The sequence below is a fragment of the Lampetra fluviatilis genome, chromosome 55 (assembly GCF_964198595.1).
Source record: "Lampetra fluviatilis chromosome 55, kcLamFluv1.1, whole genome shotgun sequence".
Classification (NCBI taxonomy): domain Eukaryota; kingdom Metazoa; phylum Chordata; class Hyperoartia; order Petromyzontiformes; family Petromyzontidae; genus Lampetra; species Lampetra fluviatilis.
The window spans coordinates 2767439-2837732 of record NC_136329.1 but is presented as its reverse complement, the minus strand read 5'-3'; the positions used below and the strand labels follow the sequence as shown (position 1 = coordinate 2837732).

Below are 70294 nucleotides of genomic sequence, written 5' to 3'. Positions count from 1 at the left end.
AATCCATCATTTTGGTTATACTATGTACTTTTCCAGGTCATTGTCTGGAACTTAATTCCTTTTTTGTAATCTATATTTAGGCTGGGCTAAGGGTGAGGTGATTTTAATCTGTCTTTAATAACACAGTTCTTATACCTGTGTTTATTATGCTTGTAATCAAGTGGTGTTGCTTGCAATCCCGTGTGTGCCTAATAAATCCAGAATGGAATCACTAATATCTCAGAGTGCTACTGAATGTCTGTGGTTTCAATATTTAAAACAATCTCCCAAGTGTCACAGTAGGCATCTGTTTAGTTTTGAGAACACGGTCCTGAAAACGTCGTGACCTTAAATTCGAGGTCCTCCGGTTACCACGGTTGGCTACATACGGTGTGAAAGAAGTTCAACATACGTCAATCTCCGATTAAAAAATTTCTATAACATGCAGATTACATTTTTTATAATATAATAAAGAAAGGCAATTTGTAAAAAGCGATTTACCATATACTCTTTGGTTCTTTCGGTAAAGTCACGTAGGTATAAAATAAAATAAATCACGACGTTTCAGGCGCAACACAAGCGTCCGTCATCAGGTGGGAAAGCATGGTCTGCTGCTGAGGCGGACTGTTTTAAAATGTTTGAAATGGGTGTAGCTCAAGGGTTATAAAGAAGTGGCCGGAGCTAGTGATGTTAATGTGAGAAATTAGCATGTAACTGTAAGATAGGAGAGCGGCCTCCTCGACGAGAGAGATTAGCTAATCACTTACATTAACATAGTCACTTCCGTGCCCTCACGAAAGCTTCAAATCAACAATCAGCATATGCTGATAAAACAAAACTATCATAAATGGATGTAGCTGTAAGTTTTATGTACAAAGAAAACAGTATATGAGAACAAACACTTTTTGTATTCTATTATAAGTTTTGGTTTGCTTTACTGCTCTTCACGTGCGTAAAATATGTGTCAGATGTGAGCAGAACAATTAAATATCAACTGTCATGACTCAACAAATTAGCCAAGGCAACTAAGACACCGCATACTGTACAATAACAGCCACATACCGTCGTACACCCCACCTACACAAAAGACTTTGACCTGTATTCACTAGCGACATGAATACAATGTACTGTGCAATATAACGTGACAAAGTAATTGCATCCATAATATAGTTTTTTTGGATTAGTTCGCGTAAATATAAATGTGTCGTTAATCCCGACACCACCCGATGAATACAGCAAATACAGCCATGGATGCCTTTTCACCGCCCTAAATGGGTCTCAAACGGCGTGGCTAAAATGCGAAGCTAATGGTAATGAATGCATGGAAATTTCTCACTCGGACGCCTTCACAGCTGCGCAGAGACCTTCCCGAGGCACATATCATACTGCGTTGCAGCAGTTTCCAATACGAACAACTTAAAATGTTATCTTGATTATACAATTCACGTTGAAATAATCATTTTTAAAAATTAACACAACAAAACTATTTATTCTAGATTTGAAGCTTTCGTGACTGCAAGGATTCATACTCTTTGGTTTTTTTCAGTAAAGTCATGTAGGTAAAACAATTAATAAAATAAAATACATGTTTTACCTACGTGACTTTACCGAAAAAAAACAAAGAATATGAAAACTATTTATATAGAAGTAATTTTTATTAGAAAAATAACTTCCCATCTTCAACTGATTGGTGGCACAGCGCCCCAACGCCCCGAGTGAACGAACCGCACCTGGATTGTGATTCTATCTGACCACTCAGCAGTCTTCTTTGAAATGTCATTATTTCGCCCTGCTCGTTCATACAGTCGGATCCCCTTTCGTAATTTGAAATCACTTAGTCCACTTGCACTTACGGATGCTCTATCTATCTCGGTTTCTTCAGAGCCCAGTCTACTCCGTATTGATGAGGATGTGCTTCAGTATAACAGTGCACTCTGACATTCTCAACTCTATGGCTCCACTTAGGTTCCGGTTAATTTCAGCCAGCCACACGTCCCCTTGGTATTCATTAGAGCTACAGGCCCTTAAATCTAAAGCTCGTAAATCTGAACGGATTTTGAGGAAATCAGGCCTCACCATTCATTAACTGATGCTTAAAAATTACTCTGTACGTACTCTTTGGTTCTTTCGGTAAAGTCACGTAGGTATAAAATAAAATAAATTACGTTTCGGGCACAACACAAGCGTCCCTCATCAGGTGAGAAAGCATAGTCTGCTTCTGAGGCAGACTGTTTTACAAGGTTTGAGATGGGTGTAGCTCAAGGGTCATAAAGAAGTGGCCGGGGCTAGTGATGTTAATGTGATAAATTAGCATGTAACTGTAAGATAGGGGAGCGGCCTCCTCACATTAACATCATGCTGATCCCTCACATTGACATAGCAACTTCCGTGTCCTCGTTGAGAACAGCCCCTATCACAGGGGCTCGGTTACCCCCTCTGTATATTTGGCTTTGGACCAATTCTCTCCCCCTGAGGAAATATCTCGGCGCCACCATCCGGGCGATGGCGGCTATGCACATTGTTGGATATGTGCCTTTTCCAAAACAATAATTAAGTGTCATCTTGCCTATTTTAATGTAATAGCTACTCGTAGACGTATATGTGGATTTAGTGTGTCCTGAGCGTAAAAAGGCCAGAGGACGAAACTAATCCGTATTCGAATGAGAATTTTAACAACAGGCTTGTTAACTTGGGATAATAAATAATAAGTGACACAGACCTGCGAAACTCCTCCATTGAGACAACAAAGGCACCACCAGGAACGCCACAGGAGGACCTCTGCTTTTATAACTGTGCCCATGCAAAAAGAACACTCAGCATCCGAGCTATTAACGTTGTACAAGTCTTGGCTGTTGGAAAGTTTAAACGTTCAAAGTGACAACCACCGGATATGAATATTCGTAAACACCTTGGTATTAAACCTTAACTTGGTGATAGAACTTGATGATAGGACATGATGATACAGCCTAGGGTCGGAAGGTCTTAATGTGACTATATGACTATTTTACATGTCCTTATTAACAATTACTGTACGAGATACGGTCTGGGTTCAGAATGTGAAACTTAATGATGATTAAATTATGGAAGCTTGTGTTGAAGCGTTGAACCTAAGGATCATTCAGGACAACAATATAGTAGTGTTATATATATGTTACAATTGTCAATTCTACGCGACCAATATTAAAGGGGTATAACAAAAGCCGTGCTCTACCTCCTTTGTCTACCCAGTAGCTATCATTGCATGCTGCAGCAGGTATTTATTTAAGGCTGAGTCGACTTAAGGGGGGGGACAATCTAGGCCGTTTCACACTTAACAGATGGTCTACACACACCACATTTAGGGGTCCACTTTTATGAGTCGATAGACATTCCAAGGGGCTATTAAGTGGGTCTATGTCCACACACGTCTTGGGATGACATTCGAAGGAAGTGAGGATGGCGTCTATGACATGGCAGAACCAGAAGAGAAGGTGAACTAAGACTGATTGGATGAATGTTTGAGGAGCGTGAAAATGGGAGGAGCTTTAGGATTTTGATGTTACAAAGGGAATTAATTAAATAAACTAGAACTTCCTATGCAACAGTATATAAAAATCATATGCATTATTCTTGCAAAGGCAGACACTGGAGAGAGCACTCGTAATTTAGCTAAGAATGAGCTTTGCAGAGGAACAGACTCTGAGTAGTTAAGAATTGAGTCCTGCATTGGCAGACTCTAAGCATCGCTACAAGTTTTATTTTACGTTTTTATTTATACATCCAGGGAGGTTCAATTTTTTTTAACACTTCTGAGAATTTTCAACAATACTGCAAGAAATATGCCTCCGGGCTGTGGAGACCACCTGGAGAAGATTCCAGGCACGTGTTGACAATGATGGCGAACAACTTTTTGAAGTTATTAACATACATTTGTTATCATGTCACAGTGTATTATACGTTATTTTTCCATTAAAAACGATAGTCCCATATAAGTGTTAACGTGTGTTTTAAAAGCACCCTGTATTTTGAGTCTCTTGCAGAGTCAATTACTTCTAAGCTATGAGGTGTGATGCGTTATGTGGTTGAGGAAAATTGTTGATAAGTTTCTGGTGGCAACGGACCTTAAACAGCATTCCTCATGCTATTGTCATACCTTTCAACCCATACGGTTTACCCAATATTCTTGTACAGGGAAATTGAGTTTTCAAGTCCATACGGCGTACAGCCGTTTCAATACGGGCAAAAAAATGTGTTGTCTGTTTGTTTGCGTTTCTCCTTTGTGATATGACTTTGTAGGATGAACGTTGAAATTGATAAGGACAGGGTGACCAATAAGGTCTGAATGTGTCTGTAATAAGATAGACACTGATAAAGGGTTGACAGGTACAGTATGTATTGTGCGAAGGAATTTTCTATATGATACTGTGATAAGCCAAGACGTGTGAGAAGTTAAGTGGAGATTTGAGTTATGCACCAATATAGTGTGCTTAAAATATTGTCCAAGCTATTGGCTGGAAAATTTCTGTTGATGGCCAGTGACTGATATTGTATGAGTTGTGGAGAGGCCAGGAGAGTAAGTGTGGTCACGTGCAGGCTGCTGCCCAGCGTGAGGCCTCCAGGAGAGAGCCACAAGGGGTGCTCGCACACCAAGCCACTCCCAAGGCAGCTGACAGGCAGCGTGCTGGGCCAGCTCCAGCTGCAGATCGAGCCTGGCGTGCGGACAGCCTGTGAGCGTGCAGCGTTGCATCGAACGGCGGTCAGCTTGCTGACTCGGAAGCCATGAGGGGCCGTTCATAAATGACGTCACGCACCTAGGGGGGGGGTCAGACATTTGTGACGATGGGGGGGGGGGTTTGAGAAATGTGACGCCACACCAAAATGCGCAACTTTAAATAAATATAGACAACACGTTCTACTGAATTAAATAGACTTTTTAAATAAATGTTGTCTCCTACAACATCATTGGGGGTGGGGGGCAGAGCTTTGTGACGTCATATTTGAGGGGGGTCTGACGTTTTGTGACGCCGTGTGACGACGTGGGGGGGTCAAAAATTGTCCAAAATCGCGTGACGTAATTTATGGACGGCCCCTGAGCACACTGCAGCTGTGTATCTGTAATGTAGTAACTCGGCGGGAGACGACTTCACGGGTAACACACTCTTTATTTTATCAAACTTGGTTACAAGTGACTAACACCTACTTTGTATCTCGGGTGACAAACACCCACTTAGCTACTTGGCGACTAACGCCCACTGAGCTACTCGGATGACCCACATCCACTTAGTACCCGGGTGACAAACACCCACTTAGCTACTTGGCGACTAACGCCCACTGAGCTACTCGGATGACCCACATCCACTTAGTACCCGGGTGACAAACACCCACTTAGCTACTTGGCGACTAACGCCCACTGAGCTACTCGGATGACCAACATCCACTTAGCTACTCGGCGACTAACGCCACTGGGCTACTCGGATGACCAACATCCACTTAGTACTCGGGTGACAAACACCCACTTAGCTACTTGGCGACTAACGCCACTGAGCTACTCGGATGACCAACATCCACTTAGCTACTCGGCGACTAACGCCACTGGCTAAGTCTTCAGCTCCGTCTTCGGGTCTTCAACTGGGTAACTCTCCTCGAGTGCTCTCGCGCGTCCCCCTTTATACCCCACCTGCGGACGTCGCTGCGAGCACCCACTTATTCGACCAATCGCCGGGCGCTGGCTACGATCCTCTTTTCCCACATCTCATCGTGCCTCACCACTCACGCCGCGCCGCCCCGTCATCTGTCACTCCCGGCGCGCGCGTCCACACCACGCCCACAACGCGTGCCCAACCCCGCACCCCGCGCCGCCCCGTGATCCATCACTGTCACAGTCGGCGCACGTCAATACCACCACTACATCACCCCCTACCACATAGCTCGCAGCCGCCCCGGCTGCTACACAAATATACAAACCCTCCCTGTGTGCCCCGTAACACAACACAACAACAAGAACAACAACTAAGCTAACAACACAACACGACGCGAACACCACCATCCGCAACCCTCAACCAATGCCCCCGCGACAATAGCACAATATATACAAACCGGCGAGTGACAATAGCAATGTGTATACAAAAAAAATAAATGGAAATTTTTTTTTTTTTTCTTTCGACTCGTGCAGTGTCCCCTTTTCTTCCGAGCGTCCCTACAACGGGACATTACCCCGGCAGAGGGGAACACCGGGCGAGCTCAGTGTAGAGCACAAAAAAACCGTCCTCATGAAAATTGTTGAGACCTAGCCCGAGTCCGCCTTGCCGGTCCGTCGTACGGCACCAGACGCGGTCGAACGTCCGGTGGTGCCGGCGGTTCAGGAAGACATCGGCCAGGCATCGAGGACTCGTGCGTGCCCCGGGGTTCAGGCTCTCGACGGTCAGCAGCCGTCAAGCCCGAGGCACCTGGGGGTGGGTCAGGTGGAGACACGTGAGGATCAGCCTGCGACACCTCCCTCCCCGAGTCGACGGTCACATCACACGCCCGGTCGTCACGGCACAGAACGGGGTCACACGGTGCCGCATAGGGCTTCAGTCGGGAGGGGTGCACATACCAACGGCGTTTCCCCCATTTAATCTGTATACTCTGGGGCCGTGCAACCCGCACAATTTCCACCGGTCCCCTCCAAGGTCTCAACAACTTGGGGGACGTAGCCAACGGTGCATGTGGACAATGCAGCCAGGCCTTATCGCCTGGTTTCCAATCATGCGTATGCACCCTCCGCTCATGCAATTTCTCGTTTGCCATTTGCCGCGACCGCGAATTCAACCTTGCCCCCTCCCGCGCTTCAGTCAATTTGGCGATATTAAATTTGATGTGGTCTGCCAATTTAGATTTTGCACGTGGCTGGGAAATCCCCAGTTGGACGTCCATGGCCGGATCGGCCTCCCGCCCATACATAAGAAAAAATGGGGAAAACCCTGTCGCCGCATGAGGGGCCATTCGATAGGCCGCGAGTACCCCCGGCACCTGTAAGTCCCAATCAACCTGATCGTCGCAGACCTGTTGGCACAACATAGACGTAATCGTTCTGTTCAGACGCTCAACCATCCCGTCAGTCTGCGGGTGGTAGGGGGAAGTACGCACTTTCTTTGTACCCAACAGGTCGCACACCTCGCGCAACAAAACGCTCGAAAAATTCTTCCCTTGATCCGTCAGCAAGCGTTCGGGGGCGCCCTTGTCCAACACATAACCCTGGACAAAGGCGTCCGCCACCGCCGCAGCCGACTGGTTGGCGAGCGGCCATGCCATAGGCCATCGGGTGAAGTATTCCACGCCAACCAGCAGGAACCTATTTCCCCTTGGTGTAACCGGAAAGGGCCCCAAGATGTCCAACGCTACCAATTCGTTTATACGCGAAACCTGAATGGATTGCAGCGGTGGATTAGCTGCCAATGGTGGCGGTTTCCTTTTGGCGCACCCTACGCATCCCTTAAGAATATTCGCCACGTCGTTACCCATCCCCGGCCAATAATAGTCTCGCTGGATTAGGGCGAGCGTTTTGTGAAAACCCAGATGCATGAGCCGTTCATGAGCTGCCAGAACAACCCTACCCCGCATAGCAACAGGCACAACGAGCACGTGACGCCGGGACATGTTGTCCCACCTCATCAACAGGCCCTGTCTGCACACCCAGGAACCGACCCGCGCCTCCCCTTGTTCGGGAGCGCCAACTTTCCGACGCAGCGTAAGTAGGGAGCTGTCGGACATCTGGAGGCGGCCCCACTCAATGAGGGGCAACGACAACAGCGAATCCCTCCCCGTGGGGGCGTCCTCTCCCGGGGTGTCAGTGGCGGCGAGCGCAACTCCCGGGGTGCCGGCGACCGGGGGTTTGCACCGCGCTGATCCCAACAAACATGTGCAGTCCGTGCACGGCGGCAACCGCGACAAGGCGTCCGCGTTTGAGTGCCGCAACCCCTTGCGGTAAATCGTCGTGAATTGGTAGTCTTGAAGGACCTCCAACCATCGGGACAATTGGCCCGATGGCTGCGCCACGCGCATAGCGTATTGTAGAGCCGCATGGTCCGTCCGGACCGTAAAATGACGGCCGTAAAGATACGGCCTGAATTGCTGTGTAAAAAACACAATGGCTAACAATTCACGACGAGTTACGCAATAGCGTTGTTCTGCGGGGGAAAGAACCCTACTACCGTAGGCGACCACCCGTTCAACCCCCCCGACCAACTGTGAGAGCACCCCCCCGATACCCGTATTGCTGGCGTCCGTGTCAAGCAAAAACGGTTGTTTGAAATCGGGGTAACACAAGGGGGGAGCCTGCACCAAAGCGTCACGGAGGGAGCAGAACGCATCCTCCTCCTCTGCCCCCCAGTGAAACCTCACACCCTTAGCCGTCAAAGCGTGCAGGGGCTTGGCTATGGTGGCAAATTGCTTGACAAAACGACGGTAATAGGAGGCAAAACCAATGAAACTACGAACCTCCGTGACCGAGGTTGGCGTTGGCCATGAGCTGACGCAATGCGTCTTAGCAGGGTCCGTCGAGATCCCTGAACGACTCACGATATGGCCCAAATACCTGACCGATTCCCGAAGCAGAAAACATTTAGCCGGTTTAAATTTAAGCTTAGCGGAACGCATCCTGAGGAACACCGCTCTCAGTCGCTGGAGGTGCTCCTCGAAAGTCCGACTAAAGACGATAATATCGTCAAGATAAATCAAACAGGTATCCCATTGGAGGCCCGACAAAACCAATTCCATGAGTCTCTGGAACGTGGCGGGAGCGGAATGTAAGCCCATGGGCAAACGGTTGAATTCAAAAAGGCCCCCAGGTGTCCGGAAAGCAGTTTTAGGTTTAGACTCGTTATCGAGTGGCAATTGCCAAAATCCAGAAAGCAGATCGAGTGTGGAAAAAAACTGCGCTCCCGCCAAGGCATCCAGCGACTCATCCATCCTGGGGAGCGGATACGCATCCGCCATCGAGATTTTGTTTAAGCGGCGGAAATCGACACAAAACCGCAAGGACCCGTCCTGTTTCTTTACTAGGACAATAGGAGCACCCCACGGACTAGAAGAGGGCGAAATGATATCGGCCGCCAACATATCATTAACCGCCGATTGCACATGTTCCTTCTCGGCCGGGCTGAGCCGGAAGGGATTCTGACGAATAGGGGCCGCGTCCCCTGTAGCTATGTGGTGGCGCAACAGGTCAGTGCAGCCGATATCGTACTTATGTTTGCTGAACACGTCAGCAAACTCGATGAGCAAACCCCTCAATGCTCCCAATTGCACCCCGGACAAGTTAGCAGAACCCGCACACAGCGAGTCCAACCACTCAGTCCCCTCATCACTTTGAGGATGCGACTCGACAGTAAAATCTGCTTGAGCCACGAGCCGTTCCTCAACGGGCAGCGGCGCGGCGTGAGCCAGCACCGTTCCCTGCGCAATTACGGCCGGCCGCGACCCCGTATTCAGGACCATTACGAACGGCTCACTGTCCCCTCTCACCACGGTTTGAGCAACCGCTAAGTCGAGGCCCTTACTGGCTCTGTTTGACGGCCCCAACAGCACCCCCTGTGCCTCCGCACCCACCTCGAGTGGCTTCCTGAACCGAAGGGGTACTAACATTTGCGATCCCGGGGGTACCCGTACAGTGTGAGTCGCCAGCGCCTGCACCGTCGCACAACCGTGCGCACTTTGATAGGGCTCGACAAGAAGGCAACCCGCCGACCTGACGGAAGCTCTATGCAGGCCTGATCAATAAGAATTTTGATGGGCATTTTTGACAAAAAGTCCGTACCTAGCAAACAGGGAACGGCCAGCGATGATGATACAAAAATAGGGCCCGCTAATTTAATGTCCCCAATGCAAATAGTCGCCCGAATCTGGCCGATGATCCCCAGGGATCCCCCATTCGCCGCATAAAATGGCACGTCTACTGGCAGAAGGGGTCTACTTTGGACGGGAAGAATGTTATAAATAAGGTCCGAGATGATGGTGGCCGACGCACCCGTGTCAACAAGCACCCGGACCTCAACCCCGTCAATGAACCCCGTTACCACGGACGACCCGGCTGACGCAGCCACGATCCTGTGGGCCAATTTGGACCACTCGACTGCTTGCGGGCCGCGTACGGACCCCCCTCGCCGAATTGAACCCCCGGCACCCAGCCGCGAACACCCCACCGCGAAGCGGCGACCCGAATGTGCCGTGTTTGCGGACCGAACGTGTGAGGTGCCGCGACTTGCCGGGTTTTGTTGGGATGACTTGTGGCCCTGGTCGTCGTCCCGACGTGGTCCTGCGGCGCGCGGACGCGGGGCCCGGCACCCGGCTGCGACGTGACCCCGAAGGCCGCAGTTGTAGCAGACGACGGACGTCGTAGGTTTCGGTTGCTCCAGCTTGCGGGACGAACGTGTGGGCGAACGACCTCCCGTTCTCCACTCCCCCGGACACGATGCAGCGAAGCCCCGCTCCTGCACCGCAGCTGGCTGAGGTTCGGCGATCGTGGCGGCCAGTGCCGCATTCCCCGGCCATTTGCAGACGACCCCCGGCTTGCGTTTGAAGACCTCGTACGCGTGAATGCTCGTGGCGATCGCCAGGGAGCAGATCTCCATCTCGTCTGCCACGTTGATGGGGACCCCCAACTCGTGGGCCAACACCAGCAGCTGCTCCGTCACCATGGCGTCCTTCCCCTCCTTATCCATGCGGGGAAAAGCCGCGTCCGCCAAGGCGAGCAGTGCCGTGCGGTAGGCTAGCGTCGTTTCCCCAGCCACCTTCCGCCGATCGTAGAACTGGTGGCGGCACGTGGAGGGCGGCCCGAACACCTTCGCCATCAGGTGTAGTGCGGCCTGGAGCGTAGAGCGGGACGACTTTGCAGCAGATGTGAAGGCTGCAAGCGCGTCGTCGTCCAGCATCGCTGGCAACGCACGCAGGGCAGTGGTGTCGGACCACCCCGACATCTCCTGATGAGCGAGGAACCTTCGTTGGAAGGCTCCCCAGTCGCCCCCATCCGCCTTGAACGCCGACAGCGCGGGCAATCTTTGCTGGAGGACCCGATCGTCGTCGACGTCGGAGAGATTTTCCCGCGCTCCGCTGGAGTTGTGTAAAATGTCGGCTCGGTTGTCAGGCGCAAAATGGAGGGCTCCGGCGCGCGCCGATGACGTGGGCTGCGCTGCGCGGAGGTGTCCGGCCACGTGGCGTCCGTCTTTCCCGCCAATCGGTGGCGGCCCCCCAAAAACGGCGGCAACTTCCAGACTTTTGGCGCGAAGCGCCCTTTGGCGGGAATCCTCCACCGTCGCTTCCTCCACGACCCCCGCAGCCGTTTTCCCGCTCGCCGGAACGGAGATGTCGGCCAAGACAGCGGCGGCGGCGAGTAGCAACTCCGCCAACCGGGCGTGCGCGTCCTGGAGGCCGGTGTCGGAGGCAAGCGGAGCGTCGGCCATCACCGCGAAGTGCTGCATCGGCGGCAACTCCTCGTCCTCTACTCCCGAGGTCGGTGTCCCCGGTACGCCGTCGTCATCCCGACCTCGCTCGTGGGTACGGGTAGTCTTCCTTGTGTCCATACTTCTTGAAGACAGGTTTACTTCTGACGCCAGTTGTAATGTAGTAACTCGGCGGGAGACGACTTCACGGGTAACACACTCTTTATTTTATCAAACTTGGTTACAGGTGACTAACACCTACTTTGTATCTCGGGTGACAAACACCCACTTAGCTACTTGGCGACTAACGCCCACTGAGCTACTCGGATGACCCACATCCACTTAGTACCCGGGTGACAAACACCCACTTAGCTACTTGGCGACTAACGCCCACTGAGCTACTCGGATGACCCACATCCACTTAGTACCCGGGTGACAAACACCCACTTAGCTACTTGGCGACTAACGCCCACTGAGCTACTCGGATGACCAACATCCACTTAGCTACTCGGCGACTAACGCCACTGGGCTACTCGGATGACCAACATCCACTTAGTACTCGGGTGACAAACACCCACTTAGCTACTTGGCGACTAACGCCACTGAGCTACTCGGATGACCAACATCCACTTAGCTACTCGGCGACTAACGCCACTGGCTAAGTCTTCAGCTCCGTCTTCGGGTCTTCAACTGGGTAACTCTCCTCGAGTGCTCTCGCGCGTCCCCCTTTATACCCCACCTGCGGACGTCGCTGCGAGCACCCACTTATTCGACCAATCGCCGGGCGCTGGCTACGATCCTCTTTTCCCACATCTCATCGTGCCTCACCACTCACGCCGCGCCGCCCCGTCATCTGTCACTCCCGGCGCGCGCGTCCACACCACGCCCACAACGCGTGCCCAACCCCGCACCCCGCGCCGCCCCGTGATCCATCACTGTCACAGTCGGCGCACGTCAATACCACCACTACATATCGAGCATGATTCACAAACAACCCTGCGAACACGCGGAAAGCAGCATGGCCGCGAGCGCGCTCCAGCTGTGGACCACTCCTGCTGTTCTGCACATCCTTGTGGGACTGGAGGTATTTTTCAGGAAGAAATAAGATGGCACGTTCACTTTACACTGCCTCGCCATTTTTAACTGTACCTTGTATAAATGTGTAACTTTGTACAGGATTGTGGATCAAGAAGAATCTCAGCTTGCACGCATGACACCATAACAAACTAATTGTGTATTGTCGCGTTACCATGATACATCAGCCGGGTTGTTTTCTTTAATCACGTGATCATGAGATCCGATCCTTAATGCTTTCTAACCATTTTATACGCATTTGAGCAGGCATTCTGTACGAATGTTGCCATTTTAAGGTTTGTCCCTATTCTCTTTTAATCACGTGATCGTGAGATTTGACCATGCCCTTATGATCATTCAGTACGGATTGATGAGTAGGTATATTTGCATGGGTACTGTTGCTATTCTGATGACAGGTTTTTGGATGAGAGTAAATGGTGATGAAGTTGTTTAGATGAAGTAGGAGTGCTTCTTATGCATCCGTTTATCTCAATTGCGAAAACTGTATCCGGTGGTAAAATATGAATCCTGTGACATGACATATCTACACATTTGATAAGCGAGTATCAGTAAATGTTAAAACGAGAATCATTGATATCACGATTAATAAAACATACCCCCAGACAACGAGAGGCAATAAATTTCGATTTAAAGCTTTCGTGACTGCAGGGATTCATCTTATTGGTTCTTTCGGTAAAGTCACGTAGAAGGGAAGTAATAAAATAATAAAAATAAAACATAATAAAATAATTCTCACGACGTTTCGGCCACAACGCAAATAGCCGTCCTCAGGTGAAAACCAGGTCTGTCGAGGCGACAGCGTCTGAATGAAACAGCACACGTGCTTGGAGCATGTATATAAGCTGGGTTGGAAGGGGGGAAGAAAGGGGGAGCCTTAACAAAAAAATATGCATATCAAAAGGAATTTAGCATATTTATGGGAAATGCAGGTATGTGATTAGTACTGCATATGCCCGTGCATTATGCAGGATTAGCAGCATCAAAGGGAGGGGATATGGGAAATGCAGGTATGTGATATGGGAAATGCAGGTATGTGAATAGTACTATTTATGCCCGTGCATTATGCAGGATTAGCAGCATCAAAGGGATGGGATAAGGGTAGCATTAATGAAGGGAAGGAGTGTTAATAGTATGTAGCTGCAGTAACTAAAACCACCACGTAAACAACCTATACAAAAAGAAGTATAAACTACATATCATCAGTATACTAAATATACTCTACAATAAGCTGAGTTACTAACAGTAAATAATACATTACAATTCTACATCGTAAAAAATATATATATATAATATGCTTCCATCTAAACTTTATTCTCTTACATCACACAAGTCTACACCGTACTATATACTGCCATAGACAAACCCAACATTAAATTATATACTGTATTGCTATAAACCACCCTAAACCTTATACATTGTAATATTACACTATGTATTATTCTACCCACCCTAATGTATATTACACTGGTGTATATTCACTATACAATTACGATACTATATATTACTTTATACATTGTATTAAGCATATAAATGTTATACTATTTGTTATTATACACTGTACCATTGACCGTCGTGTGAAAGATACTAAGAGGAAGCAACGAAATATGTAAATGGGAGAGTAGTGCTAGGAAACTTGCAGCAGAGCAAAGAATCCATTCCCTGTGGAGAATACAATGCCGGTGAGTGGAACATGGTCTGAAAGTCACCGTAAACGTGAACACAATCAGTTAAGATCCGAAATGGTTTATTACGTCCTTCCAATAAGACGGCTCAGCTAATCGAGTCTCTCACCTTTCTGAAGAGATGCCGCGACTCTAAGGTAATACCACACACATTTACACTAACATCTGCTGCTGTAACTTCTTCTAATGCTAAACGAATTCTGTCTAGAACTAGCTTAGCTCTTATCTCAGAGAAAATCAGACTTACTCGCACTGATCTAGATCAGTTAGACAAGACACTCTACACATCACACTTATCTTTGAGTGCAACAATGTCCACATCGGATTGGGAACATGTAGACAAAATGACTGCCTCTTCAGCTGCCGCTATGTCGACCAAATGTAAGGACAACTTGATTTACAAATTCAACCGCCTCTCAAACAAGAAACCTGACCCACACATTGAAAAGCTAGACGTTAACAAAGTCGTAATTAATCGCCGTAACAGTCTATTTCTGAAGGTCTGAAATCCGTTTTAGCTAAAGGACTAAACTTTGCAGTCACACCTAGACACATACCAGTTAATGATATAATTGCTAGAGTAGATGTAGCTCTCAAGGGCCTGAGTCACATCGCTGCAGACGTAGCAAGATCTGAAATCTCTGCAACCCTCAAAAACGCTAAGATGCCAGCTAGCAACATCAGCAAAGATGAGCGTTTTGAATTAGCTCAATTAAAAAAGAGGGATGACATTGTCATCGTCTCAGCCGACAAAGGCAATGCCACTGTCATCATGGACAAAACAGAATACAACAACAAAATTCAAGAACTACTCAACGATGGCAGCTATACAAAAATAAAAATAGACCCCACCAACAGCCTCGTCTCTAAAACCAAGCAAATCATTTCTGATTCAACCGCATTAATTGATCAGACCAAATAGTTATCGTTGAAACCTTTTGCAGCCAGGCCACCAAGATTATACGGCTTGCCAAAGATACATAAAGAAGACACACCTCTTCGTCCCATTGTCTCTACTATCAACTCCCCCACCTATAAACTGGCTCGTTTTTTGTCTGAAATCCTACTGTCTTTCACTGGAAAAACCACCTCTGCGGTACTAAACTCTACTGACCTGGTATCGACAATCAAGGGGATTTCCCTGTCCCCAGATGACCTGCTTGTCAGTTTTGATGTGGTTTCCTTATTCATCAAAGTTCCTGTACCTGACACCATCGCAATCATTGAAGACTTGGTTCATCAAGGACTGAATGCTGGGGTACCCCCCCTGGTGAGACACTGCTTAACCAATACATACTTCACCTGGAATGGAACTTTCTACAAACAAACTGAGGGCACCCCAATGGGCTCCCCCCTATCCCCGGTTGTAGCCAACGTCTCCATGGATAAATTTGAGACTGACGCCATCCAGACTGCCACTCTACACCCGACCTTATGGAAGAGGTACGTAGATGACACTTTTGTCATCTGGCCACATGGCCGGCCTGCTCTAGACCAATTTCTCGACCACATCAATTCCATACATCCAGCCATCAGATTCACCATGGAAGTCGAAAAAGATGGCAAGCTACCCTTTTTGGATGTCCTAATTAAAAGGAGGCCTGATGGTTCAATGGGCCACTCTGTCTACAGGAAAGCCACCCATACGGATGCTTACCTAAAACCGGATTCCCACCACCATCCATTCCAGAAGAATTCCGTCATCAAGACTCTATACCATAGAGCCCAATGCATTTCCGACCAGGAACACATTGCCAGTGAACTCAAACACGTACGCCAAGCTCTTAAGGCTAATGGTTACTCCGACTACACAATCCGCAAGGCCATCACTCCAACCACCAAGAAATATCCTGTTGAGGAGCCTTTCAAGACCATCACCTTACCCTGCATTGCTGGGGTCACAAAAAAGATCTCCAAAATCCTGATTAAACACAAGATCCAGGTCCGATTCAACACAGTACATAAAATCCGTGATCTGGTCCCGTCTGTAAAAGATGTGGTTCCAGACATACAGTACCCTGGCGTCTACAAACTAAGTTGCCTCTGTGGTAGCAGTTACATTGGAGAAACCAAACGACATGTCTCGAACCGCATCCGTGAACATAAAGCAGACTTGAAACACGGTAGGACAAACACCTCAGCCGTGGCAGATCACTGTTACAATTCAGTGGGCTCACATGATATTGACTTCCCCAAGACAGAGGTTCTCTGCAAGCCATCTGGCTACCATGAGAGATTCGTTCATGAGGCGATCCACATATACAAACACAGAGACAATTTCAACCGAGAAGATGGATTCCGGCTTAGCAATCATTGGAAGGACGTAATAAACCATTTCGGATCTTAACTGATTGTGTTCACGTTTACGGTGACTTTCAGACCGCGTTCCACTCACCGGCATTGTATTCTTCGCAGGTAATTGATTCTTTGCTCCGCTGCAAGTTTCCTCTCCCTACTCTCCCATTGACATATTTCGTTGCTTCCTCTTAGTATCTTTCACACGACGGTCAATGGTACAGTGTATAATAACAAATAGTATAACATTTATATGCTTAATACAATGTACAAAGTAATATATAGTATCGTAATTGTATAGTGAATATACAGCAGTGTGATATACATTAGGGTGGGTAGAATAATACATAGTGTAATATTACAATGTATAAGGTTTAGGGTGGTTTATAGCAATACAGTATATAATTTAATGTTGGGTTTGTCTATGGCAGTATATAGTAGGGTGTAGACTCGTGTGATGTAAGAGAATAAAGTTTAGATGGAAGCATATTATATATATATTTATTTTTTTATGACGTAGAATTGTAATGTATTACTAACTGTTAGTAACGCAGCTTATTGTAGAGTATATTTAGTATACTGATGATAATATGTAGTTCATACTTTAGTTGTTTAAGTGGTGGTTTTAGTTACTGCAGCTACATACTATTAACACTCCTTCCCTTCATTAATGCTACCCTTATCCCCTCCCTTTGATGCTGCTAATCCTGCATAATGCACAGGCATAAATAGTACTATTCACATACCTGCATTTTCCATATCACATACCTGCATTTCCCATATCCCCTCCCTTTGATGCTGCTAATCCTGCATAATGCACGGGCATATGCAGTACTAATCACATACCTGCATTTCCCATAAATATGCTAAATTCCGTTTGATATGCATATTCTTTTGTTAAGGCTCCCCCTTTCTTCCCCCCTTCCAACCCAGCTTATTTACATGTTCCAAGCACGTGTGCTGTTTCATTCAGACGCTGTCGCCTCGACAGACCTGGTTTTCACCTAAGGACGGCTACTTGTGTTGTGGCCGAAACGTCGTGAGAATAATTTTATTATGCTTTATTTTTATTATTTTGTTACTTCCCTTCTACGTGACTTTACCGAAAGCACCAAGAAGAGAGGCAATAATACGAATGTGTTATAACCTTCATGCATAATCGCTTTTTAATCATATGAATACATGTATAGAGGTGCTAGAAACTCTATTCGGTAACCTGCGGGGCTACTGTGTATTAGAGGGGCAATGCAGAGTTACCGCTCTGGGACCAACTGCCGGGGTCAGGGAGAGGTGAGAGCTGATCGTAAACACGCATTCCCGCCAGACCAACGGCCAGGGGTCAGATGAGGTAAAAGAGGATCGAAAACGCAGATTGTAAAGAACCAATCAGAGGGTCCCACGAGGGAGCGTGGGATTGGATAAGGACCGTTACAAACGGGTATAAAAGGGCGAGCGCGGAGAGCGCCCGCCAGTTCTCCTCACGAAGACAGAAGCCCGGCTGAAGAAGCTAGGACCCTGGACCAAGCCTTCCAGCTCTTGTAAGGGCTAAGGCTCAGTGTTCCAGTGGTCAAGGGGAGAATAGGTCCTGGCAGGCAGGACCCTGGCTCCTCAGCCTTCCAGCTCTTGTAAGAGCTAAGGCTCGCGCGACCTGTGGTCAGGGGACCCACCGAGCCAGCGGTGGGTAAAGCTAGCCTCCCCTAGGTCCCAGCCAGAGAACGCTAGGGTAGCGGGTAGACGGAGAATAGTCCCCGCAGTTAGGAGGCTGTATCTCCCTAGGCTAGCCGTCAGAGCCGTGTATTGGTCCCGCCAGGTACGGAGGCTGTACCTCCTTAGGCTACGGGTGAGGGAACCGCATATCCCTCTGTGTGCCAGTAGGGACTTTGTCGGAAGAAAAACAATAAACCAGTGTGCCTTAAGAAGTTTATTCATCAGTTATTTACAACACTACAGATGTAATTACTATGTTACAACGTTAGGTTGCACTGTACATTGCATAAATTTCGCCAGTGAATACAGATCAAAGCCTTTTGTGTAGGTGGGTGTACAACGGTATGTGGCTGTTATTGCACAGTATGCGGTGTCTTGGTTGCCTTGGCTAATTTGTTGAGTCGTGTCAGCTGACCTTTAATTGTTCTTTAGGCTTTTGGCAGTGTGAAAGAGGTTGTGGAGTGAAAACTTGAGGGTCATGGGAACATAATTTGAGTGCTTGTCATTTTGTTTCGTATTGTTTATAAATGCATACCGTTGGTAGAAAAGACAGTTATATCACTTTCACAGGAAGGCCAATCACATGACGAGATTTTTCTTAATTAGAACACCATATTTTCAGAGGTCACTCACAACAGCCCCAGCTAGTGGAAATGTCACGAGCCGCCACTGCTCACATCTGACACAGATATATTGCGCACGTGAAGAGCAGTAGAGCAAACCAAAACTTCCAAAGGAGTACAAAAAATGTTGTTCTCATATACTGTTTTCTTTTAACATAAAACTTACAGCCACATCCATTTATGATAGTTTGGTTTTATCAGCATATCGTAAATGTTTTTTTACAAATTGTCTTCATTATATTATTTAAAATGTAATCTGCATGTTATAGAAATAGTTTTAATTGGAGATTGACGTATGTTTAACTTCTTTTAGACCGTACGTAGCCAACCGTGGTAATTGGAGGCGCTGTAAATTAAGGTCACGACGTTTTCAGGAGCGTGTTCTCAAAACTAAACAGATGTGATACTTGGGAGATTGTTTAAATATTGAAACCACAGACATTTAGTTGCACTTTCAGGAATGAGTGATTACATTCTGGATTTATTAGGCACACATAGAATAATCAACACGATTTGATTACAAACATAATAAACATATAAGAACTATGTTATTAAAGACAGATTCAAATCACCTCACCCTTAGCACAGCCTAAATATAGATTATAAAAAAAACTTAAGGTTACAGACAATGACCTGGAACGGAACATAGTATAACCAAAATTATGGATTCCTAAAGTTAGATTTTTAAGGTTGGAGAGCGATTTCACCAGGACTGCAACAATGGAAAAATGCTGTCAGGGCAATTGGACAGTGACAAGAGATGCTTCATTTAATGAATACAAGAGACAATCCAAGAAGCTCTGAGTAGACACTGAATAAGGACTAAACTATATACTTATATATACATAATCGTTTTTTGCCTTTTCTTTCATAATACATTTTATTTATATAACCATTTTGCTGATTTTTTAAGTGTTAAATGACAGGACAGGTGACATGTTATCATGTAAAGCAAACAAATGCATGAAAAGACCTAGGTTTACAATTTATGAGTAAAACTCTACTATCTACACAATATACATAGACCTACAATTTTAAAACTTCAATAGATTGGGAACAGTAGCCAATCAGTTGTTGTGTCAGATTTGAAATCATCACATCAAAATCCATAACAGACAGCGCATTCCATCTTTAAAGCAGACGACGTCTAAAAATGTTGACCAGTGTTATAGTAGAGCAAATGTATGACGAATCGTGTTCATGTTACTGGCTTTTCCATATACATAGGCTTTGCCCTTTACATTAGCTAATGATATCTTGTTACATATAAAAATTGGGTTTCAACCCTTTATTTTCTGGCAACAAAACTGAAACCTTTTAACAAGGAATCATGTGTGCATTAACCTATTATACCCCATTATTATATGTTGGTACTGGCAAAGGAGGTCTAATGATGTAGATACTTACCCCGAGCCCTCATGACTTTGATCGTGCATTGTCTTTGAGCTGTACATCTTTTGGCGTCCTCTGGTCTTCACCAATTGAGACGAGGCTCAAAAGAAAGCCGTCTTTGGTGTGGACCAATCAGTTTCAAGGAAAATGCATATATTATCAGTGTGTTTTTTGTTTACATTTTGACCACAAGTATTGTGGTTAATGCACACATGATTTCTTGTTAAAAGGTTTCAGTTTTGTTGCCAGAAAAAAGGGGGAAAACCCTATTATTATATTTTGGTTTTGGCAAAGGAGGTCTAATGATGTTGTTACATATAGTCTATTTACTCGTGGCCATGCCTTTCGGACACTGCGGCAGGCTAATTATCTTGCCCTTAACCCATAACGATAATAGTAATATCTTGCTATGTTTTAACAATATAACTTGTATTTACGTCAATTCATAACAGCAACCGCACCCCAAAACAGCATTGGCTAACGAAGACAGTTGTGCAAGAATGTCATAGATTGCTTTTAACTTAGGAGCCAGAATGAGGGGCATGAGGAGCACAACGATAGAAGACGACGGGGCCATGAGGAGTGGGCACAGAGACAACTTTGACATACAGGCAGGGGAGACAAGGTATGTTGAGCCCTGGGCGTGAATGAAGGGGGGGGGAGGGTCTTGGTAATGTAAATTATGATGGGTGATGATGACGATGTTTAATATTTTAATAAGCTACTGTTTTCACAATGTTAATGCGAATATTTTTTTCAAGTCTTCCTTAATCTTATTTTTATCTGTTTTGATCTCGTTCCATGCATTAGGAATATCTGCTGGTAAAGCATTTTGTTTTTCAGCAAATTTTTCATTGTATTTGCAGAACACGATCTTCCAGAAAGTCGTGGCCTCCAGGCTGGTGTCCGGCTGAATGCTCCAGGAGGCAAAGTAATCATTGATAGTGCGGTATTCCTTGTAGGGAACCGGTTGATAATTTGTAGCTGCACTTTTAAATTTCTCATTGCCAGCAACATCTGTTGTGCAAACTTCAGCTGCCAATTTGTTGTTTAAAATTATACGAATGCCATTAAGGCCTTGAGGATAATGCAGCTCGGCACAGTGTTGCTTATGTCCACCACCCCCCTGGTCACAAGGCACCCCACAGAAAGGACACTGCTTCTCACAGCCAGCCAGGCTCTTGTAGAGCTCTATGTGCGGCTGCACAGTGAGACGACTCAACCACGCCGCACACTCGGCATCACTGGCGACACTGAATCCTCGTAACATTTCCCCTTCAGCAGAGTCCAACGAACTCTTGAGTTCTTCCGCAAATTGGTCGACACTGTCTTTGTCGTTGAACAAGAAAGACCCAAGTATGTCAATAAAATCTTTATTGATAATTATGTGCTTGAGTAGACACTCACCTAATCTGTCTGAAAATTTCAAAAGTGTGGTTGGAGTAGCGATTTTTTTGGTCAAATAGTCCACACATTTCTTTACTTCACGAATCAGACCGCTCAAAATGGCGCTTGAGATATGGTACATCTCAGAGTGTGACCCATTCTTACTCTGGCAGTGCTTTATGACCTGAGCCTTTATCCATTCTTTTGTAAAATCTGCATATGCGTTTATGTATCTGTAGTAATTTTCAAAGTCGTCTTCATCCAACAAATGCAGTTGCATTGCCAGTTGAAGGTTTTTCCGGCTCAAAAACGTAGGGCCACCGCTATCGCTCTTCACCTTCGTCGCAATATCCATCCCCAATTTGTTGTCGACAGCCTCAAGTAGAGACGGCTTCAGGCACTCGTTACAAAAGGTCTTTGCATGTTTCATATTTTCATCGCCTTGATGATATAGTTCCTTAAACATCACAAAATATGACTCCTTAATTTTTCTCATCTTAATATTTGGATCGTTGTTGTCATAATAAATGTCATGTTGTTTTTGCCAAGTTTCTATGGCATTAAAACAAATGAATACAGTGATGTCCTTGTAAAATTCTTTGCTAAATATTTCATTCTGCTGGTTTTTAAGTTCATTACTGATGTGATGCAGCAAATCGTGAGTGTAGGTTGAGCAATAATCATTCATTTTTATTTTTTCCTCAATCCACCTATCGCTTCTTTCAACAATCATATGTGAAACCTTGGTCAATCTGTTCACAGTTACGTTCTTTTTCATTGTTATCGAATTACAAATATTTTTTAACGTAAATACTTCACGTTTTGAGTGCTCTGGTTTTAGTTTAAATTGTTTGTTGTCAATTGTTTTAAAATATTTTTCAGGGCTTGCAAATGTTTGCAAACTATCACCAGCAATTTTCTCACAATCGATTTTACTGTTACGCAGTGATTTCATCATATCTTGGTAGACGTTTTGCCTTTTCAATGTTATTTTTGGGAGGTGTGTAACCACGATTGACCACATATTGCTAAACTCTCTTTCTAATTGTGTTTCCTTGAATTTAAATGTATTATTTTTGCAGGACTGAAGGAGTTTACAGACTTCCAATCCAATAATCTTCTTACTCTGGGTTTCAATTTCTGCAATGGAGTGTCCAGACTGCCTTCTACAAATAAACTCCTGGACTTTATTTAAGGCTTCTACTTGCAACTTATTGCAAAGCTGATTAGTGCTGATGTTAAAGTCCTCTTTGTATTTCTCTACTAAATGCACATCATTGCTTTGGTTTTCAAAGTAGCTTTTTATTTTGTTCTGTAAGGTGGCTCCTCCTTTTGAAATCTCATTATCTAATTCAGGTTCCAACTGTTGACTAATGTTTTGAAGATGAGAATAATCTATATTATTTATGTAATTATTTTTCTCTTGTGTCCAAGAAATAATGTCATTCCGAAATTCCCATTCCCAGCCTGTATAGTGAATGCACAGTTGGTTGTAAGCATTGGCAACCAAGCTGTTTTTGAAACTGAAAATGAATTTCTCGTTTTTCACTGCTTCCCAGATGCTTCCTATCCAAGTGCTGAAATCTGTTAGTGTTTTCTGTGCTTTTGTTCTCTTTTTAATATGGTCTATCAGGTGCTGCTTGAGGTGAAAAACCTGATCGCTGTATGCAGCACTGACTGAAGCCATTGGAGGGGTTCCATGCCAAAGGCCAGGAATGTACCAGTTGTCCCGACTCACGTCGTGCTCCATGACGTCGGTGAATTTACTGTAAGTGGATTCCTTGTGCTCCATTTTTGCAGCTGCCACTGTCATGTCATTTAGTTGATCAATAAGACATTTCTTGTCTCTCATGTTCTTGTCGATAGCAGTGACATCGCCAGAATTATGATGCACAAATAGGCACTTTGTTTTTTTCCCAACTTCTGTCATTCGTAGAAATGCATGGACAACGATTTGCAGAACATCTTTCATTTCTTCTACATTTTCCATTGCCAGATTAATGAGCGTGATATCACTCAATCCGATAACCACCGTGGCCAGCTCATTGTCGTGCTCGTAGCTGTCATCAAGTTTTGCCATCTCAGGGGCTTTCAGCCCTTCTGTGTCAATCACCAGGATGAAGTCACATGCCAGTTCTTGTTTCAGTTCATGGTCAATGCTGATGAGCTGCATGAAAGCGCCGCGTGTGCAGCGGCCACTGCTCACTGCGAACTGCAGCCCAAACATGGTGTTGAGAAGCGTGGACTTGCCTGTGCTCTGCACCCCCAGCACGGTCAGTACACACACGCGGGGGTCTCTGCCAAACTTAGCACTCACTGCCTTAAGCACGTCGGTCACCCAGTCAATGGGAATACAGCCAACGTCTCCATCCATCAGCTCCAAGGGAAACCCCTCCAAGAACAACTCCGCAGCAACAGCTGGGAGTGTCGGTGCCTTGCGGTAGGCAGGTGCTGTGGTCTTGGGCACTGAATGTTTCTGGACTGAGTTAGTTGCTTCGTAATACTGCCCAATTTCTCGTATGAAATGTACCAATCCCAATGAACTGGACGTCATTAATTCTTCAATTTTTTCCAATTTTGTTTCATTTTTTTTTGAATCAATATCTAGATTAACATATATTTTCTTGTAATCATCTCTTAACTTGGAAAATGTAACTCTAGATAGATCATTTAGTTGTAATTGCATCCACTGAAGAACAAACATTTTCATTTCTATGGACTCGTTCAATATAAAATCAACAAACATTTGCATCACATCTGAAAAACCAATTTCTTTCTGTTTTTTACGAATTTGTGTTTGTTTGTTTTTATTTGCTTTAATATAGTCATCAAAATTCTGATGTCCGATGTTTTTCACGCGACTTTGTTCTTTGTTGGTATCTGCCCACTTGTGCCACAGATCTCCTTGTAAAGGGAGATATCGTTGTTTACTTTCTTTCACATTTGATTTATCTATTTTATCCATGATGCCTTTTACTTTAGCTTTGCTTTCTTTGCATTTACTTTCACATTCATCGATTCTAATATTTAAACTTACAGCAACGTTGACCATGCTTTCTAATGTCTCATGGTTTTCAGTAGATTTTAGGAATGTTGTCATCTTAGAACGTAGTTTCTTAGTAAATGCTGCGTCATTTTGTTGCCCTTTCTGAATAATGTTTGCCTTTATTTTTAGCTCACACAAACTGTTGGTGATCGCAATTGTATTTCTGCTCCTGCTATTTTCTTTCTGGCTTGTTATTATAAACAACTGAGCATTCGAATTGGCAAGAATAGACATGTCTTCTACATCTAGTTCTCCGTTGTCGAAGATAATGAACATGGCATTTGAGATTGCTTTTAAAAACTCAAGCTGAACTAAGTGATCCCGGGCATCACCACGAAGATTTAAAACGCTGAACTCTGTTTGAAAAACATCTATTTTTGATTTTCCACAAGGACAGAACATGGACAATTCAACAAGACCATCGGAACATTTTCGAGGAATATCACCACATTCCATTTGTCGATGAACAAAGAAATCGTGTTTTTCATTACTAAGAATTGAATTTAGCAATTTTGATTTAGAAACATTACACTCTCCAACCCGAATGAATGAAATGAAAGGCATTGGTACGCTGACTAATGACTCCTCCATACTGGATGCATTTTCCTGTAGTTTCCAGTTTTTCACAATTTGTCTCATGGCCCACAACATAAATGTGATGTTCCCTTTGCCGGAATCAGGCAGTAAGAGAGGCAATGCAAACTGACATTGGGCCATCTTCTGCATAAGCACCTGTTGTAAGAAGCTGTCAGCGCAGAGAAACACTGCGGTTATCATGTCCAGTGGATTTATTAAATCAACTGTCGCATCACTGTCTGAGCTGCTTGAATTGTCATCATCACTTGTATCTGCTTCTTCCACTCTACGCTGGCCATATTCTGTGTTTCTGGCCCTGGGATTTGCCCTCATTAGATTCCTGAGGAAATGCTTGGAAAGTCCCTGAATATATTTGGGATTTTCCTCACAGCGAATTATTCTCAAAACATCATTTGTTGATATTTTTTCAGGGTAAAACTTGTCCAAAGTGAGTTTCTTCAAAATAGTCTGAAATATTACTTTTGAAGAGTAATTTTTGTCAACCTTGTCTTTATTACTATGCGGCTCGCTTCCTTCCAATATGCGGCGTCCTCTACTCTGTCCACGAACACTGAAAAATAAACACATGTCACATTACAATACAATGTTAAACATCACATTCATTTTGTATAAATACAAATATGGTATTCAGACAATTTTACTAAATTGATTACAGTGCTTATGACTGGAGATATATAACATTATTACACATATTTAGGTCTTGTGCACTCCCTCACAATTCCCAAAAGACGTGAACGTGTGTAGTTCAACGTTTATAGCCAGACAACATTGTTTTGTTTGTCAGGTGTTGTTCGGTTATTTGAACATCGAAGTGAAATACAAATTATTAGGGCACCATGTAATTCGGCTTTGTGTATGTTCATGGGTTGGGTCGAATGTGATTTGAAAACATATTTAATGGATGGTCATAGTCGAGATGCTGTGGGCTTCTTGTACCCGCAGGTCCCTGTGGGTGACCCGCAAAGTGGATTGGTTTTGGATTTGTCCACAAGCAGTTTTTAGGTTTGTGGTTCAGGTCAGGTTTGGTTCATGTTCATAGCAGGTGACCCACATGTGTCTTGCGATGAAGCACCATCACTTTTAAATCCTTTATATTAAGTTCGCTTGCTTGCTTAGGACCGTGCAAATCTATCGGTCGTTTTTTAACCCACTTCCCGTGATTCAATCGAGCTGACATTTTCCACACAGACTCGTTGTGCGTGACAATTAATGTTCGTGAAATTTTTTTTCCAAAATTTTACACTTTTTAGGACAAAAATATTATATTTAATTACCAATTGCTTAATGGAGCAATGCAATCATCTGACCCATAGGTGGCAGCCATCTCAAACCAGAGGACGAGAGGACTCTAGCCGCCACGCATATAAAGGATTTATATTGAAAAACTTTGTTTTTACTGGTTATACTTATTTGTAACTAGAAATTGTATGATGCATCGTTGGGCTGTTGGGCCTGCACGCTGGATTGTTGAAAACCTTAACACTTAAGTCAGCTGAATCCAGGAAAAGTTAAAAAAAATATTTCCTACAACTTCCCAAAATAACCTTCACTTACTATTAATTAAAATTCTAGATTTGAAGCTTTCGTGACTGCAAGGAATCATCTTCTTAGGTTTTTTTTCTCGGTAAAGTCACGTAGAAAGTAAAATAAAATAAAAACAAAAATCACGACGTTTCGGAGGCAACACAAGTCTCCGTCATCAGGTGGGACCGTCACAGCCAGATTAGCTGTATCAAGTGAGGCAATGATTCAAGATGTAATCCCTTAAAAGCGAGTTGAGGGGGGAGGGAGAGGGAGGGGGGAGCTCATCAGACTATGGTAGCCAATGAAAGGAACGTATCGGGAGGGAGGGGGGGCGAGGCCAAAAGGGTGGGCGATGGACGTGGAAGCGCTTGTGCGCAAGCGGCCAATTACTGCACACGCCAACACAATGGAGCGATTGTGCGCAAGCGGCCAGCCACTGCACCCGCCAACACAATGGGCAGAGAGGAGGAGGGGGAGGTCTAATACACATGATAGACAAAAGAACGAAAATGATGATGGGTACAAACTTAGGGGGAGCTCATCAGACTATGGTAGCCAATGAATGGAACGTATCGGGAGGGAGGGTGGGGCGGGGGGGGGCGAGGCCAAAAGGGTGGGCGACGGACGTGGAAGCGCTTGTGCGCAAGCGGCCAATTACTGCACACGCCAAGACAATGGAGAGAGAGGGGGAGTGGGGGGTCTGATACACATGATAGACAAAAGAACGAAAATGCCCATGTTTATACCAATGCTGGCTGAACAATGAAGAGAGTACTGTTAAAATAACTGGGGATGTTAACACTCGGTAAAGTACAGTAAAATAGTGCCTGTCAGATAAGATGGTCCAAAAAATGTGTGATTAAGTCTTTTTTGCGTGGTTGATAACATCTTTCCAATGACTACTAAGTTTGTACCCATCATCACGGTTGAAATTATGTCTGTGTTTGTATATTTGTATGGCTTCGTGTACAAACCTTTGATGGTAGCCGGGAGGTTTGCAGAGAACCTTGGTCTCGGAAAAGGCAATTTCATGAGAGCCCACCGAGTTGTAGCAATGATCGGCCACGGCAGAAGAATCAGTTCTGCCGTGTTTCAGATCTGACTTGTGCTCGCGGACACGATCAGAAACATGACGTTTCGTTTCTCCAATGTAGCAATCACCACAAATGCAACTCAATTTGTAGACTCCAGGATACTGTAAGTCAGGAACGACATCCTTCACAGATGGAATCAGATTACGGATTTTATGCACTATACTGAATCGGACTTGGATCTTATGTTTGTTTAGAATTTTGGAGATCTTTTTGGTCACGCCAGCTATGTATGGTAACGTGATGGTTTTGGTCGGAGTTTCATGTGGCTGTTTCTGTGTGGTGGGAGAGACAGCTTGGCGGATAGTACGGTCAGAGTATCCGTTCATCCTGAGGGCCGGTGAATTAAGACATGTACATCGGGCCCTCAGGATGAACGGATACTCTGACCGTACTATCCGCCAAGCTGTCTCTCCCACCACACAGAAACAGCCACATGAAACTCCGACCAAAACCATCACGTTACCATACATAGCTGGCGTGACCAAAAAGATCTCCAAAATTCTAAACAAACATAAGATCCAAGTCCGATTCAGTACAGTGCATAAAATCCGTGATCTGATTCCATCTGTGAAGGATGTCGTTCCTGACTTACAGTATCCTGGAGTCTACAAATTGAGTTGCATTTGTGGTGATTGCTACATTGGAGAAACGAAACGTCATGTTTCTGATCGTGTCCGCGAGCACAAGTCAGATCTGAAACACGGCAGAACTGATTCTTCTGCCGTGGCCGATCATTGCTACAACTCGGTGGGCTCTCATGAAATTGTCTTTTCCGAGACCAAGGTTCTCTGCAAACCTCCCGGCTACCATCAAAGGTTTGTACACGAAGCCATACAAATATACAAACACAGACATAATTTCAACCGTGATGATGGGTACAAACTTAGTAATCATTGGAAAGATGTTATCAACCACGCAAAAAAGACTTAATCACACATTTTTTGGACCATCTTATCTGACAGGCACTATTTTACTGTACTTTACCGAGTGTTAACATCCCCAGTTATTTTAACAGTACTCTCTTCATTGTTCAGCCAGCATTGGTATAAGCATGGGCATTTTCGTTCTTTTGTCTATCATGTGTATCAGACCCCCCACTCCCCCTCTCTCTCCATTTTGTTGGCGTGTGCAGTAATTGGCCGCTTGCGCACAAGCGCTTCCACGTCCGTCGCCCACCCTTTTGGCCTCGCCCCCCCCCCGCCCCCCCCCCTCCCTCCCGATACGTTCCATTCATGCTACCATAGTCTGATGAGCTCCCCCTAAGTTTGTACCCATCATCATTTTCGTTCTTTTGTCTATCATGTGTATTAGACCTCCCCCTCCTCCTCTCTGCCCATTGTGTTGGCGGGTGCAGTGGCTGGCCGCTTGCGCACAATCGCTCCATTGTGTTGGCGTGTGCAGTAATTGGCCGCTTGCGCACAAGCGCTTCCACGTCCATCGCCCACCCTTTTGGCCTCGCCCCCCCTCCCTCCCGATACGTTCCTTTCATTGGCTACCATAGTCTGATGAGCTCCCCCCTCCCTCTCCCTCCCCCCTCAACTCGCTTTTAAGGGATTACATCTTGAATCATTGCCTCACTTGATACAGCTAATCTGGCTGTGACGGTCCCACCTGATGATGGAGACTTGTGTTGCCTCCGAAACGTCGTGATTTTTGTTTTTACTTTATTTTACTTTCTACGTGACTTTACCGAGAAAAAAAAACCTAAGAAGATTAATTAAAATATTTACACTGATTTCTATATACATAGATGTATATATGTAGAGACATGTAAAGCACGCAAATTTAGACACATTTACAGATAAAAGAATATCTGCCATTCACCACTAAGTGGTGATGTCACCATGGCACTTGTACTAGGCCAGGGGCATTCTGAGGCCATGTGAAGTGTCGAGGGCTCGCTGACAAGAGGTCAAGGGACAGACCCAGGATTTAAAGGTTGACTAAACTGAAACTAAACTATTTTATCATACCAGGCAATGGCCACTGCCCTATATAGCTCTATTACAGAAGTGACCTGGTCACAAATGATAGCTGAACGAAATGGGTTAGCATGTGGAAATATATTGCAGACAAATACTCGATAATGCATTACTGACTGAGATGATTGGCAGATGCAACACCTGTACCAGCTATGGTGTAAAATAGTTTTATGTTAGCAGCCAAACACTGCTTGTTGTTGTGAGCATCGCTCCTCTGCCCTCCCTTCTTGTTGGAGGACAATTGCCTCCCATTGTCCAGTTGCGGTCTTCACGACCCTCCCCATTAGAGGCCAATCTTGAATCCACAGCAAGTCCACTCAGCTCCACATCCTCCTGTACCACATTAGTTCATCTCCTCCCAGCCCATGCCATGCCTGGCCAAACAGAAGCTGCTTAGGTATGCAGTGGTTGGGCATGCGGGCTACATGACCAAGCCAATGCAGCCTTGCTTGTTGGAGGAGCTCTCTGATAGCAATGTGTCCAAATCTTCAAGGTTTTGTGAGCTAATACAATCCAGCCTGGTTAAACCCAGGATGGTCCGTAGGCAGGCCAGCCTGAATGTTTAATAGAGGGGTTCATGTTTTCCAAGCATAGAGAAACGAGGACATGACTGTGGCGGAGAAGAACCAGAGCTTCGTGTAGAGCAACAGACCAGGGTAGCTTCAGCACAGCATTACGCAGCCGATGAAAATATAATGCCGCACAATTGATTTAGAGTGCAACCTCTGCTATGAAACCAGAGCTGGTCATAAGTACACTGCCAAGGTATGGAAATATCTCCACTCTCTCCACAACTTCCCTATCACCAAGAGGGAGTTGAGGTGGTGGAGTGCTTAATGGCACAACATATCCAGGCAGGTGTTTAATTTTTGTGAGGCTGATGGTAAGGCCCCAATTCTTAGTGGTACACTCCAGGTTCAGCAACAGCACCTCCAACTCCTATAATTGAGCAGCAATTACTAGATCGTTAGCATATGTCACATGGTTGACCAATACGGAGCCATCCCTCAACTGCACCTTGGCATTTAATAGCTTCCCATTGTATCTGTATTAAATGAAAATTCCTCCAATACAGCCATGGAAAGATTTTCGAACTACGTGGTCAAGGGATATTTTAAACAGTTTAGGGGCCAGAGGACATCCCTGTCGCACCCCAAAGTGAACAGGAAATGGCACTCCCACCAATGTATCTTGACCAAGGCCTGCCCAACGTCATGAAGTTCCTGAATGATTGTGAGCAGAGAGTCAGGGACTCTGAAAGCATGAAGAAGAACGCAGAGGCTTGGGATATTGTTGGTGACATAGGCCTTGACCACACCAAAAAAGCATCGATGTAGGTCCTGTTGAAATTCCCACAGAGAATATGGGATGTATGCAGGACCACGCTGGCCTGAAAACACATTGGGGCTTAGAAAGCCTCTGCTTAGCTTTGTCTGGCATAGCGATGTTGAATAATCCTTGCCAAGTCATTTCCTGGTATACTGAGGAGAGAGATGCCTCTGTAGTTTTTACAATCTGTCTGTTTTCCCTTCCTGAAGAGAAGATCAACAGGCCATACTTCCAATGCTGTGGCATCCGTCCTATGGCCCAGACAGGTATGGTGATGTTATGTAGGACAGTCTGCACACAGACGTCATCTTCCCTCAACAGTTCGCCTGGAAGATCATCTCTGCCTGGCACTTTTGCTTGTCTCAGACTTCCGATCGTCTGTCGTACTTCCACAACAAATGGCACCTCAGCCAGCCACTAACAAAGGGTGGCTATATCTGCCACAGCCCAAGTAGGGGCTGAAGGATTTTCCTTCCCTGATAAACCAATAGAATTGCTCTGCAAATCTGCAGACCTGTTTCTGTGGGTCGGAGATCAGATCACCATTATTTCCCTTAATGATGGTGATAGATTAGGTGCTGAAAGTTATTTTTTAAATGGAATTAACGAGTGATTTGTGATCACGGGCTCCTGCGGCATATTCCATCGACTCAGTAATCCATACCGACCACTCATCCTCCCAGCACCGCATGGCTCACCAAACTTCTGAGCGAATGCTGCAGTAAGCCTCCTCATTCTCTGCAAGCAATGATATTTCTACTTGAAAATAGGATCAGCGAGCCGAGACCAGACTATTGTGGGTTTGAATGGGGTCCTAGGTGGACACCCATCACAGTGGAAGAATGGTAGGTACATCTCACAGATGACAAGGTGATGGTCACTATGAGACCTCCTTTACCAGTGGCAAAATATAGTGATAGGTTTTTACCCTTTAAACTGGTACAAAAAACTGACACCTTTATACAAGGCATCATGTTTGCAATAACCACAACACAAGCAGTAAAAATGCAAACAAAGATAAACAACTCTGATAATGATATGCACTGTCCTTGAAGTTGATTGGTCCACACCAGAGACAGCTTTTCTTAGAGCCTAGTCTCCATTGGTGTTGGACCAGATGACGCCAAAAGGCGTACAACTCAAAAACAGCGCACTATCAGAGTATTGAGAGCTCGGGGTGTGGACCAATCAACTTCAAGGACAGTGCATATCATTATCAGAGTTGTTTATTTTTGTTTGCATTTTGACTGCTTGTGTTGTGGTTATTGCAAATATGATGCCTTGTATAAAGGTGTCAGTTTTTTGTACCAGTTTTAAGGGTAAAAACCTATCTCTAAGCTGATGGTCAATGGGACCATCAGGTCCTGGTGTCAAGGACATGGGCCCGCATCCACTGTTCTGTCACTTTATAGTCCAGCAATGCAGAAAAAAGTGTGTTGGTAATTACAAACCCATGTGCTACACAGAAGTCTAGCATTCTCCTACCGTTTTTATTGAGCTGATCTGGTCCATGCCTTATAATCGCTCCATCCCAGGTTTCTGCATCATGACCCACTCGGGTTTTAAAGTTACCCAAAAGGTTGGTTCCTTCCCGAGGGGCCACTTTAGTTAACCGAGTTACATATCCACATTACCACAGCCCACACACACAACAACAACCGCCATTAAGTGGCAGTGACGTCACCATGGCACTTTTCCCAGTCTATGTGCACGTTGGCAATGATTGTCGTTGTTTTACGTTCCAAGGTGTTGGTTGGGTCTCGTTTAATTTGAAGGTAGGTTCCTTCACGGAGTAAATATTTGATTGTATTATCATAATCCTCACGGGGCATCACAACAATTGATCAGCCCTTATCAGCAGCAAAAATTTGAATATCTGTATTTGCTCTTAATTCACAAACCTGATGTTACATTATGAATCATAGTTAGTACAACAGGCTCTGCCATGTACAAATTAGCACAATATGTAACGAAACAAACGCAGCCTCACATCAGTAGGACCTCTTCGTTCATAAAACACTCTGAACATCTCGTAAATATAATAAAATATATAAAGTTTAACCCTAATGATATTCTCGTAAGATTTGATGCGACTCCCCTGTTCACGAGGGCTCCGGTCAACGAGTCAATGAAATTACTCGTCACTGGTAACGAACACAGGTTTAGCCAAAGATATCCCAAGACTAGCTGAACACTGTCTAAAGGACACCTACTTCTTGTGGCAAGGTGACTTCTATAAACAAGAGGAAGGAGCAGCAATGGACTCTCCTTTGTCTCCTGTGATAGCGAATTTTGTACATCAAAGATTTTGAAATAAAATAAATAGCTTCACGCACACTAAAACCCTCCGCTTGGTTTAGATATGTGGATGACACATTGGTGGTCTGGCCACAAGGCAAAGATACACTTGTAATGACTGTGAATGTCATTGTGTGGTGCCAGGCTTGCAAGGCCACGGCAGATAATGTGCTGAAATGTGTAGCCCGCTTACAGGGCATAGTACTAGCCCTAGCGGGGCTTGGGTGAGCGCTGGTCAGTGCAGAGGCACCACGTACAGTGTGCGGTGCGGGCTCCCGGTGAGGGAGCAAGAGAGAGTGTCAGCCAGCCAGGGTTACGTTGGGGCATGATACGCTGGTTCACCTGCCAACAAGTGACCGGATGATATTGGGGGGGGGGGGGGCACCGGTGGACGGGGGCCGCTGGGTGGTCACGTGGTATAGAAGAGCTCTCGGGAGCCTTTGGGAAAGGGCCAGAGAGATCGAGAAGGTGGGCGGGTGGAGAGGCGGAGCCAGCACCAGCCCGGGCCGATATAACGGCGGCCCCGTGTGGGGCTCGGGGTTCTTGACTGTTGGCGAGTGAAGATCCACATCGGGTTGAAGAAGCCTCTAGCCAAGCTGTCCGGGACCCAGCTCGTGGTCCGGACTGGGATAGCGGGACCGTGTCTAGTTCTGCCATAGCGTGGTTAGATGGGCGTTCAACACCCGAGTGTAGGTTACGTTATGTTGAGTTGATGTCATAAATAGTATAGCTCCCAAGACAACGTCTGCGACTCAGTTGGACTCACTACACTTAACTAATTTCTAAACCATCTCAACTCGCAAAACCCATCCATCCAGTTCACCGTGAAAGTGGAAGCTGACAGAACTCTACAATTCCTGGATATTCTGCCCGTACGAGGTCGAAATGTTAACATAACACACAGCATTTACAGAAAGAAAACGCACACTGACGCCTATCTGAATGCAGTCACACCATCACCCCGCACAGAAATCTGCTCTCATTAAAACTCATTCATCGGGCTAAGAAAGTGTCAGATGGTGATAGTCTGAGAAGTGAAATTAAACATGCTAAAGAAGAAGCACTGCAATTTAATGGTTACAATGATGCACAAATCAACAGGGCATTGAATGTCAAAACCAAGTCAAATAACACGAGCATTGAAACTGTCCAAGTAATTAAAATTATTAAAATACCATATATTGTGGGAGTAACTGATAAACTAGCCAGGCGTTTGGAAAAAAAACATCCGAGTCAGATTTTCCACGGTACATAAAATACAGAAATGTATATCTGGTACAAAAGATTTATTACCAAAGATATCAACAGGAGGTGTGTACCCGATTAATTGCACTTGTGGCTAATGCTATGTTGGGCAAACAGGACGAATGATCAGCACGAGACTACAAGAAGACCAAATAAATATTAAATACTCCCAAATACAACTGTCAGCAGTAGCAGAACACGTGTGCTGACAAGGACACTCGATTGATTTTGATAAGTTCTGCGCAAAACTAGTTATTACAGGCCAACATTAATTAGATAATCTATCAAAATTGAAATAAATAAAAACAGCTACCGACTTAGTGCCACGTGGAAGCGAATGATCAAACAATACATTGTTTAAATAGCGATTACCATTGGTGTAGCTAATTTTATACATATAACAAACAGGAAAGACAAGATCAATGGGCTCACATAATGTGTGTTGATTCATTATTTCCCCCCCCACGTTTCGCCAGAAGAGTGCACAAGCGTGATCATCACATGTACGCCTCTATATGAGCAACAAAACAGGTAGAATTTTCCACATATCTGGATGTTTCCTGATGGCTTTTTCAAGAGTCGGGTGCCTGCAGCCATTTTACAAAATAGTCAGAACTATAGCAGTATATTGTACCAGTGTCAAGCGTCGTTTTGAAGAGACCAAAGACAAATGGCCCCAATGCAGACAAGTTATCCCGTTAAAGTCTAGAGGGGAGGGGATCCAATGGGCAACAGGTTGGTGTGGAATCAGCAATCAAAGAGGTGAGTTCCGAAGCTGTGATAACGGGAAACCTAACCAACATAGCACCCTTGAATCAGTAGTGGGCAGATCAAATGGAAGAATAATTGAGGGGGGGGGGAATATTATTTGGGAACGGATAGTCGAATATGTATTCTTAAAAAAAAACTGCTGAATGGTGGTGAAGTAATCAGTGGAAGAAGGATAATTATATTTCTTTGTGCATTTATTCAAAAGGCGGCTGACCAGCAATAAAGAATGATTTTGCTCTAGGGATGTTGTTGGGAAATGCATGAAGATGTTCTTTAAAAAGCTGGTGATTCATCTGCAGACAGTGTATTTTTGATCCCACAGATCAGTAGTGTACCATGGGAAGGGGTAACTACAAGAGATCCAGAGAGTTTTGAGGGGAGCCAGACGATCAAGAATATTTTACAGAACAGAATTATATAATTTAGCAGCCTCCGCAATGGGAAGATGGCACTCCGGAGGGAGGAGAGAATTGTAGGGGGCCTCTATAAAGAGAGGTCTGGGTAATGGATGCAAATTTGTGAGAAAAAAATTCTGTTGTTAGTGGGCAGAACACGGAGGAGGTCGAGGGACATCAAAGAGTAACAGTGAATTATCAGAAATTTCAGAGTCAATGACAGTTCAGTTATTGGCAGCCCAAGATAACAAACCAAGTCTAAAGTGTATCCAGCAGAGTGAGTGGGCATTTTAACATGTTGCATGAAGCCAAACGAGTGTAGGATGGCCAAAAAAGAACTCAGTAACAAAAAGGTGTACATGCAGCATCTACATGTATATTTCAGTCACAAAATGTCAAAATCCACTCAGAATGAGCACACACAAGCGAAAAGAACTCAGAAATTTTAAAAAGGAATGTAGGGATAAACTAGGGAGGCTAATACAATTATATTAATAGTATGGGTTGGATACATCTATATCTCCAGTCCTTTGCCAGGTAATCAAGTGAGTGAAACATTGGTAGAGATAAAGGATGAAGAGTTGCTGGTTGCACGTGGATTAATGTCAACCCCCCCCCCCCCCACCCGCGTTGACTAGATAAAGAGGGTTACACCTCGTTCAATTTTATGTAGAGGCCTATGCCAGTTCTCCATGGAACACAGGAAGTCAAGATGGCTGATGAGTTCATTTACAGCCAAATAATTTCTGGAAATGGATCGTAAGTGGAATAATTGAGTAGACGTGGTTGTGGGTGCCTTTTAAAGGATATATTTGAGTTGGTCTTGATGGACAATGGTCCACTAGAGTGGCATAAAAATCTGGAGAGCTAGGACTAAATGGATCCTAAATATGGTTCTTGTTCATCAGTTGCAAAAAATATTCATGCTACAACCTACCACATGATGTACGTAGGCTAATAACCTTAGAAGACCCAAGGGATGACAGAGACTAGACAGTGGTACATCATGAGAACAAGTAATAAAACTTACTCAAGCGTACAGATAAAGAATAAAGTCATTATGCCAAGTCAAACTGCTGTTTGGCATGCTATACAGACATGACACGGTGATGACAGTGGTACTGATTGGAGATGACAATGGAGTAGACACCCGGTGAAGGCGTTGCCCAGTGCTGAAGTGGCCTGGCAACAGAGAAGAAGCTGCTGGATGCTGGCACCGCAAGATGAAGGTGATGGCGCTGCCCATTGATGATGATGCTGTCCAGCGATGGTGACGAAGATACCCTGTGATGGCAATGGAGTGACCCAACGGTGGTGATGGAGCTGCCCGGTGATATATATATGTATGTTGAGCTTCTGGTACACCGTACATAGCCAACTGTGCTAATCGGAGGTGTGGGGAAGGATAACAAAATGAACAAAAAAGCAGTTCTAAATGAATTTGTTTGAAATCAAGATAAAAAAATGCGTAGCTCCAGTGGCTTCGTAATATCAGAAGGAAAATCATTCCAGATGGCTGAAGAAGTGCATCTGAAAGCACGCGATGGGGTAACCATCTTTGTTTGATGGCTAGCCAAAAGCCACTATGAGCATGACCGGAGTTCGCGTGATGGTTAATACTCCTTGATGAGATGAGAAAGGTATTGTGGTTAATTTGTGGAAAGCACTTTGTTTTTAATGAGTGCGACCTCATAATATATTCGTTGAGCAATCAGAATCCATTGCAGCTCATCGAGCACTGGAAGGATATGATCGGATCTTGCAGCACCCGTCAAGATACGTGCTAATAAATGTTGTACTCGCTGCAGTTTGGTAATATTTGTTTCCAGATATGTAGAGTAGTGAGTAGCAATAATTGAGCCTTGTTGATACTATAATACATGCCACCATGTTGGCTATATCACGACCCGTGGTCGAATATGACGTAGAACAATGGTATGAAAACTGCAGGACCAAATTACATATTGCACGTGGTGATGGCAATACATAGTCTGGTCGAGTATGGTGCCGAGGCTCTTTGGATGATTAAAAAACTGAATCCTGGAGTCTGCAACCATCACACCTGATCCTCCCACATGATTTTGCCTGAGCGCCAAACAGCAAAATATCTGATTTTTCTTTATTAAGCAGCATTTCGTTGCGTGCAAACCAAACATGCACCGCTCGCGTGCAATCTTCGATGTTACTGAAGCTTTCTATATCTAACTTTGACTTCACTGCTAAGTTGTGTATCATCAGTATATTGATGGAACTTGATCTTTAGTGATGAGATGACATTGGCGAATGCAGAGATGTACGTTGAAAATAGGAAGGGAATGAGGATGGAACCCTACGGTATGCCGACTAGGCATGACATAGGCGATGACTGTTCATCGCCCAGATTGACGAAATGAACTGTGATCGACCACAAAGGTATGACTCAATCTACTCCAGTGCCATACCCTATACAACAAACCTTGACCTTAGCCGCCTGATGAGCATCTCATGGTCAACGATGTCAAAGGTGGCTGAGAGATCGAGGCCAAGCAATGTTGTGATGCACCAGTAATCTATGATCTGGCAGAGGTCAACAATGATCTTTAGTAGGCCCGTCTCAGTGCTGTGGACCTTCTGGTATGCTGTCTGCAACCGGTGTAATCTGCCAATCACAGCGACGTGGGGAAGTAGCTGCTTCAGACACAAATGCTCTATGACCTTTGCAATCATACTCAGGTTTGAGATTGGGCAATAGTTTGAGGGGTCACTATGGCTCATGCCAATTTTTTTCAGGAGCAGTGTTAAGATCATCATTTTTAACTGGTCTGGGAAACAACCGTACCTGAATTTAAGATTAGCCAGGTGCACAATCAGCGGTTTAAAGCACGTCCTAGCATAATTTAAGAAATGATTTGTGGATGTAGTTGATTGGCGATGTCTTATTTGGCAGCCGTGCGATGGACATCGACACCTATGCCACCGATGTGGTTCCAAGCTGATCAAACTCAGATGGTAGACTGGGAGTAAGCGTTGCCTTCAATTTAAAAACTGACATCTAGATCGTTGTTGTTTTATCAGCAAAGAACATCGCAAGTACTGTTCACAGACCTGTTTAACTAGTTGATGGGTGGTTGAAGTGCAGCAGATCTGTCATGACACACCACAAAGCACAGTGGTCGCAAACCAACTCATTGATATGCAGAGCATAGAATGATCTGCAAAACTCAAAAAATGTCAATTGGCAGTTCTGTAGGCCACTCTGTAGTCTCAAAACCAGTTTTCTTCCAAAGATGCTCCAGCTTCCTCCACATCTGCTTTGCAGCAATTGCCTCCAGTGATAGCCAGTGACTGTGCACTTCCCCCTTCTCTGTGTGCTTGTTCGGATCAGCAGGAGTTCGTAAATAACAGCAGTGATATAATTTCATAATTGGGCTGCAAATGAAGATGTGATCCAGTACATATTGTGCTGCTGACGTGCTTGGTTAAACTGTGACTGTTGATAATCTCGGCGAGATCACTGTTGATTTTGCCACAAAGACAAGTCGGTACAGGACTGTTTAGGTCACCACAAATGATATAGCGATAGTCAAGTGACCCACTGTCTAGTAGACCGGAAAACAATTCCGACAGCAGTGAGTACAATGGTCGATAGATGACAGCAATCCAAAGAATTTGCATGCTTTCGTTATTTTCAAAAGAAGCAGCTTAAATAATGTGGTTGTAAATGAGTCACTCATGACTTTGATGCAGATGTCTCTACGGTGAATCAGTGTGATCCCACCACCAATCGGGCTGTTGGTGCCAGGCTTCCCACAATGGTGCTGATGTACAATAGCATATCTGTTAGCTTCACGCTTAATTACATCCAGTGAGTCGTCATGTAACCATGTTTCGGTAATAGCCAATATGTCAAGTCCACAATCGATGATCAGATCCCGGATCAGCGCCGTCTTTTTGACTATAGAGAGTGCATTGATCAATTGGAAGTTGAGAAGCCCTGGCCAAAGGTTTGGCTCGAAATCTGACATCAGAAATATGTCGATATAGGCGCTCTTCCGTGATTGTGTGGATATAGAGCAGAAGATGAACTGACCAGATCTGCAGCACAACCATTTGCGAGGAATTGCAGCAAGTAATGAACACGGTCAGGTAGTGGTGGAATTTCCATAGCAGATCATAGCACAGTGGGTGTGGAACTCGAGTAGTTTTAACCGCACGTTGGATACTGGTCCGAGTCTGCTGGTGAGTCCCACCGCAATATCGGTTACGTTTGGGTGAGATAGAATTGGTATGGCTCCCGATTTTCCAGGAAAGAGGGGAGGCATTGTTTTATCAGACTGCTTGGCTCGCTCAGCTAGAGTCCCACAAGAGCAGTGCCAAGGCCACAAGTAGCCAGGCAGCAGAAGCAGAAATTGCAGTGTCACAATCGCAAGGTGTTGTTGTTGCTGCTGTTGATTATGCTGTTGTTGCTGCTGTTTTTGCTGCTACTAATGTTGTTGCCCCTGATCGACCCCTTTGATCAACACATTTCATCAACCCTAACACTGTAAAATCTCACACTGTGAACTCGAACACTATAACCTATGAACTTTTACCTATAAATTAGGACACTCTAAACTATAACACCATAAACTATTACTATATAAACTAGTGTTATAGTTTATAACACCATCATCCATGGCAATGCTGAAGGAGCTGCCTGGTGATGGCGATGGAGCTGTCTGGCAATGTAGCTGCCCAGCAATGGCGATGCAGCTGTCAAGAGATGGAGCTGTTAGGCGATGGTGGAGCGTCTGGGCGGCTGAACAAATGGTGGCGGAATTGGTCGTTTTCTATATTCATTAAAATGACAGAGATAATTCAATGTAATTATGAAAAAAACATGTTTTACAATAAACTAAATTAATCAAAATAAAAACATTAACCAAAGCAAAATATGTACTTTAGGTACTGCAAGCAGGAACGGTGATACACAGCTATTTGCGGATGTGATATGATGTCTATAATTTATATATTCTCCCTAACCCAAGTGTTATTTTTCAATTCTCGGTAAATTTCCATGCATTCAATTCTCAATGTTTTTTTAATACTTGTTTTATTTTATTTTATATACACATATTCACGTCTCTAAATCACGATATACCACCATTGTCTCACCCACCTACAAATTGGCTCGATATCTTGCAGCAATTCACTGGTAAGACCACCTCTTCTGTTCTTAACACAGCTCACCTGGTGTCGCCAATTAAAGACATCTCACTGTCCCCAGGTGATTTGCTCGTTAGTTTCGATGTAGTTTCTTTGTTCACCAAAGTTCCTGTGCCCAAGACCATTGCAACAATTGAAGATTTGGTCCAACAAGGACTGAATGCTGATGTACCAGCACTGGTGATACACTGCCTCACCAATACATACTGCACCTGGAATGGAACATTCTACAAAACAAACTGAAGGCACGCCAATGGGTTCTCTTTTATCTCCGGTTGTAGCCAACATTTTCATGAAAAAATTTAAGACGGACGCCATCCAGGCATCCACTCTATGCCCGTCCTTGTGGAAGAGATACGTGGATGACACGTTTGTCATCTGGCCACATGGCCGACCGGCTCTGAAACAATTCGTCAACCACATCAATTCCATACACCCAGCAATCAAATTCACCATGCAGGTAGAAAAGGATGGCATGCTACCTTTCTTGATAGTCTTCATCAAAAAGAGATCAGATGGCTCATTGAGCTACTTTGTCTATAGGAAAGTAACCCATACTGATGCCTACCTAAAACCTGATTACCACTACCATCCATCCCAGAAGAATTCCCTCATCAAAATGCTACACCATAGAGCTCAATGTATCTCCGACCATTAACACCTGACCAGTGAACTCAAACACGTACGCTCTCAAGGCAAATTGATATTCTGACTACACAATCCACAAAGCCATCACCCCAACCGTGAGGAAGGAGCCATCTGAAGATCCAATCAAAACCATCATCTTGCTTTACATAGCAGGGATAACCAAAAATATTTCCAATATCTTGAACAAACACAAAATCCAGGTCCGATTTAACACAGTGCCTAAAGTTTGTGATCTGATCCCATCTGTGAAGGACAAGATTCCTGACATGCAATACCCCGACGTCTACAAACTAAGCTGCATCTGCGGAAGCAGTTACAGCTTGGGGAAACTAAACGACATGTCTCGGACCGTGCTCGTGAACATAAGGCAGATCTGAAACACGGCAGGACCAATACTTCTGACATCGCTGATTATTACTTTAATACAGCTGGCTCACCTGAAATTGATTTCCCTAAGACGATGGTACTTTGCAAGCCAACTGGCTAACAACAAAGATTCGTTCACGAAGCCATCCATATATATAGACACAGACAAAATTTCAACCAAGACGACAGTTATAAACTTATACTCTTAGGTTTTGTCGGTAAAGTCATGTAGGTAAAATAATAATAATAATAATAAAAAAAATAATAATAAATGAAAAATAACTACATTTAATTACGACGTTTCGGAGGCAACACAAGTCTCCGTCTTCAGGTGGGACCGTCACAGCTAAATTTACTGTATCAAGTGAAGAGAAATCCAAGAAACAAGATCTTAAATACTGGTTAAGGGGGAGGGGGGAGGAACTTATCTAAATATGGCAGTCAGGGACTGGGAGGGTGGGGGGGATGCGGGGCTAGAAGGGAAGGTACAAGTGAAGCACCTCCACAGGGATTACGGCCGATGTTGGCTTCCAAAACCAAAACAATAGCAGCACTGTTAAACGCGGTGGATGTCAACAACTCGGTAAAATAGACTGGTACCTGTCAAATAAGATGTTACAAATATGCGTAGTTAAACATTTTTTACATGGTTAATAACATCGTTCCAATGTTTCGATTTAAAGCTTTCGTGACTGCAGGGATTCATCTTCTTGGTTCTTTCGGTAAAGTCACGTAGAAGGGAAGTAATAAAATAATAAATATAAAACATAATAAAACAATTCTCACGACGTTTCGGCCACAACGCAAGCAGCCGTCCTCAGGTGAAGAACATGTCTGTCGATAAGACAGAGTCTAAATGACACGTCTTAGGCTTGGAGTGTCTATTTAAGCTGTGAGGGAGAAGGAAGAGAGCCTTGACAAAAGAATTTGCATTTGAAGAGGAATTTAGCATATTTATGGGAAATGCAGGAATGCAAATAGTGCTAATTGTGAAATGCGTGGGAGGTGGGTGGGGGGTTTTCAAAGTCATATTATGCCCATTGCGTTGTGGCTGAAACGTCGTGAGAATTGTTTTATTATGTTTTATTTGTATTATTTTATTACTTCCCTTCTACGTGACTTTACCGAAAGAACCAAGAAGATCTTTCCAATGATTGCTCAATTTGTACCCATCATCACGGTTGAAGTTATGTCTACGTTTGTATATCTGGATGGCTTCATGCACAAACCTTTGATGGTAGCCAGAAGGTTTGCAGAGCACCTTGGTCTCGGAAAAGACAATATCATGAGAGCCCACAGCGTTGTAACAATGATCAGCAACGGCAGAAGAATCAGTTTTGCCGTGTTTCAGATTTGACATGTGCTCGCGGACCCGATCAGACATGACGTTTCGTTTCCCCAATGTAACAATCACCACAGATGCAACTCAGTTTACATACTCCAGGGTATTGCAAGTCAGGAATGACATCTTTCACAGATGGGATTAGATCACGGATTTTATGTATTGTACTGAATCGGAGCTAGATCTCATGTTTGTTTAGAATTTTGGAAATCTTTTTGGTCACGCCTGCTATGTATGGCAAAGTGATGGTTGTGATCGGAGTTTCAGGTGGTTGTTTCTGTATGGTGGGAGAAACAGCTTGGCAGATAGTACGGTCAGAGTATCCGTTCATCTTGAGGGCCAGACGTATATGTTTTAATTCACTGGCCAGGTGGTGTTGGTCAGAGATGCAATGAGCTCTGTGGTATAGTGTTTTGATGAGATCATTCTTTTGAGCTGGGTGGTGGTGGGAATCAGGTTTCAAGTAGGAATCTGTGTGGATGGCCTTCATGTAAACAGAATGTCCCAAGGAACCGTCAGGACTCCTCTCAAACAGAATATCCAAGAATGGTAGTTTACCGTCTTTCTCCACTTCCATGGTGAATCTGATGGATGGGTGTCTAGAATTGATGTGGTCCAAGAAGTGGTTCAATGCTGGGAGGCCATGTGGCCAGATGACGAAAGTGTCATCCACATACCTCTTCCACAGGGAAGGACGCAGGGTGGATGTCTGGATGGCGTCTGATTCAAACTTTTCCATGAACATGTTGGCTATAACTGGTGACAAGGGGGAGCCCATAGGGGTACCCTCATTCTGTTTGTAGAAGGTGCCATTCCAGGTAAAATAGGTGTTGGTGAGGCAATGCCTAACCAGCGCAGGTACATCAGAATTCAATCCATGTTGGACTAAGTCCTCAATTATTGTTAGGGTGTCCGGTACTGGGACTTTGGTGAACAAAGATACTACATCAAAGCTGACGAGGATGTCATCAGGAGATAGTACCATGTCCTTAACCATAGAGACTAATTGGGTTGAGTTGAGTACTGCTGAAGAGGTCTTGCCTGTGAAGGGGAGCAGAGTATCTGATAGAAAACGGGCTAGTTTGTACGTAGGAGAGTTTATGGTCGACACGATGGGTCGTAGCAGGGTGCCTTCTTTATGGATTTTGGGAAGACCATAGAGTCTGGGAAGTCTATCACGTTACCATATATAGCAGGCGTGACCAAAAAGATCTCCAAAATTCTAAACAAACATAAGATCCAAGTCCGATTCAGTACAGTGCATAAAATCCGTGATCTGATTCCATCTTTGAAGGATGTCGTTCCTGACTTACAGTATCCTGGAGTCTACAAATTGAGTTGCATTTGTGGTGATTGCTACATTGGAGAAACGAAACGTTGTGTTTCTGATCGTGTCCGCGAGCACAAGTCAGATCTGAAACACGGCAGAACTGATTCTTCGGCCGTTGCCGATCATTGCTACAACTCGGTGGGCTCTCATGAAATTGTCTTTTCCGAGACCAAGATTCTCTGCAAACCTCCTGGCTACCATCAAAGGTTTGTATACGAAGCCATACAAATATACAAACACATACATAATTTCAACCGTGATGATGGTTACAAACTGAGTAATCATTGGAAAGATGTGATTAACCATGCAAAAAAGATTTAACTACACTTAGTTGGCCAATCTTATTTGACATAACTATTACAAGTTTACCATGTTTAGTGGTTGTCTCCTTGTCACAGGTTGAGTCACAAACCGTACCTCTCCATAACAAAGGCTCACCCTCTTAAGCCTCACCTTACCATATGAATAAAAAGTGTGCTTTACTTGGCCCTTCCCCCCCCCCCCTCTCCAACCATTATATAAACGGAGTGGTAGCTCCTGCAATCTCTCATTTACTTGATACAGCTGTCGTGGCTGTGACGGTTCCACCTGAAGACGGAAGCTTGTGTTGCCTCCGAAACGTCGTGATTTTTATTTTATTTTACTTTTATTAATTTTAATGTTTTACCTACGTGACTTTACCGAAAAAACCTATGAATATGAATCCTTGCAGTCACGAAAGCTTCAAATCTAGAATTTATGCCAATAAATATAATGGATCCAGAAAATTAGTTATATAACAAGTCATGCAAAAGAGCAAGATGGAAAAATATAGTAAAAATATGCACCCAACATGCATATGGTGAATATTTTTATCCGAATCAACTTTGGTAATATTATATAGGAATAAAGACAACCACAGTGCACCATACAAACGTGCATTATATTAGCCTTTGTGAGCTCACCTATGATTAATCACATGTATAATTGTGCACTTTCCTAATATATACGGGTAGCCAGGTGCGTTTTTAAGTGAATGCAATGGTGATCAGGGATTGATCCCCACGTGCACTCAGTCTGCCCAAATTACAGATTCAGGCGGACTTCGTACTGAGAAATTTAACTGCGGTATTTTGATGTGGAGAGTGTTTCTGATCACTATTGCAGATATGCAATTGCCCGTCTGAGGAACACTTTGAAATTAAATGTCCCCGTTTCACAAACCCCTGGTGCTCAGTTGTTGTGGAGTCGTCCACTTCTCCGGAGGACAACACATCGTCGCCGAACTGTATTATTGTTGTTGATGTTCTCTATGTAGCCGACCTGTTCCCCTCGCAATTATTCACGATGAGAAGATAGCGACAGGGTGTTCCAGCTACAACTAGATTCGAAAAAAAATGGGATTGCACAGACAACAACATGTGTCAATGATAAGGGGATGTATTAGATAAACTGTGTTGTTATACACTGGCGCAGTTGTAATGAACCCCCTAGTTATTGATTGCCTAGTTTAGGGTGGACAATGGAATACAGGCAGAGGACGAATTTTACAATGTATAGGGCAGTCCTGGGGTTACGAACCTAATTAGTTCCTGACACCCGTTCGTAAATCAAACGGTTTGTAAGTAGGAACAGAATGCCATGGTCAGGGTCTATGCACAGATCGGCGAAAGTAATGGTGAATGAGGCCATAAAACCTCCAAGCGAGGTGGCAACCTAGGGGACATGGCTGGTGGTAGCAATCACGGGGGCTATATTGTGCAGTGGATAGCCTCCTGGAAGCTTTGCTTACGAAGGGGCTGGCCATCACTCTGCTCACAGAGGTACTTCTATTAATAACGTTGAGTAGCCCTGAGCCTACCTTCCAGTTGGGCTGGGGATGTGGTGCTCAAGTTCCACCCACAGCTGGTGGTGTTCTACGGACTCGGCATCCTGGTGGATGTGAGCCACGTGCGGTTCTTCCTCCAGGTGTTCAATCCACACAGCAAAGTGGCTAAAATACGGTGCCCCATGGAAATCACAGACGTCCACACCATTACACGCTCACAGCAACGTGTTGGATATATGATCCTTTTTCCAAAATGCATTTTAAGAATAATTCTGCTAATCATATTTTTTATTTTCATATAATCACTCGCGGGTCGCTGGGAGCACAAACAAACGGACCCCCCCCCCCCCTCGCGAGCAGCTGCCTTGTCACGCTCGCAACAGGGAGCCGGAGATGAACCATAAAAAATAATTAAAGGACCCCCCCCCCCTTTACAAAGGACAGAGAGAGGAGGGTGTGGTAACACAGGCTTCAAAGGCCGCCACCAAGCCGGGCGACGAAAGCGAACAGACGGGTTTTTGCGAGCTATTTTAGTTAACTTTTTTCATGTTTCTTCCAAAAACGGTAAAAATTCCAAAACTTAGCGACCAAAGATTAAGCTAACATTATCGATCCTCACACTCACTCCAATTAAAAACCAGGCTACAATCTACATTAGTGGATCATTACTCATTTATTAATTCAATACTAAAGTTATTTTTACCTTTAATAATTTTCTACATGACCTGACTGAAGCATCAAAGAAGAATTCAGTCAGGGTTATTCCTAAGCCAAGTCGAATTCTCTAACCTCGGGATATCAGATAATAATAACAACTCGAGAACAAACAGCACAAACCCAGGATACAGGCGGTGGAACGAAGGTTAGTAAAACCCTATGAAATACGTAATAATAATTCTAAATCACAAATCTTGAATAAACACAAACCAAATAATAATTACGAGTAGTAGACAAAGGGTCACCTTAGAAGAATTAAAGGCGAAATAAGTCCGTCATACCTAACCAAGATGTAATGTACTCCATAGGAAAAGTGCCTCCCAACCGTCTTTGTCTTCCCGCAGCACGGATAGCAAAGAATGTAACGCCCAGAGCGAGGGAAGTGGCTCAAGAGAGCTTTTATTGCAGGTTGGGCATCTGTGTTCCACGGATGAAAATATGGCTTGGGAAAGGAGATTTAACAGATGTCTCAATAAAACACACGCACACACGGACACACATACCACTCCCCCTCCCCACAGCCAGCGACATCAAAGAAAGTCAGGCCTTTGTGAACAGAGAGAGAGGGATTATACAATTCTAAGTACGAACACGATTCACAAATCGTCAGTCTTGCTCCAATCTTGCGGTGCCGTCGCGAGGGAACAGGCACCGACCACAACCATGGGTGTCATGTCTCCCAGAGAGAAGTGACGATGTGTGGTTGGAGAGCTGGGTTCGGCATGAGCCGACAAGAGTATCGCTGAAAGTTTTATGCTACACTAGCGGTAAGTACCCAGCGTTGCCCGGGCAAAAAAGGCAGACACACACATGCACTCACATACACAGACATCGACTTTAGACACACACATGTAGTTACACAAATTAATGCACACACATATAGAGTTACACACACGTATCGACTCACACATACATACATAGACTGAACAACAACAACCGCTATTCGCCACTAAGTGGCGGTGACGTCACCACAATGCTTGTGCCAGACTATGTACACCATGAGGTCACTTGAAGCGTCGAACGCCCGCTGGCAGGAGGTCACAGGGCAGACCCAGATGGCACGGGTCGACTGACTGAGACGATTGGCTGATTCACCACCTGTGCCCCCTACTGTGGCAACTTGCTGTGCTTTAGCCACCCGGCGCTCCGCTCGTTGTTGTGAGCATGGCTTGCTCCTCCGCCCTCCGTTGTTGTTGGAGGGTGACTGCCTCCAACTGCCCAGTAGCGTCGTTCAGGAGCCTTTTCCACAGAGGCCAATCTTGACACGGCTGGTACCAGTCATCGGCAAGACCACTCAGCTCCACGTCCTCTTGTACCACATCACTCCATCTCCTCTCTAGCCCGTTCCGCGCCCGTTTAGTCCCCTCGATCCGGCCGAACAAACGCTGTTTAGGCATGCGGTGGCTGGGCATGCGGGCTGCATGACTCAGGAAAGGCAGCCTTGCCTGTCGGAGCTCGCCGATGGGACTTTGTCCACATTTTTCAAGGATTTGTGAGCTGCTCACACAATGCAGCCTGGTTAAACACAGGATGAATCGTAGGTAGGCCATCCAAAATGTTTCTACCCAGCAAAGATGTTCCATTAGGCGGGTCCAAGTTTCGCAAGCGAAGAGAAGGGAGGGAATGACCGTGGCTGAGAAGACCTGAAGCTTTGTGCAGAGCGATAGACCATGTAGCTTCCACACAGCATTACGCAACCGATGAAAAGAGAATATGGCTCGTCTGATTCGGAGTGAGACCTCTGCTGTTAAACCGGAGCCAGTCATGAGCACACTGGCCAGGAATGGGAATCTCTCCAATCTCTCTACAACTGCCGCATCACCAATTGTGAGTTGTGGGGGTGGATTGTCCGATGGTACAAAATACCCAGGTAGGTGCCTAGTTTTGGTGGGGCTGATGGTAAGGCCCCACCTCTTAGTGGCAAGCTCCAGGTTCAGCAGCAGTTCCTCCAACTCCTCCTCTGAGTGAGCAGCAATCACCAGAGCATCGACAAACGTAACATGGTTGAGCAATAGGTAGCCATTTCCTTGATCGCACCCTTGCATCGATCAGCCTCCCATTGTATCTGTACCATATGGTAATTCATCCGATACAGCCATTGAAGGCTTCACGAACTACGTGGTCAAAAGATATATAAAATAATGTTGGAGGCACAGGACACCACTGTCGCAGCCCAAGGTGTAGAGGAAATGACTCTGACTGACGGCCAATTAGTTTGACGCGGGGCCGCTCACCATCATGAAGGTCCTTTAAGGATCGTGAGCAAAGGGTGAGGGACTCCGAAAGCATGAAGAACAACCCAGAGGCCAGGCCTACTGATGGTATCATAGGCCCTTGACCAGGTCAATAAAGCACATACATTCACTCACACGCACACATGGACCTACAGACACGCAAAGAAATGGACTTACACTGACTGACATGGAGCCATACACAAAGTGACTAACACACAAGCCCATTGACTGACACGCACAGACATATCGACTCACACACACAAACACATGGACTTACACACACACATATGGACTCACACACGCATAGACATCCAATTTAGATGCACACACATGGAGTTACACACACATGTATCGATGTACACACATACAGCGACTCACAAACATACACATCGACTCACACACAGACATTCGTGGACTCACATATTGACGTAAACACACATATGTACTTACACACAGATTACGACTAAGACACACACACATGGACTTATACACACATACATAGACTGACACACACATTGCACTACATACACATATGGACTATGACACGCAGACATCTAGTTTATATACACACACATGGATTAACACACACATATCGACTCACACACACGCATTGAATTACACACACACATCGAGTGACACACATATGTATGAACTCACACACACATGTGGACTAACACACACACATATGGACTGACACACACATACACATCGACGAACACACACACACATCAACTGACACACATAGACACACAAACGCACATTGACTTACACACTCAGATGGAGCCATGCACACACATCGACTCACACACACGCATTCACTTAGACACACACACATTGAGTGAAACACACACGTATGGACTTACACACACATGTGGACTAACACACACACAACGACTGATACGCACACAAATGGACTGACACACACACACACAAACACTTGTACGTACACACACAGGGGCGTTGTCCGTTTGAGAAAGACACACACATGGACTTACACACAGACATGGAGCTACACACATAGAAAAGCATCGACTCACATGCACACAAACATTATCATTGTAATATTTGTAAACTTATTTGTTTAATAATAGTAAACAATAAACCTTCAATTCTTAGCAAAATATGCAATCAAATTGTACTTTACATTGGCGTGGTGACGTCTAGTCCCGTGCAGAGCCCGCGGCCTCGCCTAGATTGGCAAGCCGGAGGAGGTGAGACATTGCCAGGCTGCGGGCTGGGCCGCTACCCCCCCCCACCATCCCTCCGCACGAGGCAGAATAATACAGTACTATGTAAGCGCTTTTATAGTATTAAATTAATATCTAAGGACTTTATAGCAGTGACTGCACGCATTGGGGTGGGGGGGGGAAGAGGACATCACACTGTGAAGAGAAATCGGCAGCGTGATGTGTATATTTATTCCATGTTAAACGCGTAAAATAAAATGTCCCCCGTGAGCTGGAGCGAACGCACATGACTTGGCAGGGTCCGCCCCCCCCCCAGGCAATTGTCGTGAGTTGGTACGGTCGATGTCGTGCAATAAGTAAATAATTAAAATAACAATGCCACTAATTTGTTAATTAAACGACTTTAAAATATACGGACGTGAAAACGGAATAGCCTATTCCCACCACGGGGCTTAGGGCGTGCCGACTGGCAAATTATTTCGGTCTTAAACCCCTCCGTCCGAGAGCCAAATCCCCCGCAAGTGCGCACGCACGGAGACTTTTATATATAAGACTAGCGGTTAGGACCCGGCGTTGCCCGGGCGAAAAAGGCAGACACACATGTAGTTACACACGCAAATCGATTGACACGCACACATAGAGTTACACGCACATATGGACTCACACATACATACATAGACTGAACAACAACAACAACCGCCATTCGCCAGTAAGTGTCGGTGACGTCACCACAACGCTTGTGCCAGGCTATGTGCACCTTGAGGCCACGTAAAGTGTCGAACGCCCGCTGGCAGGAGGTCACGGGGCAGACCCAGATGGCACAGGTCGACTGACTGAGTCGACTGGCTGATGCACCACCTGTGCCCCCTACTGTGGCAACTTGCTGTGCTTTAGCCACCCAGCGCTCCGATCGTTGTTGGTGGCAAGCTCCAGGTTCAGCAGCAGCACCTCCTCCTCCGAGTGAGCAGCTATTACCAAATCATCGGCATACATAACGTGGTTGACCAATAAGGAGCCATCCCTTGATCGCACCCGGGCGTCGATCAGCCTCCCATTATATCTGTACCAAATGGAAATTCCCCCGGTACAGCTATTGAAGGCTTCACGAACTACGCGGTCAAAATAGATGTTAAATAATGTGGGAGCCAGAGGACATCCCTGTCGCACCCCAAGGTGTACAGGGAAAGGCTCTGACTCCCGGCCACGTAGTTTTACCCGGGCCCGCTCACCATCATGAAGGTCCTTAATGATCGTGAGCAGAGGGTCAGGGACTCCGAAAGCACGAAGAACAACCCAGAGGCCAGGCCTACTGATGGTATCGTAGGCCTTGAGCAGGTCAATAAAGTACACGCATGGACTAAGACGCACACATGGGCCTACAGACACACAAAGAAATGGACTTACACTGACTAACATGGAGGCATGCACATACAGCGACTAACACACACGCACATGGACTGAGACACACACACACATATGGACTGAGACACACAAACACATCGACTTACAGACGCACACACATATGGACTCACACACACATAGACATGCACTTGAGATACGCACACATGGAGTTACACACACATATCGACGTACACACATACAGCGACAAACACACATACATAGAGTTACACCCACATTGCCGTACACACACATACACATGTGGACTCTCACACAGACATCCACTTGAGATATACACACATGGAGTTGCACACACACATATGGACTAAAAGACACACACATGGACGGGCATAGCAATCCTCGATGATGGCACAGCTATCAGTATGGCAGTACTGCGTATGAGGAAATAGCGTGACGTGAGCGATGGAAACAATAGAAATGTATTGAAGAAATAATCAGAAATCACAGACTGGCAGTATACCGTGGCAGCGTCATAAAAGCGCAGCAAAAAAAAGGGAAAATTTAGCAACGTAAAAATGCAAAAAGAGTTTTGTGCAAACAAACATAACGATTGTAACATCGGTCAACTTGTTTGATAATGGTAAACAATGAACCTGAGTTGTTATCTGCACACAATATCTGGCAACGTGTTTGTTTAATAATAAGCAATGAACACGATTAATGATCTGCACACAAACATTATTATAGTAATGTTTGTCAACTAATGTGTTTAACAATAATAAACAATGGACTTGAGTTGTTAGCGTAAGAAGCAAGGAAATTTGCACTTAGCATAGGCATGTTGAGGACTTGTGCGATGCGTAGCCCCCGTTCTGGCCTACATTGGTGAGGCGCGGAGTTGGCACGTTGCCAGGCTAGGGGCTGGGCCGCGACCCCCTCTCCAACATCCGCCGCCCGTGCAAGAATATTGCTATGTAAGCAGTAAAATATGATAATCTATGGAGTCTGTAGTATAAACTAAACGAATCGTGTTGGGGGGGGGGGGGGGGGCGAAGAGGACATGACACTGTAAATAAATATCCGCAGCGTGATGTGTATACGTGTTGACTGTAAAACGCGTAAAATACAATGTCTCCCGTGAGCTGGAGCGAACGCGCATGACTTGGCAGGGTCCGCCCCCCACGCAATTGGCGTCACTTAGTACGGTCGATGTGGTGCAATAAGTAAATAATAAATAATAGAAACGGCACAAATGTGTTAATTAAACTACTTTAAAGTTTACGGACGGGAAAACGGAATAGCCTATTCCCACCACGGGGCTTAGGGCGTGCCGCCTGGCAAATTATTTCGGTCTTAAACCCCACCATCCGAGAGCCAAATCCCTCGCAAGCGCGAGCGCACGGAGGCTTTTATATATAAGACTAGCGGAAGTACCCGGCTTTGCCCGGGTGAAAAATATATTTCTTGAAAACCTTACATATATATACACAGATACTAAGGTATTGTCAAAGCCCGGTGGGCCGTTTGTACATTTCTCCACCAACAAATATATAAGAGGCTTGCACAAGTCCAAAAAGTTGTAGAAAGTGTGGGGTAAATAGTTGATGTCAAAAGGTTTCCGAAAATTGTGGTCTCCCCCCCCCCGCCTCAAAAAATATCTTTACCCCTCGTAGGTATATATACTAACAACACCTTACATGCAACAGAGGAAGTGGTATCTATTGACTCTGTAGTAGTATCTACTGACTGTACCGTAGTATCTACTGAGCCAGTAGTAGCTACTGACTGTGTAGTAGTATTTAGTGACTGTCGTAACTACTGACCATAGTAGTATTTACTGGGCCTACAGTAGTATCTACCGACTATATAGTCGTAACGACTAACTGTATAGTATCTGCTGACTCTATAGTTGTATCCACTGACTATAGTAGTAACTACTAAATCTATAGCAGTATCTACTCACTCTATAATAGTATCTACTGACTCTAGTAGCTACTCACCGTGGTAGTATGTACTGACTGTATAGTAGTATATACTGACTGTAGCAGTATTGACTGACTGTAGTGGTATATACTGACTGTTTTAGTATTTACTATAGCGGTATCTACCAACTCGATAGCAGTATCTACTATCACTTCAGCAGTGTATACCGACTGAGGTGGTACCTGCTATCACTACAGCAGTGCATACTGACTGGTGGTACCTGCTATGATTACAGCAGTGCATACTGCTGTGGTGGTAGCTGTTATGATGACAGCAGTGCATATTGTGGTGGAACCTGCTATGATTACAGCAGTGCATATTGACTGTACTCATCATTCACCCTCACCATTCACCACTCACAACTCACCCTCACCACTCATCCTCACCACTCACCACTCCCACTCACTACTCACCCTCGCCAATCATCCTCACTACTCACCACTCACCCTCACCAATCTCCCTCACCACTCACCCTCACCACTCCCCCTCACCACTCACTCTCACCATTCACCCTCACCATTCAGCCTCACCACTCACCCTCGCCACTCATCCTCACCACTCACTTGAGATACGCACACATGGAGTTACACACACATATCGAGATACACACATACAGCAACACACACACATACATAGAGTGCCACACACATTGCCGTACACACACATACACATGTGGACTGTCACACAGACATCGACTTGAGATATACACACATGGAGTTGCACGCACATATATGGACGTACACACATACAGCGACTCACACACACACACCGACTCGCACACAGCAACACGTGGACTAAAACACACATTGACGTAAACACACATGTACTCACACACACACACATATGGACTAAGACACACACACATGAACTTACACACACATAGACTGACACACACATAGCCCTACACACATACACATATGGACTGTGACACACAGATATCTACTTTAGATACACAGACGTGGATTAACACACATATGGACTCACACACAGACGCATTGACTTACACTCACACATCGAGTGACACACACATGTATAGACTTACACACACATGTGGACTAACACACACACATATTGACTGACATACACATCGACGTACACGCACACAGATCGACTGAGACACACACATGGACTAACACACACACATAAACACATTGACGTTGTCCGTTCGAAAAAGACACCCACATGGAGTGAAAGACACGCATGGCTCTACACGCACACACATATGGACTCAAAGACACACACATGGACTCACACACACACATCGACGGGCACAGCAATCCCCGATGATGGCACAGCTATCAGTATCGCAGTACTACGTATGAGTAAATAGCGTGACGTGAGCGATGGAAACAATAGAAATGCATTGAAGAAAGAAGCAGAAATCACAGACTGGCAGTAGACCGTGGCAGCGTTATAAAAGTGCAGCAAAAAAAGGGGAAATTGAGCAACCCAAAAATCCAAAAAGAGTTTTCTGTACACAAACATAATTATTGTAACATGTGAACTCGTTTAATAATGGTAAACAATGAACCAGAGTTCTTATCTTCACAAAAACATAATTATTCTAACATCTGTGAACTTGTTTCATAATGCTGAACAATGAAGCTGAGTTTTAATCTGCACACAAACATTATTATTGTAATGTGTCAACTAATGTGTTTAACAATAGTAAACAATGGGCTTGAGTTGTTAGCGTAAGAAGCTTGGAAATTTGTACTTATCAAAGGCATGTTGAGGCCTTGTGCCATGCGTAGTTCCCGTCCTGGCCTACATTGGCGAGGCGGCGGAGTTGGCAAGTTGGCAGGCTAGGGGCTGGGCCACTACCCTACCCCCCCCAGCATCCCACGCCCGTGCAAGAATAATGGTATGTAAGCAGTAAAATATTATTATCTAGGGAGTCTGTAGTATAAACTGTGTTGGGGGGGGGGCGAAGAGGACATGACACTGCGAAGAAATATCCGCAGCGTCATGTGTGTATGTGTTGGCTTTAAACGCGTAAAAGAAAATGTCCCCGTGAGCTCGAGTGAACGCAGCACTTGGTAGGGTCCGTCCTCCCCACGCAATTGTCGTCAGTTGGGACGGTCGATGTCGCGCAATAAGTAAATAATGAATAATAGAAACGGCACAAATATGTGAATTAAACTACTTCAAAGTTTACGGACGGGAAAACAGAATAGCCTATTCCCACCACGGGGCTTAGGGCGTGCCGCCTGGCAAATTATTTCGGTCTTAAACCCCACCGTCCGAGAGCCAAATCTCCCGCAAGCGCGAGGGCGCGGGGACTTTTATATATAAGAAGATTTACCCCGATGTGTTGATACATTCGCAAAGTCAAGGATTGCGACAAGTGGTAGTGTACTAAGCTTTCACAGTTGTTTAAGAGGTGTAGGAATACAATTCACAACTTTTGAAAGTGAGCGCCAGCAAAAGCGCCGTGGGCTCATCATCATCACGACCGATGCAGTAGATCATCACCACCGACACAGAAGAAACTTGCCAGCAGAAGAAGACTCCGCAAATCATCAAGGATGGAGAGGCTCGCTGAGTAGCGACATACTAAAACAAGCAAGAGTTCCGCACCAACAGAAGAAGTATCGCTCCACCGAGCCGCTGCAGTGCGAGTGAAGCTGGCGAAAATTCCAGCTATCACTCTCGTGAAAAAGCGGAAAGCGCCCAATGTCAATCAAGCAACGAACGAGAGCATCGTTCATCGCTAGAGAACCCGGAGCTGGAGAGCGCGCACAGCCGCGTCGCCCAGTGCCCAGAGCACAGGTGCCAGCCTACTAGCGCATGAGCGAACAAGCGCCGCCGGACACCACCGGGGCCACCGGGCACCACCGGGGGCCACCGGGCACCACCACGCGCCACGAGCGACCGAGCCTCTTCAAGGACAACATCGTGCCGACGCCGCTCATCTAGCAGCGGAGAGAGAAAGCCGGCGGCTCACTGCAAACACGCCACGTGCGAGAGGAAACTCCAAGCCGTTCGTATCCCCTCCCCCACACTCACAAACCCACGACGTGCCCGGCGTCTGCTCACACAAGAATTTATCAAGGGGACAATCATACACCCCCACACAATGGAATATACGCTAGCCAATCATAAGAAGACTAATTATAAAAGTGCATGAACCATCAGCTGGCCGTGAAGGCATCGCGGCTCATCGAGTGATAAGAATACATCGTTTATAAGTACCTCAGTCGTTTTTTTCTCGTTTTTTATTTTACTTCTAATCGCATAAATTACCAATAGATTCATCGACACAAACTAAACTTTTGAAACCTTCGTCACGAATCTACACGCTCACAGAGAGAGAATATCGTGTTAAACCTGCTTCTTTATCATAAAATCTTGTCCACAAATTAAGTAAAGCTGAGCCAAAGATAATAATCTCCCGTAAGAGGGCACACACACCGTCGCACACCATTGTTCCAAGACATTTAGTTAATTATATAATCTTGCCGATGAATCTATTTACGTATACTTTTGCCTTTGGGGTATAATAATTTGCTTTTATTGCCTTTCGTATGAATATCGTTGCCTGCCTGTTTTAAAGAGTCTACCTGTCGCCGTCTATGCTCGCGTTACGCGGTGGAATTAATGATATGTGCGGTTGCCAAAGTGAAACAACGCAATCATTGATGGTTATCTATACTGCTCGCGGAGGGAAATTTCCCCGATGGTACCGTGGATAATTCCAAGCATGAGAGTGCGCATATTAGAGTATCATGTTTTTGTTTAGAATTAAAATTGCTTAACACAGAAGTGTTTGAGTGTTTCTTTCCCGAGTTCATGCATAACAATCTTATTTATAAGAACTGTATCCTGCATTGAGATTTTAATTTGGAGACCTAACATAAACACACTAAGATATAATCAATAAATGTTTAAGCGAGAATAATTGCATTGTCCCGATTGATGATACGATCCTGGGCAACGAACCTAAGCCTAATTATCATAACTGCCCACATTAGCATAATCGCGAACATCCGCATACATTAATACGATTATCTTCCTAATTAGCATAATTTATAAATTACATAATTTAGCATAATTTCCGATAATAACGATTTTTTTAAATCTTCATTTAATATATATATATTTTTAAATCAATTTTCAAAACCCGACATATACAACAAACGTTAACTCGGTGTTCGCCTTGTGGGTGGACGACCCTTTCTACCCTGGGGAGGGGAGCCATGATGTGACCTTGTGGGCTAACCAAATCCCACTGTCGAGGTCACCACCCATCTAATCACGAGATGTTATCACTATGTAACATTTGAGAACAGTCTGAGAGGAATCTCTTAACAATTTTATCGTACTGTTTGAAATGTTTAGTTGACCAGGTCTTGTGAATAGCATATCATGCTCAACATTATCAAAGGCTTTTGACAAGTCAAGGAATAGTGCTCAGCAGTAGCTGACTTTATGCAGGTTACTGAAGATAAAAATGTAATACATCCATCCTTGTTGTGGTGGTGTGGTAATCCTCTCGAAAAGCAGACTGTTTACTGTAAAGGATTGTGAGTTTTAAGGTAGCATTTTATTAGCGTTTTAAATATTTTTAAATATATTTTAGGAACTTGTGAAAGAATAGAAATTGGTCTGAAATTGTTATGGTCTTCTTTGGAGCCATTTTCATAAACAGGTCGAATAAATCTTAATTTTGGAGCTTTCGTGACTGCAGGAATTATTCTTTGTTTTTTTTCGGTAAAGTCACGCATAAAGATAACATTTAATTTTATTTATTATTTTATCTTTATACGTGACTTTACCGAAAAAAAACTAAGAATAGGTCGAATAAAATCAAATTTCCAATCAAGCAGAAATGTATCCTCAATCAGTGAGAGGTTGAAAATGCTTGTCAGAACACTTTGACGTTATCAAAATCAATTGAGTGTTCTTGTTGGGAAGCATGTTCTGCAACTGCCGACAGTTGTGTTTGAGAGTATTTTTTCTTTCTTTGGTGTTATTTTAGTATTACGCTAATGTTACGTCGCGTCTGTCCAACATAGCATATGCCAAATAAGCAATTACCCCCATACACACCTTCTGTTGATAAATTAGGCAATTCATCTTAAGTACAAGATACTAGTTTTTAAAAGTTTGTGTACCATGCCAAATCTTACTGATTTTGTTTTCCCAAAACTCTAGATCATTTGTCAGTTACTCCCGCAATATATGGTATTTAAAAAGTTTTAATAACCTGATCGCTTTCAGCAGTATTGCTATTCAATCTTGGTTTGGCATTCAACGCTCTGTTAAATTGAGCATTATTGTAGCCATTTAATCGCAGTGCTTTCTCCTCAGACGTTCACCATCTGCCACTCTTTTCGCCTGATGTGTGAGCGTCTTGATGAGAGAGGACTTCCGTGCGGGGTGATGATGCGAATCTGCATTCAGATAGGCATCAGTGTGCGTTTCTTTTCGTTAAATGCTGTGTGTTATTTTACCATTTAGGCCGCGTCCGAGCAAAATATCCAGGAATGAGAGTGTGTTTTTCACCTCCATTTCCATGGTGAACTGGATGGCCAGGTTTTGCGAATTGAGATGATTAATAAATTCGGTAAGTATCTTTACCATTTACTTTGTTTGCAGGTGACAGCCCATACACAGAGAAGTATCTTTGAAAACTGACATCTGATTAAGTATTTTATAACTATAGATTTTAGAGTGTTATATTCACTTGCATTGCAGTGTTCAGTTGGACATCAACAAGTTGAGTGTGACTATTTATGGTCCATACTGTTGCGCAGTATTGGCTACAGAAGGTCCATTGTTGATATCCATAACACTGGTCCTGATGCTCCCCAGCTTGTGCTTGCCAGTTTCTACATCAAGGTCTTGGCAGCGACCTGTTTCAGGTGGTTGTGGAAGGTTAGCGTACAGTCCAACTTTACTCCGAGATAGATTGGAGTGGGATCGTGTCGCAAAATATTGTCATAGAAGGTCACTTTCAGAGTGTGCTTGACACTTCTATTCTCAATATGAAATGCAGTTACTATTGTTTTAAGGGAATTTATCTTACACATACATTTCTGGTGTTTACGCATTTTCCATATGCTAAATTCCTCTTGATATGCAAATTATTTTGTCTAGGCGCTCTTCTTCTCACCTCCCCCCCTCCAACCCAGCTTAAATATACGCTCCAAGCTTGGTGGTGTTTCATTCTTCACCTGAGGACGGCTGCTTGCGTTGTGGCCGAAACGTCGTGAGAATTATTTTATTATGTTTTATTTGTATTATTTTGTTACTTCCCTTCTACGTGACTTTACCGAAAGAACCAAGAAGATGAATCCCTGCAGTCACGAAAGCTTTAAATCGAAGTGGATATGATGTTATGGCTGCTTGCTTTGCCAGGGCAAGGTCATCCGAATATACAAATCTACGTGAGTTGGTTGGTGGTATGTCAGCTTGCACATCAATCCCTTCATCCAGACTGCGTCATAGGCTAATGATAACTCCACAAAGGCTGCACTGGTCTTGGATTTTCTTCTGGAATCCGGCCTTGATATGAGTTGCGAGGGCCAAACTTGGCCACAGCAGCTTCCATGGTATAAGGGTTAAATATTTACAATGGTTTGTTGTGATTAGATCTCACATTGTAGGATTTTAAAATCCTGGGTACTGGATTCCATTCCCTCCCTTGAACTCAGTGGCGCATTGTATGTGAGAAATACCATGGCCACCCCAGTAGGTTGATGTAGATATAGTTAATGCCGAATTTGCTTTACTCACTGGTGGCAGCATATTCAATGTGTATGATTTGTATACATTGCAATTTGTTTACCTTTGTGCTTTTTAAACTTTTGAAACTCAAGCAATAGCGATTAAGGCTTGCTTGGATTTGAAGTCTATATTAAAATTTGGGTGAAATTTTATCCAAAATGGTTTTGTCTCATTTCCACAAGATACATTAATTAGCAATAATTCACATATGATGCCAATAGATCAGAATCAGTTCTACGCTTCCTCTCTAGGGTGGATTTGGAGAAACATTGATTAGATAAGACCAGTTTCGTGTCATTTTCATGATCTCAATCTAATCCACGGAAAAAGGATTTACCTGTGAATCCCTACATGTATGATTTAAATTATTGTCACAGTTAATACCAATGCTTGATAATTAAGAGTAACTTACAAAATCAAGTGTGTATGTGATGTAAAATGAAATTATTTTGATTTACCTTTGCAAATTTGTACTTTCTGCACACGAAGATGTTGGCTTAATGCTGCTTTGTTCTTCACCTGGCTCGTCAGTCTGGTCTTCATCATCAGCGTCTTGACTTGTAGGAACACTTGATGATAATCTGGAAAATAAAACATCACAAAGTCGTGTAAATATGGCTCTTCTTCCCACATTATTCAACCTATTGCAATATCTGCCCTATAGGTCAAATGCCAAATTAAGATACATGCCAAGAACATTTTTTTAGTTCGAACAATAACACTTGGAATATTTATTTAGATAATAATCTGGCAAATCGTGTATTAATTGTTCTGCAGAAGAAACCGTGCCGTTCGCTGTTATGGTACATGCAAAATTTCCTGGTTGTCAACCAATGTTAATGTTAGCCCAGGACAACTCAGGGCAAATGGGTGCGTGCGTGCAAACGTTAGGTTTGCACGGACAAACTCCCAAGTGTTAAGGTGAACAGCAGGTGCAAACGGGGTCGAGCAGTTGTGCACGTCAAGTCCAGAGGTGTTGCCAGGGAGACGGGAGATAAGAGTTGATTAATGGGCTGGCAGGCGCCAGCCTGGCTGGGCTTGACGAATGAAGAGACACACGAAAGCTCTCGGATAATTGTCAGGAGGATATAAAGACGTGTGTGTGAGCGGAGCAAGAGAGTTGTTGCTGGGGACAAGAGTGAAGAGATCTCGCCACTGCCACTCGAGCCGTCAATGGACCTCAACCCTTAGGCGTCGTGGATGATGGCTGATCCCCCCGCCTGGGACAGATGAGTGAGCGGGTCAGAGGGAGCGTAGGTGAGGGCAGCGGTGGAGATAGGAAGCTGCTGCGTGAAGCTGCTGTGTGCGAAGATGCTGTGTGCGGAGTCGTTGAGGGCTGAGCTGCCAAGGGCAGGATAAGTGAGGTGTAACGTAGATACGAGTGGGAATAAGTTCGATTTAAGTGACCGTACAGATAGCTCTAGGAGTGCCTACAACTGGTGCGATAATAGGTCAATAAAGTGTAAGCAGGTAACTTGTTACAACGTGTCAGTCTGAGTGATTTTTGAAGACACAACATATGTATGATGAGCTTCTTTTTCATCGTAAGTAGCCAACCGTGCTAATTGGGGCTGCGAAAGCTAATCTAGGTACGTGAGATAATCGGAGGTTAATCATGTATCCAGAGCCGGCCCAGCCACTAAGCGACCCTTGCAATTGCAAAGGGCCCCGTGGCCAGCAGAGGCCCCCTAGAGTCACTGCTAGCTAGTGGGTGAAAAAAAAATCATACATCAAAGGGGCCTCCAACCAAATTTTGCTTAGGGCCCCCAAAGGTCTAGGGCCGGTTCTGCATGTATCGAGTAATGTTTCTTGTCCATATCTGCATTAACATTCCCAAATAATGTATATATATACAGCAAAAGCACCGTTATCTGGCACTTTACCATCTGCAATGCCCTATTAACCAGCCATTGTCATAGAAGGAAATATAAATCTTCCTTCGCATATCCGGAAACATTACGACAGCCATCTGGCATCTTGCAATGCGCCGTTCATAGATCCTTTGTTGTGTACGGAAACTTCAGAATGCTGTGGAGTGGTGGTGCTTTCGGCAGTCTATTATAAGGTACTGCACGACTGTAAACGGCTCGACTGCTTCTCGACAATCACCTAAGAATATTCTTCTTTTGAATTGCAATTCACTTCATTCATCACTTATTACTGCATCACTTTTCTCATTATCTACCACCCCTCAGGACCCCATATTTACTTCTTTGACCACTTCAACTTCCTTCTCTCCTCTATCCCCCCTTCTTGGTGATTGGAATCCTCCACCTTGCTAAAGTGGAGGACTTCAACCTCCACTTTTGTAGCCACACTGCCTCTGCCTTACTCTCCCTAGTCAACTCGTTTGGTCTCCACCTGCTTTCATCCCCCCATACTTATACATCTGGCAGTACCCTGAACCGTATCTTACTTTCAGACAATGCATCACCTATCTCTACTGAGTTACACCCCTCCCTTCCCGACCACTTTCTCATGTCCCTCACAATTTATTTAACTTCCCTTGCTCCTTCCACACCATCCGCTAACCCCCACTCTATCCATTGCTGGAACTTTCACTCCCATAGACACTTGCTCCCTGACTTCCCGCAGCTATTCCCTCCTTCCTTCTATCATTGATATTTCCTTCCTCCACCCTGACTCTTCCTCTTCTTCCCTCTCTATTGTAATATCCTCTTCCCTCAACTACCTAGCCCCCCCTACGCCTTTGCTCCCCATCAGCTATTCCTCCCCAGCCATGGTTAACTGCCAACCTCAAATGTAACAGTCGTTTTTTATGCAAAACTGAATGTCTGTGGAAGTTCTTCCCATCTCCTCAGAACTGGTCATCCTATGACTCACTTCTCACCCACTGTCAAGCCACCTTAGAAGTAGACAAACAAGCTTACTTAAATATAAGGTTGTCCCGAGCCTTTCATCTCCACCAACTCTTCTTAATTCTAGATTTGAAGCTTTCGTAACTGCAATGATTCATACTCTTTTTTTTCGGTAAAGTCACGTAGATAAAACAATCAATAAAATTAAATAAATTTAGTTGTTTTCATTTATTTTATTGATTGTTTTACCTACACGACTTTACCGAAAAAAACAAAGAGTATGCACTCTTCTTAACCCTTAGTAACCTCGTCCATCAGCCCCTCTCAGCCCTGCTTTCCTCTTTCCCTACCCCCACAGTCCTTGAATTTGCACACTTACTTCACTTATAAAAAGCGGTTACTTCCCATGTCGCTGCAATAGACTGATTCAACCACTTTTAGTCGGCATACTGGACATTACACAGCACTGAGCCGGCTCTACTAAACATTACTGATCTTAACAAGATCATGGATGACTGGTACGCCACAGGGAGATACTCATCAGGTAGCTATGGTCAAGGTGTCGAGTATCAGGTATGACACTGGGGTGGATTGAGTCGTAACTTTTTGGTCAATCACAGTTCGTCAAGCTGGGTGACAAACAGTCATCAACTATGCCGTGCCTAGTTGGCGTACGAGTGGTCCGTCCAAAGGTCTTTGCTATTTTCAGCATACATCTCTCCGATCGCCGATGCATGATATCAAATTCTAAAAATATGTTGAAGAGCCTCGAAAAACTCGAAAATTGCACACGATTGGTGCAATTGTGGTTTTCTCAATCCAGGAAAATTGTAGGTTCTCCTGGTTGTCACTCGGCCTCAGGTTAAACTATTTGTGAGAGGAACAGGTGTGGTAGTCGCAGACTCGGGGATTCAGTTTATAATCATCTCAACAGCCTCGCCACCGTACTCGACCAGAATACGTTGCTTGATCACCTCGTGCTAAATATCGTCAAGTCCTGCAATTTTCATATCACGACTCTACGACACATTCGACCACTATTGAATTGTGACATAATCAACACATTGGTGCGTAGCATACTATCGACAAGGCTCCATTATTAACTACTACTTACAGCAAATGATATAGTGGGTACGTCTGGCAAAAAAACATTACTAAGCTGCATCGTGTATAACATTCTTTGGCATGTGTCGTGACGAGTACTGCAAGATTCGACCATGTCCGTCCAATGCTTGCTGAGCTCCTTTGGCTTTCGGTTGCCGAACAAATATATTATAATGTCGCAATCATTACACAACTAAGTTATTGCCACAAATTAACCACAAAAGCTTGGTCATCTTGTCAAAGAGCATAAACCATGATGCAAACTCGGGTCATCCTCACAGCGGCTTTTGGATAACCATCGAACAATGGCAGTCACTGCATTGCCCTTCTGTGGCCTTTTTGAACGCTGTACCTTCTGATTTGAGGAAATCACTGGAACTACGCAATTTAAAACCTAGATTGAAAACGGATTTCTTCAGAACTGTTACATACGGCGCGAAATAATTTCAACATACATTAATACAAGGTCTTAGAAAAGATCAGAGTGTTATGGTGATCGATAAAAAAAATTGTACATGTAGCTTGAAAATGTGCATTGTATGATATTTGTTTAAAGTGGCACAAAAGACAAATACAAAGATCCCCTGCATAGCCTTAACTAACTGTTGGGACAAGTGTAGTTAGTCAGCACATAATGAAGGCTGGCACAGGACACGAGGGGGTGGGTGGCCAGCACCACGCCAGACTGCTTTTGTCTCCTCAGTGGTGATGTTTTTCCCCACAACACCAGATACTCATTTGAGGCTGAGCCGACTTAGGGGGGCCCAGGCCCGGTTCAGATAATCGTCACTGGTGTTGGCCATGAGCGAGAATCGAACTCAGGCTGCTAGGTTCATAGCGCTGTGCGCAACCCGCAAATTTACCACTATGTGGCAGACACACACATACTAAGGAATCATGATATATATACAATATTTAATGTAGGGATAAATTTCGATTTAAAGCTTTCGTGACTGCAGGGATTCATATTCTTGGTTCTTTCGGTAAAGTCACATAAAGGGAAATAAGAAAAGAATAAACATAAAACATAATAAAATAAAATTCTCACGACGTTTCGGCCACAATGCAAGCAGCCATCCTCAGGTGAAGAACAGAGCTGTCAGAAAGACAGCGTCCTAATGAACACTGCTAAGCTTGGCAGTGTATTTTTAAGCTGGGTGGGAGGAGGAGAGCGCCTTTACAAATGAGTTTACATATCAACAGAGGAATTTAGCATATTGATGACAAATGCAGATATGGGGTTAGTCACTCCTTGTGGAATGTGTAGGCGGTGGGGGGTCTCAAAGTCATATTATCCTCGTGTATTATGTAGGATTAGCAGTAATAAAGGGAGAGACATTTTAATTATAAAGAACTGCAACAGCCCAAACCACCGCGTAACAAGCTAGTGCATTAAGTGGAAAACAAAAAAGGAGTTTCTAAAGAACTGCAAATACCCTACTACCATACAATAAACCGATGTGAAAAAACTAAATATAAACTATCCATCAATGTACTCAATATACTCTCCAATAAGCTGAGCTAGTAACATTAAGTAACTGTGCATACACTACATTATATAATGACTACCGTATAGTAAACAGAAAAAAACTAAAATATAAACTACATCAATAAAATCAGTAAACTCAATATACTCTCCAATAAGCTGAGCTACTAACAATAAGTCATTATACATTACACTTCTATGTCGAAAAACGTGGCTGTTTTTTCCGTAACGCTCGCACAACGGAAAGCGGCGAGCGTTGTTCAGACGGACGAGCCCATTTATGCTCGGAACGGAGGAGGGGGGAGAGAGAAACAACCACGGTGCGCTACTCTGTTCTGTGCTGCATTACAACCATGCTATAAACTAGACTTCTATACATTACAATATTATACCTTCCAATCTAAACTACACTTTTTAATATCGTATTCACAGCCCAATATAAGCTAAAAAATTATGCATTATATTAATACGCCTTCAACTTAACTTATTTCTACATCACACGACTATACACCGTACTATACACTGCCATATACAAACCCCAACATTGAATTATACACTCCGTTACTATACACTACTCTATACCTTAGACTATACATTGTAATATTACACGATGTATTATTCTATAAACCCTACTGGAAACCACACTGCTGAATATTCACTACTAGCGGTTAGTACCTGGCGTTGCTCGGGCGAAAAAGGCAGACACACATGTAGTTACACACGCAAATCGATTGACACGCACACATAGAGTTACACGCACATATGGACTCACACATACATACATAGACTGAACAACAACAACAACCGCCATTCGCCAGTAAGTGTCGGTGACGTCACCACAACGCTTGTGCCAGGCTATGTGCACCTTGAGGCCACGTAAAGTGTCGAACGCCCGCTGGCAGGAGGTCACGGGGCAGACCCAGATGGCACAGGTCGACTGACTGAGACGACTGGCTGATGCACCACCTGTGCCCCCTACTGTGGCAACTTGCTGTGCTTTAGCCACCCGGTGCTCCGATCGTTGTTGGTGTCAAGCTCCAGGTTCAGCAGCAGCACCTCCTCCTCCGAGTGAGCAGCTATTACCAAATCATCGGCATACATAACGTGGTTGACCAATAAGGAGCCATCCCTTGATCGCACCCGGGCGTCGATCAGCCTCCCATTATATCTGTACCAAATGGAAATTCCCCCGGTACAGCTGTAATAAATGACTCTTCCACTGTGTCTGTCTCCGTTGTCCTTTATTTGGGTTCTTACAACTTTGCCCCACACGGCACTCGCTCAGAGCCTTCCGCTTGGCAGCTTGACAGCTGCCGTCGCTCACGTAGCCTTTTCTCCCCGCTCCCGATGCAGCTCCGCTGCTGGCTTCCTCTTAGCCTCTCGGCCTTTGTGCAGTCTCTCAACTGCTCTCTCTGCAGCCCCACCGCTGCTCTCCGTCTCCCCCCCGTGCCCGGACACCGCTGGCCAATGGTGCCGAGTCCCGGCCTGTGGCGATCGCGCCACTCTCCCTCTCTGCCCTGCGTGGCCTCCTCTCGTCTTTATTCTTACACTCTCCCCCCGTCTCTTCCGGTTACCGCCCTTAAGAGCTTTCCCCTCTCCCCCACGTGACCTAAACCCTCCCCCTGTTATGTCATATCCGCGAGGCCGTTTACACCCGCATTACACAGCTATTAAAGGCTTCACGAACTACGCGGTCAAAATAGATGTTAAATAATGTGGGAGCCAGAGGACATCCCTGTCGCACCCCAAGGTGTACAGGGAAAGGCTCTGACTCCCGGCCACGTAGTTTTACCCGGGCCCGCTCACCATCATGAAGGTCCTTAATGATCGTGAGCAGAGGGTCAGGGACTCCGAAAGCACGAAGAACAACCCAGAGGCCAGGCCTACTGATGGTATCATAGGCCTTGAGCACGTCAATAAAGTACACGCATGGACTAAGACGCACACATGGGCCTACAGACACACAAAGAAATGGACTTACACTGACTAACATGGAGGCATGCACATACAGCGACTAACACACACGCACATGGACTGAGACACACACACACATATGGACTGAGACACACAAACACATCGACTTACAGACGCACACACATATGGACTGACACACACATAGACATGCACTTGAGATACGCACACATGGAGTTACACACACATTGCCGTACACACATACACATGTGGACTCTCACACAGACATCCACTTGAGATATACACACATGGAGTTGCACACACACATATGGACTAAGACACACACACATGAACTTACACATACATAGACTGACACACATAGCCCTGCACACACATATGGACTGTGACACACAGATATGTTCTTTAGATACACAGACATGGATTAACACACATATGGACTCACACACAGACACATTGACTTACACACACACATCGAGTGACACACACATGTATAGACTTACACACACATGTGGACTAACACACACACATATGGACTGACATACACATGGACGTACACGCACACAGATCGACTGACACACACACATGGACTAACACACACACATAAACACTTTGACGTTGTCCGTTCGAAAAAGACACCCACATGGAGTTAAAGACACGCATGGCTCTACACGCACACACATGGACTCAAAGACACACACATGGACTAACACACACACAGCGACTTATACGCATACAAATGGACTGACACGCACACTTGGACTGACACACACACATATAAACACTTTGACGTACACACACACATGGGGCGTTGTCCGTTCGAAAAAGACAGACACACACATGGAGTTAAAGACGCGCATGGCTCTACACGCACACACATATGGACTAAAAGACACACACACATGGACGGGCATAGCAATCCTCGATGATGGCACAGCTATCAGTATGGCAGTACTGCGTATGAGGAAATAGCGTGACGTGAGCGATGGAAACAATAGAAATGTATTGAAGAAATAATCAGAAATCACAGACTGGCAGTATACCGTGGCAGCGTCATAAAAGCGCAGCAAAAAAAGGGAAAATTGAGCAACGTAAAAATGCAAAAAGAGTTTTGTGCACACAAACATAACGATTGTAACATCGGTCAACTTGTTTGATAATGGTAAACAATGAACCTGAGTTGTTATCTGCACACAATATCTGGCAACGTGTTTGTTTAATAATAAGCAATGAACACGATTAATGATCTGCACACAAACATTATTATAGTAATGTTTGTCAACTAATGTGTTTAACAATAATAAACAATGGACTTGAGTTGTTAGCGTAAGAAGCAAGGAAATTTGTACTTAGCATAGGCATGTTGAGGCCTTGTGCGATGCGTAGCCCCCGTCCTGGCCTAAATTGGCGAGGCGCGGAGTTGGCACGTTGCCAGGCTAGGGGCTGGGCCGCGACCCCCTCTCCAACAACCGCCGCCCGTGCAAGAATATTGCTATGTAAGCAGTAAAATATGATTATCTATGGAGTCTGTAGTATAAACTAAACGAATCGTGTTGGGGTGGTCGAAGAGGACATGACACTGTGAATAAATATCCGCAGCATGATGTGTATACGTGTTGACTGTAAAACGCGTAAAATAAAATGTCTCCCGTGAGCTGGAGCGAACGTGCATGACTTGGCAGGGTCCGCCCCCCCCCCCACGCAATTGGCGTCACTTGGTACGGTCGATGTGGTGCAATAAGTAAATAATGAATAATAGAAACGGCACAAATGTGTTAATTAAACTACTTTAAAGTTTACGGAAGGGAAAACGGAATAGCCTATTCCCACCACGGGGCTTAGGGCGTGCCGCCTGGCAAATTATTAAGGTCTTAAACCCCACCGTCCGAGAGCCAAATCCCTTGCAAGCGCGAGCGCACGGAGACTTTTATATATAAGAAGATAAAGAAGAAGATACAATTACGATACTATATATTACCTCCTACATTATATTAAACATTACACTATTATACTATTTTTTATTATACAATCTACTATACACCATACCATTGACCGTCGCGTGAAAGGTACTAAGAGGAAGCAAAATAATATGTTAGTGGGAGAGTGGTAGCAGGAAACTTGCAGCGGAGCAAATACTATGTACTCAGGTTCATTGTTTACTTTTATCAAACAAATAAGTTGGCAGATTTTACAATAATGTTTCTGTGCAGATGAGAACTCAGGTTCATTGT

The 70294-nt window shown here is 44.6% G+C and overlaps 2 protein-coding genes across 2 annotated transcripts; both read right to left on the bottom strand.

The window, feature by feature from the left end:
• Positions 1 to 20899: 20899 nt before the first annotated feature.
• Positions 20900 to 21439, bottom strand: LOC144949937 (interferon-induced very large GTPase 1-like). The gene has a single exon (XM_078879926.1). It carries the CDS (start codon positions 21437 to 21439, stop codon positions 20900 to 20902), a length of 540 nt encoding a protein of 179 aa, XP_078736052.1.
• Positions 21440 to 21878: 439 nt separating this feature from the next.
• LOC144949936 (interferon-induced very large GTPase 1-like) lies at positions 21879 to 47904 on the bottom strand. Its single transcript, XM_078879925.1, has 5 exons — positions 47831 to 47904; positions 46547 to 46678; positions 24719 to 25748; positions 22480 to 24274; positions 21879 to 21892 (listed from the first exon to the last, which is right to left on the bottom strand). Exons 1-5 carry the CDS (start codon positions 47902 to 47904, stop codon positions 21879 to 21881), a joined length of 3045 nt encoding a protein of 1014 aa, XP_078736051.1.
• Between the last annotated feature and the right edge of the window lie 22390 nt (positions 47905 to 70294).

Bases quoted from the DNA above. Each gene is read 5' to 3' on its own strand.
- LOC144949937 (XM_078879926.1), bottom strand. From the start codon at position 21,439: ATGTTACGAGGATTCAGTGTCGCCAGTGATGCCGAGTGTGCGGCGTGG.
- LOC144949936 (XM_078879925.1), bottom strand. From the start codon at position 47,904: ATGACACCCATGGTTGTGGTCGGTGCCTGTTCCCTCGCGACGGCACCG. The intron at 46,679-47,830 runs GTGAATCGTGTT...ACCGTATTTTAG, and splicing joins TGGAGCAAGACTGACGATTT to CCACTTTGCTGTGTGGATTG. The intron at 25,749-46,546 runs GTAGGCTCAGGG...TTTATTTTTCAG, and splicing joins ATCCCCAGCCCAACTGGAAG to TGTTCGTGGACAGAGTAGAG.